The sequence below is a fragment of the Cenococcum geophilum genome (assembly GCF_001692895.1).
Source record: "Cenococcum geophilum 1.58 unplaced genomic scaffold K441scaffold_10, whole genome shotgun sequence".
In the NCBI taxonomy this organism is placed as follows: domain Eukaryota; kingdom Fungi; phylum Ascomycota; class Dothideomycetes; order Gloniales; family Gloniaceae; genus Cenococcum; species Cenococcum geophilum.
In genome coordinates this window covers 2,051,887-2,123,975 of record NW_027137568.1, presented here as the reverse complement: position 1 = coordinate 2,123,975, position 72,089 = coordinate 2,051,887, and the positions used below count along the sequence as shown (strand labels likewise).

The window sequence follows — 72,089 nt, the reverse complement described above, 5'->3', positions numbered from 1 at the left end:
TTTATGTACTAACTACCTACGTGCTAACTAATTAGGGGGGAGGCGCGTTAGTATATAGACTACGTAGTCTACCTTAATAGAATTGACAGTTACTATTATCCAAAAGAGCATACAATACTATACGTATTTCGTGCCCCTGAATCTGACTTACTCGTGCTATTAAGTTAGTACGAATAGTAACTATAATAATGCTAGAGTTAAGCTTTAGATATTAGGGAGATACTAATATAATAGAGCCTAGCGACTTATAAATAGTTATAATAAATAGACTTAGAGAAGTAATAGATTGTATTAATATTAATTAAGTAGAATTTAAACAAAAACTTAATAACTTTACTACCACAAAAATAAAGAGACTATTAATTAAGTAATTTTTAAGAGAAAAGTTAGATATTAAGGGGTTTCTTATATAAATAAGACTTAAGATATAATATAAAGGGGCTAAGTTGCCTATATTATTAGACCAAATCGCGTATAGGGTTGTTTTTATTAGATTAGGTATTAGAAATAGTTTAAATTATATTTAATAGAAGTATAAGTAAATAGGATAGTAGGAACTATTAATTTAGAAGTATAGTATATATTCTTATTATAGGAAGGATCTGTAAATAGACTTACGTAGATATATAGAGATCTAGGATTAGTAGTAACCGTAAAGAGAAAATTGTCCAAACTTATATAGAGATTATTAGCAATATAAGGGCGTTAATAGTATAATACTAAAGAGGATTAAAGGCTAAGGTTTAAACGACAATAGTATTTATAGGGGGTGCGGTAACTATAGGGGGGCTAATTAGTTAAGTAATTAAAGTTAATAATAGGCTTTACTAGTCCAAGAGAGGCGGTAGAAGTATAGTTAAACTAGTATAGGTAAATTGAGCGTTATAATAGGTATTAAAACTATAGTATAGCGTAGAGCTAATAGACCTAAGTAGTACTAAAGAGTTAAGATAATAAAATAGAAAACTATAGAAATCTAAAGGTTAAGGATTAACTAATTAAAGAACTAAGAAGTAAAGGCTAAACTAGGGATTTTAATAACAGAAGATGTTTAGGCGGACTCTATAGTAAAAAGGGTGGTTTAAAAATAAAGCTTATATAAACTATAGGAAATAAGGTTATTTTACTAAAGACTATAGAAGTAGTTAAAGTAATTATATAGTAAAGAGAACTAAACTAGTAGACGATATATATATAGGGATAATAATATACTATAATAACATATACTAAGTTTATAAGGACGCTAAGTATAGCGTAAGCTATTAGCTATAAGAGCCTAAGTTAGAAGGACTTTAGGGCATAAAAGAGTCAAATAAAGAATAAAATTAACTTTATAAACTAGATAAGGCATATTTAGCTAAAGGTTAGGAAAGAAAGTTCTTATATATTAGTTCTACTAAAGAGTAATAGCATCTAAGGATTAAGATAATTAGACTATTAGTAGTAATAATAAGGTAATAAAGGCGATTTATTAGAAATATGTAGACCTTAAGGATATATTAATAGAGGTAGAGGTTAAGAAAGCTATAGAAACCAAAACGGTAATAGAGATTAAGACTCCGTTAGATATAATATCTATTACTTTATAAGATGCAAGAGAAGTAGGACGTAGAACTACTTTAATACTTAATAAAGGTAAAAGGCTATAAGTTTAAGATCTTTAAGAGAAGGTAAGAAAAGTCTGAGGACTAATAACAAATAAGAACTAATGGTAAAGAGTAGTAGTTTAGTTTAAAGACAAATAAATAAGTATAGAAAGAAAGTTCCTTAGAGAATAAGATTTTAATAAACAAGTAAAAACTCTAGTACTAGGTAAATACGGGGTTTAGCCTAAAGGTTAAAGGGTTAATACTATAATTAAGAATTAAGAGGACTTTAAGAATTTATTAGCTAAACGCAGATTAAAAGAAAGCTAGAAAGAATTTATATATAGTAAGAATAGAGCTAAAACTATAAGCTAAGAATATTAGGATAGTTAAAGGATAGAACACCTATAAGAAAAATTACTTATAGGCCAAAGATAGGTATACTAAAGGTAAAGTAGTTATAAGAAATTAAATAAGAAGAAGGTTTTAAAATCTTTATTAGATTTAAAGAACAATATATAAAAGGTTATAATAATATAGTAATAAAAAGATACTTTCTTATAAATAGATTGCATATACTTATAGAGCTGTACTAAAAGTGGTATAGATAGCGATATAATAATAAGTAAGAAGACTTTTATATATAGCTAATAAACAAGTTATTATAAACTAAGTAATATTAGAATAATAAATAAGTTATATTAAAGGAGCACTAATTATAATATTAAGAAACTTAGAAAAATAATTAGAGGACTAGAGAAGTAAATAATAAATTTTAGTACCTACTAATAATAGACTAGTAGCTAGATTAGTTAAATAAAGGTTTAAACTTAAGGATAAGAACGAGCTAAGAGTTAACCTAAAACACCTAGCGTATTATATATTATCGTGGATTATATATAAATAATTAGTATAGTATATACTAAGTACCAAAAGTAAGAAATAAGAAATACCCTATAAGGATATATTGAGCGCTAGATAAGCAATAGTATAGGAATGCTAGGTATATATATAAAGAGTATTTAACAGAAGTTTAGGAGTTAAATAACCTAATACTTTATATAAGCTTTTGCAGTGTGTGGGAATTAAATAAGCGACTTAATTGTAAATCTATAGAAATTAAGTAGTATAAATATATAAGGAAGGTATTAGGTAATAGGAAGTGAGGGGTCCAGGCGACAAAAATAAGATAGGACGCTAATAATATAAATGATGTTTTGATATGGCACTGGTAGTCAGTTACACTTTAATTAGGAAGATTCCTTAGAGAAGAATGCCTGGATAAATAATAGTAGTGAAAATGCCTAGAGAATATATATTTATAATATATTAAAGAAAAGAAACAAACTAAGTATTAGCTAAGAGAGGACTAAGTATAAATAAAATTTAGTAGCTAATAATTAGGAAAAGAAGAGGCCTATAAAACTAAAAGGAGTTAATAGTAGAGCCTTAAACCTAGAGGTTATAATAGGTTGGGTTAGGTTGGGTAATAAGGGTTAAGACCCGACCCAGTACTGGGTCGGATCGCTAAGTGGGTAGAACCCAGTGGGTTAGGTAATTAGGTAGGTTGACCTAATAGGTACCTAATAGACCTAGTTATAAAAGTCATATAGGGGCTAGGGGTATTATAGTAGACGTTATAGTATATAAAGCTCCGTATAGAGCTTCGACAGAGTTCTATTTAAAGCTTTAGTAGAGCTCCGTCTAGAGCTTTTATAGAGCTCCGTCTAAAGCTTTAATAAAGCTCTATTTATAGCGTTGATAGAGCTCCGTCTGTAATAAAGTAGTTTGTTTAGCTATATAAAAATTAAGCTCCTTAATTACTAAGAGCCTATTTATAGGGGTTATTATATATAGGCCAAGTATACGCTAGATCTATAGTAGGGCTAGCTATATAGCTAGCTGCTAGATTAATAGTAGGCTATACAGCTGGTATTATAGAAGTTATAGATTATACTAAGGCACTATAGGCCGTTTTTAAAGTGCTTATGGTTTAGTTTAAAAGCTTCTAGCTTTATACCGCTTGGTATATACTTTAATTTAATAAAGGCCTTAGTTAATAGCTAGGCAGTAGTCTATAAGTACCTTTAGCGTCTATATAGTAATAAAAACTAGCAGTATAGCCCGCTATAGGTCTAGGGTAAGCTTATTAAAGAGGTTAGGCATAAAGTCTTTATAGGGAATTTAGGCTTAGCTAGCTAAATATAAAAAGTAGAACTAAAAGGCTAAAAAGGTCTCCTTTATTTTTATATTTAGGCTTTTATAATTAAAGCGAGTGTTTTATACCTTAAAGGGGTCCTTATAAATAGAAGATAGACTTTTAATTTATTATTTAAAATATTTATATTACTTTTATTATTAATTAATAAGGAGCTCTTACTGCACCCGGCCTAAAAAGACCAAAAACAACTAAAAGAACCCTAAAAAACACCTAGAGAATCCCCCTGAGATGTATGCATCGCAGGGGAGGCACACGTTAAACGACGGTGGTTCGCACTTACGCGCGCCTACTAGAACTACGCCTAGCAATAGCCCTCTATAATAAGAACGGGCGAATACCACACTATAAAACGGAAAGACCTCTATTAAGAAGGCATCTAACAAAATATAAAGCCTATTGGACGCGTTTAGTATCCGTAGTTACGGGGGAGCGACCGTTAGCTATAACGAACTAATATAGCTAGTAGAATGGCTCCGCTAATCTAGCGTACCTTAGGCGCCCCTCTAGTAAACCCTTAACTAAATCCTCTAACGGCTAAGCAAAATTAAAAATAAATAAAACCTTTCCCTACCGGCGAACCGTACCTAGGCCGCTATAGCTGCGCCTTTATAGTATAGGGAGCCTACCCCCCTAAAGATAATATCTGGATATATAATTATAATATAACTAAATATAGAGAAAGCAAAGGGGCTTAGGGGACAATTAGAAACAGAAGTCCTTATAAAAATTCGCAAAGAGGTCCATAACGCTGTTATAGTCTAACACCTTAGGAGCGGAGATATTAGAGTTACCCTAAGGGACTAACAGGTAAAGGAATAAGCTATAAGGGTAGGGGACAGGCTAGGAGAACGTATTAGCATAAAAGTGCTCCATAAAGATTACCTAGTTAAAGTCCCAGCGGTTCCCCTAAGCCCTAGGGTAGAAAAGGGACGCCAGGCGGATAATACGGCAACTATATATAAGATAGTAAAACAAATGGAACGCCTTATACTAGGACTTAAGATTACCTAAATCTAATGGCTTTAATAGGAAAATATAAACTAAGTATATAATAAGAATAATAAAAGAATATAAGGGTCGCTAGAGACTTGCTAGGGAGACGCTAGTCAAACGCATGGCTTCCTTATTATTAGCACACATATACTAGAAATGCAAAAACTCCTTATCTAAAAAGGTATTATTATAAATAGCCTTATATACGACGCAAGGCTCTATAACTATAAACTCCGCCTAGAATAATACTACCGCTGTATATAATGGGGATACACCTAATCCACATACGCAGTATAGGTGTGCTGCGGCCACTATATAGGCCCCCATAATATAAGAAACTGCTTAAATTAAGACTAAATAAAATGCGTAAACTGCCACTAAAGCACATATAAGGCGTAGGAGAGAGGAGACTATATTAAATACAGGAGACGGAAGGTAAGGGCTTAATAGCTGCGGGAATAACTGTACGCTAGGTTATATAAATGGAAATAATAGGCGATAAGCTAGGGGGGCGTAGGTGCCTTTTTAGCATTTCCTACCTTTAATACCGAGGGGTTAGGCCAGCCATCCCAAGCCTTAACGGGCTAGAAGCGTTGCCGCGTGATATTACTAGACTGTATAGGGATATAAGGGTCACAGGGACATAAAGGAGAGGATGCCCTGTAGGAAGACCATTATAGACAGCTATAGTAAGCTTAAGACTAAGATAATTAAGAATTAGACTTAACGCGGTAAATATAACATTTATAGCTGACTTTTAAAGGGTATATAGCTAACTAGTAAGAACGGGGGAGGAACCGGAAATAATAACAGATTTAGATATAGAAGCGCTACTAGGAATATAAAATACGGGAATAAAAAGCTTTATATAAAATAAGTAGTAACTAGGATGCAGACATAAGAGATAGAAGCTCTAAATATCTTAGAGAAAGTGGAAATAGAGGAAGTAAGGAACAAAGGAGAGGCGAAGGACCCCCGCTGGGGGTCCGCCACCTATCTATTATATAGTATAACTGCGGTAATACAAACCACTGTCTTGTAAGGCCCTTGCTAGACAGCTTAGACCTAAAGAAATACTATATCCTTGCTATATAAGAGCCGTATTATAATACCTATATACAATCAATATACTGCCCTTAAGGATTTTAGCTCCTATATAAACCAAAAGCAGCCATATACGTGTGCTTTATGATTAGTAAGGCTATCAGCCTATCCTTATGGTTATAGTAGGCAGTTAACCTAGATATTGCAGTTATAATAATCTAGATATATAGGGGACCGGTTTAGATTATTAATGTATATAACCCTAGGGTCGAAGGGGTTCTATAAATAGAGAACATTATATTAGTAATAAGCTTACTAGAAACCGAAGATATAGAGTCTATCCTATTAGGAGATATAAACCTCCACCACCCGCGGTAGGGGGGTATCTATATTGCTGCTGAATGACAGGTAGAGTGCCTACTAAAAGCTATAGATACCTGGGGCCTTAAGCTAGCTACCCCCCTAGGAGTAATTATATGGTAATAAGGCACCGCTAGAAGTACAATTAACCTTATATTTATGGATAAAGGCCTATACTAGAGACTTAAAAGATGCAACCCTAAAGAAGAATAGGTACTTGCTTTAGACTATATCCCTATCTAAATACAGCTAGATCTGGATATTAAGGCATAATTAAATAGTAAAAGATACGTAATAAGAAAGCTTAAGATAGACAGCTTCCTTAATATAGTTAAACAACAACTTTAAGACCTAGAAGAAATCCACCCGATACTAAATAAGCGAGGCTTAGTGGCTACCCCTAAGGAAATTAACTAAAGACTAGAAAGGATCTAGGCAGCAATTAAAAATGGGTTAGAAGAGTACTGCCCGGTCTTAAAAGCGGGCCCCTACGCGCGATATATATGGTCCACACAATACGCGGTTCTTATCGCCAGCTAATGACAAGTAAGAAGAAAATATATAAGCAGCTATAATTTTAAAGACGAGAGATATTATAAAGACATAAGAAACTAGCTAAAGAATACCCTAAAAAAAGAAGTAAGGAATAGCTGGAGACGGTTTATAAATAAGTATATTACTAACCTAAGCCTCCCCTATAACAAAGGTCTTTGGAGGATAGCGAAATAGATAAAGAGAAAGGCAGGACGTCTAGTAGAAGACCCACACCTTCCGCCCCTGCAAAGACTAGGTAAATTACTGGCCACAAGCGATAATAATAAAAAGGCAAAAATCCTTATAGAAAGATTTTTCCCCTAACTAGCTTTAGTAGACCTTAGTAATATTACGGGCGAAGCACCGGTGACTTACCTAAGGGTTAATAGTGATATAATAACCGAAGAAATGGCCAGAACTATTAGCCGCCTTTTAAATAATATAGCACTAGGACCAGATAGGATCCTAAATAAAGCCCTAAAGACCTGCGGACTACTAATAGCACCTTAGCTTGCGGATATAGCTAGAGCATACTTTGTAATAGGCTACTACCCGAGACTTAGAAGAGCTATAATAACGTTTGTCTTACATAAAGAAGGTAAAGCAGACTACTTATTTCCAGGGAGCTACCGCCCTATTGCCTTAGAGAATACCCTTAGTAAGATCTTAGAAAGGGTAATAGCGGACTATATAGCAGATATAGTAGAGGAATACGCCCTACTACTATAAAGCTAAATAGGGGCAAGAAAGAACCGCTTAACACTATTAGCACTTACGCTACTCGCTGCCACTATTAAATCAGCATGGGCGATGCGAAGGGACTTTGTAGTATTAATGCTTAGCCTAGATATTAGTGGCGCCTATAATAACATACCCCATAAGCGTCTCTTATACATCCTTAGAGTAAAAGGCTTCCCAGAATAGATTATATAATTTGTTTAAGGGTTTACAGGCCAAAAAGAAATATTGCTAGTCTTTAGCGAATACTAAAGCCCCCCTATTATAGTTGCAACAGGAATACCACAAGAATTACCCCTCTCGCCTATACTTTTCCTTTTCTTTATAAGTAACCTACTTAACTCCTTTAAGGAAGGGGCGACCTAGGGGATAGGCTTTATTAATAACACAAACCTAATTATATACGGGCCAATAGCCGCAGAGAATTGCAGAACGCTAGAAAAAGCTTATAATACTTATATAGAATAGGCAAGACAATATAGAGTCTAATTCTTACTAGAGAAGTACCAGCTAATCCATTTTATAAAAAAACGCAACTAATCTACAGATCTCTAGCATATAATTCGCATCTAAGGCTTTAGGGGTTAGCTAGTTTAGGGCCTAAGAGTATTAGGAGTATAGGTAGATAGTAAGCTCCGGTGGAGCGTATATACGGCCTAAGCGGCCCGTAAGGGCTAAGTATAGTATATCGCATTATCTAGGATTGTTAATTTTATATAGGGCCCATGCTTCTAGAGGTTACGCCTACTATATATAGTAGTTGTCCGGCCAACCATAATATATAGGTCCAGTATTTAGGCTATTAGAGAATCTAAGAAAGGCCCCCCTAAATCGCTCCTTAAACCACTCTAAAAGGTCTAAACAGCCTGCCTCTAGAGTATAACAGGCGGATATAAGCGAACGGCCACAGTACTGCTTAAGAAGGAAGCTAATATTCCCCCCCTATAACTATATATTAAAGCCGCTATAATATAAAGGGCGTAAAAGAAACGTAACTCTAATGTTATAAAGTATATTAAGACACGCCTAAATAAACTATAGAGGGACCCTAGGGCGCCTTATAGGAGAACAAACCAATAACCCTAAAGTAGGGAAGATATATTAGAGAAACAGGTAAAGAAAGCAGAAGAAGAATAGTGCTGCTCTAGGGCCCAGGCCCATATAGAGGAGGAAGGGAGATGCGTAAGAGGCCAGCAAGGACAATAGTAAGAGAGAGAAAAGAGCTAAAGTAAAGTATAAAAGAACGCCGGGAAACTAACTACCGTAATATAATACTAGCTGGACTAACGCTGGAGAGGCGTATAGGAGTTAAAGGTATAGAGGTTAACTAAAGCAAGAAGAACCTAAGCTGTAGCATAGTTAACACTATAGGGGGTAAATACTCTAGGGCTCTAAGAAGGCCTAACAAAGGCAGAAAATATAATGGCAACACTCTTAAGAACAGGAGTAATAGGACTAAAAGACTGGCTCTACTAGGTAGGTGTTCTAGTAGGTAGCCCAAGATGCAAATATAGCTGGCTAAGATAGATACTAAAGCACGTAATACTGCTATGCCCCTTATATACTAACTAAGAAGTAATACTTTTAGTAGCTGGTACAGAGAACTATAAGACACTACTCTTAATATAAAAAGGCCTTAAGGCGGTTACCTAGTGGCTTATTAGCTAAAATATACTAAACTAGTTCCGGGTTGCAAAGGAAATAGCAATAGAAGGTAGGGGGGCGAGCAACGGGTGCCCCCTAATAACTCTATAGCAGTAGAGTAAAGTTTGCGATACTAGCGCGTCCGTAGGCTTATTACGGCAGCAGTGGTTTCTAAGGAGGTTAAAAAGTAAGGTAGTAGGAGCACTATAGGTAACTCGTAGGCGCCTTATAGGCGCCTTATAGGCGAGTCCTAAAAGGCGGGGAGATAGATTACAAGGTTTTCTTAAATAGAGTTTTCTCCCCACATATATATAAGGAGTAGTCCGCGTAGGCCTAATAGGGATCCAAATCGGACGTTAAGTAATGAATTATTATTAAATAGAAGATAGATAGTTAATTATCTCTTCTTTAGAGAGAAAGAGGTTTGCTAAATTCTATTCGTATTATAGACATAAATGCATCTATATATCCCTACTGGTATAGCTAAAGATATAGGCCATTTTAGCTTAAATAGCAAGGAAGTGGTCTGTATTAACTTTAAGCTTATTTTATAGTTAAATCTTCTAATTATTAAATATAGGGTTGGTTTCGTTTATAAATAAAAGGGGTTTTACGACCTTCGCGGGCCGTAATAATATTAATACTATATATTAGGCTAGGGCCTTAAGGACCATAGTAAGTCTCTAGGTGTTTAATAACCTATTACTAGGTATAGGGGTGTCCCTAATTTTAAGCGGCTCTTAAAGTTATTTAATTTTAGTATTAGCTACTATAAGCTCCCCCCAGAAGTTTAAGTTAGTTAATATTTTACTATTAGAGGTAGTTAAGGGTTCTATAGCTGCTTTGCCGGCTACTATATTTCTTAGAATAGTAGTAGGGGTATTAAGTAATTTCTAGTAGTTTCTTTAGATTACATTATATATAACCTTTTAGTTCTGTCCCGTTCTTTAGGTCTATTTCTATATCCTTACCCTATTTGTGGTCTATAAATATATTTAAGTTTATTTTTAGGAAAAAGAGTAGACAAGCTTTAGATAATATTAGTAACTTAGTTAATTAAGGCATAAGCACGGCAAGAGGGAAAGCCTATATAATTGGATTGTCTATAAACGAGNATCTAAAGCTAAAGAAAGGAAAGGGGAAGAAGAGTAGCGCCCCTTAACATTATATGCAGTCCTTAAATTACGTAAGCTTTATATAACTCTACATCTACCATAACGTCTACTATAATTTACCGTTTTTTACCAGTGCCATAATAATTAGCTTGTTTAGCTTCTTCGTATTAATAGCATTAGGTAGGACGCTAGCAACCTTATTAAGCTTCTATTAAGCCTAGGTATATAAGTTAAACTAGTCTTTAGCGTTTATAGATATCTAATTATTTTAAGATTTAGCAGGTGGCTTAGATTCTACTAGTGTGCTTCTAGCGTTTTCGTCTACACTAGATCTTAAGGCGCTTTGCCGTTATATCGCGGGCGTATTACTATTAAGTATAGGTGTTAATCTTATCTTTAAAGGTATTGTAGAAAAATTAAACCGGCTCCTAAGGGGATTAGTAAAGATTTAAATAGTAGTAGTAATTCTTGATTAACGTCTGATACGGATCCTATCTAGGCCCACGCAGACTACTCCGTTACAGGGGGAAAACTTATAATTTACAGGAAGAAAACCCTGCAGTTTAGGGGAGGAAAAACCCTATAAGCCACCTCAGTAGGATAAAAAACCCCGGTTTGCCATATCCGTCCATAGCGGCGGCCCTACGGGCCTACGGCTACGTCCTGTCCTCCTTAGATGTTCGAACTCCTTAGGAACCACTACTTCCTTCTCTAGCTTATCCCAGCTAGGGTTCACTACGTCCTAGCTAGGCCTTGCCGTTCAATTGCTGTACACTTATGGTTGTGTTCCGTATTTTAACCACCCCCTATATACTATCTCTTGTTAACCATTGCCATATACGCCATACCTTCCCCCCCCTAAGGCCTATTAAAGGCGTAAGGGGGATTTATTCATAAACTACCACTATACCAAAAGGCGAGCGGGACGTATATACCTAAGTATCTTTTGTGCCTAGGCCCCAGTCACTAGGCCCTCGCCAAGGGTCACCACTCCTTAAGAGGAGACAGGAAAACCGTACGGTATTGTCCAGGCTGCCAGGTACAGGTAGTTATATATTAGCTATAATATAGTAAAGTTCGACATGCCTGCTTATCCAGGCCTCTACCCCAGTTTTTAGTAGCTTATTCCCACCTTTGGGCGTTACTACCTTTACGGTCAAGGCCGGGCCAAAACCTCTCCCGCCTAAGTAACTCCTGTTTGCTCCTTAAGCGTACCTCACTAGCGTACTGCCCTAGCGAGCAGTCCTATCTATTGGTACACCAACACGCGCATCCGTTCTCTTAAGCCACGTAGTAGTCTCTCCGGCTAGGACGTAATCCTACCTACCTACTAGGTGCACTAGGGGTTAGAGCCCAGCTAAGGGGTAAGGTCCCTAGAGCCAGCAGTGGCTACTACGTACTACGCCCCGTGGGGGCTAGTAGTAATATAGGGGCGCAACACCCTATATATACTACCAGCTCCCGTTTCACGTTGCCTGTAAGAGTCTCCTTATAACAGGCCGACCGTGTCTTACAGGAGGGGGCCATAAACCAGGTCCCGTGCCAGGCAACCTACTCCCCCCTCTCCTACTAACCAAGCTTATGTCCCCCCTTCCTATAAGCTGGCCTGTGTCTCTAACTGTCAAGACCTCGTCCGACTAGCCTGTGTTTCCCCTATAGCCTCCCCCATATATATGCATTAGGTTGCGTGCACCACGCCTATTAAGACCCTCCTGTGAGTCACCTTATACATATGCATCAGGTTACGTGCACCACGCCTATTAAGACCCTCCTATGAGTCACCTTTTGACGCCACGGGGCCGTCGAAGCTGGCCTGTGTTTCCGCTACCTAGAGCTTTACCCGTGTTTCCACCTCGTTGAGCCGTCCGGTCGCCGTCGCGTCGCCGTCGCGTCGCTGTCGCGTCGCTGTCGCTGTCGACCAGGTCGCGCGCACCACGCCTATTAAGACCCTCTTCTGAGTCACCTGGGTGTACCGGATACCAGATAGGCCCTTATAGAGGGGCCTTAACGAGTTCTCTAGGNAGGGCCTTAACAAGTTCTTCGCGGTGGCCTTGGGGCCTTAACAAGTTTCGTACGAAGTATCTGCGACGCGTTAACCTTAACAAGTTCTTATAAAAAGAGGATCCCTACGCCCTCGTCGCGTTCCCTTTGTGATCTTAGAGCTAGTGTAAGCCCAAGGGTGTCCTGTCGTACGCCTAGGGCGCGTCCACGTCGACTAGCTGGATAAGGCCAGTTTCAGGCCTGGCTGCGAGCCAGGTAGTCGTACGTCGGGCGGTTTTCGTATCCCAGTTTCCCTTGATGGCCCCCCTGGATGGTATAGCAGGAGCCCCAAGCGGGGGCAGTAGGTCTCCTGGTGTTGTTGAGGGCGATGCTTCGTACGATGCGTCGTACGCGTCGCGAGCTCAACACCACAGAGTCGCCACGACAGCGCTGCGCGCGCTGCGACGGCTCTCTACCATCGCCTCTGCACTTGGCCATCAAGAGGAACGAATTCCAGATGATGTTTCCACCCGCGGCGACGTGGACGCGTGCAGTAGGGCTTCGCGGGCTAAAGATTTAAATATAAAGTAAGATAGGGAGCTTAATAATGGAATAATAGGGTATATTATATAGATAGACAAATCTTTAAGGGAGAAGGAGGAGTCTGAAGTACGAGGTAAAAAAGGGGTTTCCCTAGGTATATATAGTGCATATACCTTATAGGCGAGTCGTATACAAGTTTCCTGTGCCTCGCAGCTATATAACTATCTGCTCAGGTTTTACCTAACATTTTATAGCTTAAAAGGCTTTTTAGTTTTACTAGCTTTAAGTTTAGAATATATTTTAGGTATATTAAAAATAGCTTAAGGAGTACAATTTTTCCTAGCTATGGAGGTAGCTATATCTTTAGTAGTAAAGCGTTAAAAGGAGTTATTATAGTTAGTAAGAGAGATAAAGTAATAGCGGCGGCGGTAAGTAATAGAGAAAGGGGGTAAAGCCCTAGAATAAGATTTAAACGTATTTATTTCTTTATAATAATAAAGATAATAATATTATAGAGCTTTATAAGGCTATTAAAGAAGACTATAATTATTAGTAATATATTGTAAATATAATCCGAATAAATATATGCACTTTTTATTACCTAAATCTTAGTAGTAAATAGCTTTTTAATAATACTAACGGGTATAAAAGTAAGGCTATAAGCCTTTTTTATATAGGTATATAAGACGCTAGTGGTTTAAAAATACTTCTAAACATATTCTAAATATATTAGCTATTATAGTTCTATAAGAAAAGTATATCTAAACGCGTTATAAATATATTTATAATATACCTTATAACCCATATCTAAGTCTCCCAGTTAAGCCCTATAAAAGATTTTACTATACTTAACAATAACTTTTAGTAAGCACTATACTATTCTATAACTAATTAAAACATATTTTTAATATTTTTAAAAGTATATAACGTAAGGGATAGGATTATAACGGTTTAGAATATTAAAACTACGCATAAACGAAATTTGTTAAGAATCTCTATAACTATACTAACCGTTATAACCCTATTACTTACATTAGTTATTTACTATAATTACTTATCTATCTATCGCAGTCACGTAAGGGGATATTTTAATTTTTGTATAATTGGGAGGCGTAGGGCTATAAGGTCGCTCTAGGGCTAGTTTTTAGCAGTTTTGCTAGTTTCTAGCACTTAAATCTGCTAAGGATTTGCCCTAAAGCGGCTAGATGTCCCTAGCCGCAAGCCTATAGCTACAAGACTATCTAACTATAGTAGTTACATTAAGGCTAGCTCTTAGTGGTTTTGCTAGTTCCTAGCACCTACTAAAGAATTGCCTTAAAGCGCTATCTATATATAATGTATACTAAGTATAAGGGGTGGCGGGTAAAGAAAGCGAATTAGCTATATAGTGACTGTATTTAATATTCGCGAATATTATAGGAGGTTTTAGTATTATGCGTTACTAAGGTAGATACTGCTAAGCAATATATAGACGCTAGTATCTATCTATCGCAGTTATATAAGGGGATATTTTAATTTTTATATAATTATTAGGCGTAGGGCTATAAGGTCGCTCTAGGGCTAGTTTTTAGCAGTTTTACTAGTTCCTAGCACTTAAATCTGCTAAGGATTTGCCCTAAAGCGGCTAGATATCCCTAAGCGAAGCTCCTACGCCTAACAAGACATTACCGCATTCTGCTATATTTTGCCATATTATTATATTCTGCCAAATTCTGCTAAGTTCTGCTATATTATTATATTCTGCTATATTCTGCTAACCCTAAGTTATAAGCTAACTAATTAGGATTTTTTATACCTGGTATAGAAAATTGCTATTAGCTCGCTTACCACTAGCGCCTTAGCGGCCCTCTTAATATCTTAACCTACTACCTAGTAATTCTTACGCTAAGAGCGGTATACTACATTAGAAGTAAGAGTTAAGGCGATAGAGGTTAGTGGTCTTAGTTTTAATATATAGGCGAAAGGCTTCTAATAACTACTAACCTAGCTACTGAATTTACTAATATAAACACCCTAAATCTTTAGCGAACTAGACAGCGCCCTAGCGGAAGGAGTAGTTTAAGTAACTACTTAGGTTAATCCCAGCAGCTACTAGATGGGAGGAAAGGATCTTGCGAACCCCTAAAGAGGTAAAGGGTTTACTATTAAGACTAAATAAGGGAGAGTTAAGGGGTTAAGGGTCCCTATTAAACAGCTTTATTATAGTAGTAACTGGGTATAATAGGCCGCCTACCACCGCAATGGCGACGTTAACGCCCTAATATTACTTATTGGCTTTGCTTTAGTTAAGGCGGAATATTATCCCACTAGGCGTAAAGGTAATATTGTGTTAAGTAGCCTTTTTCGCTAGGAAGGTCGTTCGGTTCTTAAGCTCCGCCATAGTATATATAATCTCGCCTATCTATAGAAATCTAGCAAATATAAGGGTAAATATAGTATTAGTGTTAATATCTAGTAGCAATGGGCCGTGTATTACTACGAAGGCCGACGGCTTTGAAAACGGTCCAATTTTTTAAGCGAGTATTTTGCGTATTCTAGGCCCGCGATAACAAATAAATAGCAATTGCGCCTTGAATTTAACTATCGTAAAATTCTAGGGAATAACTAATCTGCTTCTTCTCTATCATATAATACTTTAATTAAGAGTTTTGGGTGTTGGGTTAAAATTGCATACGAATTCCAAAAGGTAGAGATTTTGGTGTTCCTTACGTTTTAGCAGATGGACCGTTTTCAAAGCCGTCGGCCTTCGTACCTAGGCTAGAATATCCCTAGTAATAGGTTACTTATCCTTTTTTACTAAGGGAGAGATAATAGCTGCTCTAGTAAGTAATCGGTGTACTATAGGATTCTTAAATACTGTAATTAAGATGCCGTAATCTACGTGGCGTAAGTAAATTACAGAGATATAGGCTTGTAAGGTTTTGGCCTTAAGCCTATTTATCTATGGCTAGGAGGTACTAAACGTATAGCGGGTAATCCATTCGCCTAGTTTACGCGGCTTTACTAGGTAGGGGGAGACTCCTTTAAGTGCGCAGTATAACTCCCAGCTGTTAACTACTAAGGAATAGTCCCTATAGGTTACTAGCGTAAGGCCGTTTTAAAGAAGAAGCGCGTAGAGGTCGGATGGCGCGTTAATATTATCTTTAAAGTTTATAGGCGGTTGTAAGTAGTCTATTAGGTTTACGGCACTTATTAAAAACTTATTAGCTTTAGTAGTAATAAATTAAGGGCCTAGTATGGGTAGAACTAATATATAGCCGCGGCCTAGAATTAAGATAGTATATTAGCTAAGCTATTTAAATCACCTAGGATCCACTTCGCGGATATTATAATATCGTAAGCTATAGTAGCTAGCATAATCTTACGGAGCGATTTATTTGCTATACTACGGATAACGGTTTTTTAATGCCCTAGTAAACCACTATACTATTAGTATAAATAAATAGCGCGCTATACTGCTAGTTAGTAGACTATAGATTAAATACGTAAGTAATAGCATGCATCTCTTTTAGATTAATATAGTCTATTTATTAACTAGGCTTAGGCAATATACTAAACGCCTAAGATTAAGGGAGGTTGGCTGTGTACTACTACCAGTTATCCTTATATTTAAATTCCTTAAAAAAGTAAAAGCCGCTAAACCGAAACTGGGTAGAGGCGTTAGTAAAGAGATAAATATAGGTACGCTTAACGTTGTTAAAGAATAATACCTTATTACTTATAGTAAGTAGGTTAAGCTAGATATATAAGTCACTTTATAACTTAGTGCTAAATTACCTAGGTTTATACTTATTTGCTAAAGTCTTTAGCTAAGCAGTAATAAAGATCTAGAGGAATCTAGAGTAAGATTAACTAAGTTTAATTACGTAGGCGCACTATTTAAGGTAGCCCGTAAGCTGCTAGGCTTAAAGGAACAATAATAAGCTGTATTAAAGTGCGGTAGTGACTTTCTTAATAGTATATAATTATTTCTGTGGTAATAATTGCGTTTACATTTATATGGTATTAATAGTATATCCTAAAACTTTAATAATAGTTCCTGCTATATTTTTAGAGCTATTTTAAGGGATACCTAGGGAGTTAGTAATAGAGATATAAGTCTGGGTAATAGCCGCTAAGTCATTCAGGTTAGTAAGGATAAAGATAAAGTTATCTAGGTAGTATTTTACCTTATAAGGCAGTTATAAATAGAGTATCTAGTATAGGCCTTTCGCAAAGAGGTTAAATATAAGCGGCGCAGTTTAAAGACTAAAGGATAGGCAGTATTTCTAGTAAGCAATACCTTTCTAGGAGAAGCCTATTAATATTCTTACCCTATAAGATAGGGGGACTATATAAAACGCGTCTTTAATATCTCTTTTAAGCAGTAGATATCTACAACCTGCAGAAATAATATGGGCTTAAATAGCGGTAACTATAGTATATACTAGTGCTCTATATTCTTCTAGGATTGCGTTATTAACTAAAGATACTAGTAGAAAGGAGAGATTGTAAATTTAGCGGTATTCTCTATCCGATTTTAGCACTAGGCTAAGAGGTAAGACTATAATAGGCCCTATCGCGATTCTAATATATCCTTTTTTAAGGTCTAATATTATCTTCTTAGAGATAAGGTTGGCGTTATCCTAAAAGGAGTTATAGTTCCTATAAGATCTTAGGGTAAGGATAAATTTGGCTCCTATCTCGCAGCTATAGGTTAGGATGCCTACTAAGATAGCTAGTAGATTACCTAGGTAGTTAGATAAAAGGGAGTGCCACGCTAAAATCCTTAGGGGCGATAAAGAGTAGTAGAGAGCCTTTGCCTCTATAAAGGTAGGGAATAATAGTAACGTATTAGGCCTAGGTCCTAGGCATATAATTAAAGTTGGTATTATTATTAGGCTAGACCTCCTACTTTATAAGGTTCGCCTTACTATTCCTAGGCACAAGCTTTAGATAATGCAGTATAATTTTTACTACACTTTAAGCACTTATGCGGGTATTTGCAAGCTATATTATTATAGCCTCTACTATTAAACCTACGGCAGGTATTAGAGGTATAGGAAATATCTAACCTAGGTCTCTTTAAGGCGGCAAAGCTGATAGTACTAAATATTATAAGGTATAGCGCTGTATACTAGGCTGGCATTTGCCAATTAGCGGGCTCTAGTTAGCCATTAGTTATTATAAAGGTATAATAGTTAAGTGCTAAATTAAGTATACAACCTACTTAGATATACTGGGTTAATAAGGTACAAATTATATTTATCTAAAGAAGTATACTAGTAATAACTACGTAGTTAGTAAAACCTTTAAACCAGACGCCTTTATCTATAAATAGCTTTCTATCTACCTTTGCCTTCCTTATAACTAGAGTACTATTCTTAATTTATATCTTATTAGCGATCTTAATTTAAGCGGTATAGACTTAAAGATAGGTAAGGTTTACTGGGTTAAAGGTACCCTTAAAAATATCTAGGTAATCCCTTTTTATAACGCCAGGAAGGCGGAGTTTAAGTAATTTTATACTAGGAGGGAGAGGCTTACTAAGGATATTAGCTGTAGTAGCTGTTATAGTGGCCTATAAGGCCGAGGCGGCTAGGCCTAACTATAATTAAGCCATTTAAGCTAGGTGGTATTTATACTAGCGAGCCTCCTCTACTAGGCGGGCTTTGCGCTCTTTCTTATACTTCTAAATCTCCCTTTTATCTTAGGCTTGTTCCCTTTACTCTTTAGTAATTTCGCGCTCTTCTACGGCAGCGGCGCATATATTAGCCTTAGACGGCATTATAGGACTAGTAGAGGAGGGTATAGCGGTTGTAGATAATAGTATAGTTAAGGTAGGTTGTCTAGATAGGTTTACTTATTAGGATTATATACGCGTACAAATCTCCTAGTTAGTTATAAGCGGTAATAGCGTTATAAAAGAATTCTTAAATAAATAGATAATAAATATATAATAAATATTAATAAGTTTAGTGATATTAAAAGCGAATTAGCCACGTAGTGACTGCGTTTAATATTCGCGAATATTGTAGGAGGTCTTAGCATTATACGTTGCTAAGGTAGATGCTGCCAAGTAATATATAGACGCTAGTATATATAGTTAGTGGCAACTATTACGGCACTGTTACAGACCCTAGTTAGGGGCTTAGCTAAGCCTTAGCGCCATATATATAGACATGTCCTTTTCTTAGCCTTCCTCTAATCCTTGTCTTAAAATTCTAGTTTACTTGCTACTAATAGATTCTGTTCTTTTGACTAAGCCTTTATAGCAACTAACGTAGTTCCCTAGTAAGCTGGCCACCCTAGCGAGCTTGCCGCCTCAAAAACTCACCAAAAATTAGAGATTTTATACTTTAATATCTTAATAACCACTTAATAATAAATTCTAATAATTTAGATTTAGACTTTCATATACGCTCTGCAGCTTCTATTAAAGTTATATAATAATTAGTTAAGTAGTTTTTAAGATACTATAATTTAAGAGCCAAAATAAAGCTAAATTACTATATTTTAAAAACCACTTAACTAATTACTATATAACTTTAATAGAAGCTATAAAGCGTATATAAAAGTCTAATTCTAAATTATTAGAATTTATTATTAAGTGGTTGTTAAGATATTAAAGTATGAAATCTCTAATTTTTAGTAAGTTTTTGAGGTGGCCAGCTCGCTAGGGTGGCCAGCTTACTAGGGAACTACGTTAAGTAAGATTAAATGCGTATACTAAATTTGAAATGTTGGAGCGCTTGCTAAAGGGGGGCAGAAGCTAGTCGTGCACTTGCTAAAAGGGGTAGTATTTTAGTGTTCTAAACTATTCTTGCAGCAAGCCCAACTAGGAAGGCGGTAGTAGCCAACCGTTATAACTATGCCGACTATTCTAACCCTATCCTATATATTACCTTATTTATTATCAGCGTGGTTTTTAATAAGCAGCTAATAAAATATTAGCATTTGCCAATATTTGCAGTGTCAATATTTAAATATTGGCAATAATTTAGATAAAATTATTATAATAGAAATATACTTATTTTAGAATAAAGATTATATAAATTATTGGCATAGATTGGCAGTTTTATAATATATTCTGGCGTGTAGAAGTATTTACATACTACAAAATGTCTTAACACGCGCTCCCCTACCAAAATTAAATATTAACTACCCCTAATTATACCACAACCATACGTAATTAAAGCTCTATATCTCTAATATAGCCTCTTTACTCTGCTATCTACGTTATCTATAAGTAGCTAGTTATATAATAGCTTTATGGTGGCGCAGTAAAAGGGTAGTTAGATTTTTTGCGACCGTAAAGCTCTGCAAAAGCTCTGCAAAAGCTCTGCACGAAGCTCTACTTAAAGCTCTACTTAGAGCTCTACTCGAAGCTCTGCTTAAAGCTCTACTAACACGCAGCACTAATATACTAGGAAGGTTCTACAATCGGCCGTACGAACGCCCATACGATTAGTCGCCATACGATCGTCTCTACGAACGGCTCTATAAATGTCGCACGATTGCCCGTACGAACGCCTACATAATTAATCGATTAATTAATTAATTACCTATACGAACGCCCGTACGAACGCCTATACGATTAATTAATTAAACGTCCATATAATTGCCCATATAATCGTCTATACGAACGTCTCTACAAATGTCTACATAAACGCCTGCACGAATGCCTATACAAAGCTCTGCTTAAAGCTCTATATAAAGCCCTTTACAAGGCCTTTAAAAACAAGCCTAAATATAAGGTCTATATAGAGAAGCTCTATCAAAGCTCTACTTAAAGCTCTAACCAAGCTCTTCTCAAAGCTCTGCTCGAAACTCTACTCGAAGCTCTATTAAAACTCTGCTCGAAGCTCTATCGAAGCTCTGCTCAAAGCTTTATATAAGGCTCTACTTAAAGCCCTATCGAAGCTCTGCTCAAAGCTCTACACGAGGCTCTACTTAAAGCCCTATTAAAGCTCCACTTGAAGCTCTGCTCAAAGCTCTGCTCAAAGCTCTACTCGAAGCTCTATTAAGGCTCTGCACGGAGCTCTACTTAAGCTCTGCTCAAAAGCTCTACGCGAGGCTCTGCTCGAAGCCCTACACGACACTCCACTCTAAGCTCTACTAACACGCAGCACTAATATACTAGGAAGACTCTATAATCGTCTATACGAGCGGCTCTACAATTAATTGCCTACACGAACGCCTATATGAACGTCTGCACGTCTAGATATCTATACGTCTACACACCTGCACGCCGCACGTGGTTCTGCAGAAGGCTCTGCGCGAATCTCTGCACGAAGCTCTACTAGACCTCTACACGAGGCTCTACCTAAAGCTTACACCCTACTGCGCAGCACGACGGAGGGATAGGATTTGCGAAGCAAATCCCTACTAACTAGTATCTATAGGTTAAAAGTCTTCTTTTACTAGCAGTTTAATAACTCCTCTATATTAAGAGAGTNTAATATAGGTNTAAAAAGGAATAAGTCTGCTTTAGAAGCCATAATATTTAATAATTTATCCGTACGATATTGCAGTTAAAATTTTATGATGGGGTGCCAAGAAGATCTGCAAATATTGCAAATATGGCCAATACTCGCCAATACTCGCCAATATTGATTAGTAACAATATTGATCAATCTGATTGACAATATTGATATTGAAAACCACGCTGTTTATTATCCTATTCCTAGTTTTCTTAAAGAAAGGGTAGCCTATAAGCTTACCTAGTTTAAGGTATCTCTTAAAGGAACCCCATTATAATTAGAATATATTAGAATAATATTTAAATCTTACTTTAAAATCCTGTTTAAAATATATTAAGATTTACCTACACTATCTCTTAACGCTTTTACTATAGCCATATTACTTTTATAACGTATTTAGATAATATACGTTAATTAATTTAATATATTTAAAACGTATTTTAATAGTAGGCGTTAATTTAAAAGCCGTTGCGAAGTAGTTGTAGAGGTGTGACAGACGAGGTTAACTTTTTTGGTGGCCAAATTAAGCGAGCATTAGCGAGTTTTTAGCGTGGCGAGGTGAAGTGAAGCCTCCTCAATTCCTTCCTTCCTAAATGAACGCCAGATACCGTCTTCTGGAAATTCTAGCTCATCATCATGACTTCTTCAGCTTCACCAACTAAACCACCAGTGTTCGAGCTCGGCACGGCTCTTGAAATTCCACCCGCCGCAGGACTCGAGCAAAACCAACTGCCATTCAGCATTGCCAATTTCAAAAAGGCCGTTACAGACCGTCTACAAGCTCTAGACGGTGGTGATGACACGCAGCTGTGGATCGTTTTTTCGGACTTCGACTGTTCAAAGCTAAAGTACATCGACAGACTTCGTTACCCAACTCGTTTGCAGCTTGATGGCAGTAAATTGATTGTAAAGATGGTGGGCCCAGTGCACGAATTAATGCATGGCAACCTAATACAATTGATACACAGAGACATGTGGCGCATGGGTCTTGAGCCTATTCGCGATTACGTTGTCCTTGGATCAACCCGGTACCAACATCGCTCAAACAATTCATTCAAAGAACCCGATAGCGCATTAGCACCTACCACTTCCTCAGATTGGCCCTCCTTAGTTATCGAGGCTGGTTGGGCAGAGACTTTAGCGCGTCTGCATATTGACGCGCAGTGGTGGCTCTCTGCCCAGGTGCCCCCGAATAATACTACTGCTTTGGTAATTCTGGTCTCATTCACAAAATCTCAACGTACCTTTCGCCTTGAAAAATACGAGCTTGTCACCGTCGCTCATAGCGTCGTGACGAGGTCTGCGCCACTAGGAGTCCGACATCTCGCGCAGTGTACAGCAGTTACGACGATTGACATTAGGTCAACGCCCCCGATCATCACTGGTGCACCATTTGTATTGCCTTTCGCCGGGATCATGCGACGCACTCCAATACCCCCAGAGCGGAACGTCTCAATAAGCGCGGTCGAACTAGAAGCATGGGCTATGACCATAGCCAGACTTCGGAACCTTTGAGATGGCATAGGAAGGGTGAGGGTGAGAGGCTGGCGTCGTGTGGAGGAGCGCTTGTTGTACATATCTCTCTAGCCTTCTATGAGGGAGTTTCTGAATGCGACATAATCAATGAGATAGAATGGTGGGAGAAGCATAATCCAGAAGCTTGCCGATTCGAGTGTCGGAAATGTACTAGGTAATTAAGGTATAATTATATAATTAATATAATCAATCAGAATACAGAATACAGGATTCAAGATTCTGAAAACTGAAAACTGAAGGTCTTGATGTCCAAGTTGCTGATTATGTCTCCCTTTCAATAGTCCAGATGCGTGGAAATGCAACGGAGTCACTCTTGACGGCCAATTCATAGATCTTCCCGCCTTTTCGTCCAAGTGGACTGGCTGTCAGATGCCACGCACAACCATAAACTAACTGCTGCAGCTTTACAGCTCGTGATCGAGGCTTTTGACAGAGCGCCCTTTGTCGCCAAGAGTGGTGCTCGAGGAATCAATCTCCACATAGATGCTGGTCCGAACAGCATCATGAAGTTACGTTCTACAACCTGGGGGGATACGCTGAGCAAAGTACATAGCTGGCCTGAGAAAAATGTCAATTTTTACAACAGTGGAACCGACAAAAACGGGCAATGGATCGAGCCTGACAAAATCAAGGACAATCCCATAAATGGATTTATGAAGACGGATCGAGCGCGGATTTTTCGGTATTTTCTTTGCGTGCATCAGCTCAACATCAACATCACTCGTTACATCAGTCCAACCTTCATAGGGAAGGCGCGGGCTCCGATCCCAAACAGTGACTTTCCGATCAGCTGGGGTTCTCAAGTATTCACCGGCATTAATTGGGCAGTGAATGCGATGCATGAGCCCGGCCATTGCTTGGGCCTCAATCATGGGGGAGACCAGGTTAATGCTGCCGACACGTTCAACAACAAGCCAAATTACCTCAGCATTATGAATTACAACTTCTCTGTGAACGGATTACAGAGGAATGGTATCATTGGAATCGTCGACTACTCCGGACAAGCTTTGCCCTCCCTCAATCCCACCAGTCTTAATGAACCGGCCGGCTTGGGCCCTCTCGCAGCTTTGCAAGGAACGGTACACTGGAGTGCAAGTCGTGGAACCCGAATTCCAGTAGTCGACGTGAGTCAGCCTATCAACTGGAATGATGATACGAACAGCTGGGAACCAAGATACTAATGATACAGGCATCACCTACGACGTCACCGGCAACAACAACTACGCTGTTCTCAACGGATACAACGATTGGGCCAACATCAAATTCAGGGGAGGATTTCTTGGAACACTGGGAGGGCCAGGTTCCGCAACCACACTCGGCAATATGGGAATTGAGGAAAAGCCTCTAGAGGAGATCCTCGCGGTCCGATTGCCTGACAATCTCGTCCCACCGATTACGACCGCCTCCGCCGTGCCTCCATTGAATAGTGCAGGCTAGAATAACACCAATGTCTTGGTGTCTCTGACAGCAACTGACGATATCAGCGGAGTGGGCAAGACCGAAACCTCTCTTGACGGCGGCGCGACCTGGACGGAGTACATTTCAAGCGTCCCAGTCACCACTGAAGAACCTACAGCTCTCCTATACCGCTCTTGGGGTCGTGCTAGGAATGTCGAGGTGCCCAAATCCTAGCTTATCAAGATCGACAGGACTCCCCCAGAAGCCTGCATCTTCTACGAAGCCGAGGACCATCTGATTGTAATCATCGCAGAAGACAACTTGTCCGGCCTAGTAAACAACAACAGCACGATTCAAGCAAGCGACGTCAGCGCGATCAACTGGACCAGCCATGGCTCGGATGTGGCCGAGTCTCGCCGCTATTCCGTCAGCGATGTGGCGGGTAACACGCTTGACCTGTGTCTGAATGTCCGCTGTCAGCTGGACGAATACGAAGTTGTGGTGCAGAGGATCCTTTACAATGGCAAAGAACTTCGAAAGATTCCTTTGATACGCAATACGATTACCTTTCGCCGGCTGAGGGGTGTGAATGGGTGCACGAGGCCGCTGTTGGGTGTGGTGCAGCAGGTTAGCCTTGGTGCTGGGAAGGAGAGACGTACTGTGAGAACTGTATGGGATGTTTACATGGGGACTCTAGGTTGTGGAGATGGAGGGGGGAGTCTTGCTGTGGTAATGAGAAAGAGGGCGAAGAGGCTTGTGAAAGTACGTGTGGTTTGAGATGTCTTGTGGTGTTTACTCACGATGGAGAATTGGGTGAGAAGGTAGAGTGATATGCTGCTCTCTGCGCTGCTACCCAAAAGCCTTCGGCGATCGCGATCTTAGAGTTATATAAACCTCGCTTTGCAATTCCCTACGCTCTAGATGCTTCGGATTAATCATTTAATCCCTAAGATACCCGTTTAAGAAAAAGGAATAGACACCAGGTCTAGCATAGTTTTACCTCTACGGCACTTAGTTCCAAGAAAAGGAAAGAGGTACTTACCATTATTATAAACCAACTCAAGTTTTTAAGACCGGATATGTCTGAACCGAAAAGCGTAATAAGGGGATAACTCGGATATATAAGCTGGTTTCGCCCGATTTAAGTATATATACACGTTTACCTTCTACACGCCCCATTTTCTGCCTTAGCCTTTTCTATACAGCATTTATTGCCTATATCTATACTCTTGCCGCCTTAAGGCCTTTACCAATTGCTTTCTGCAGCTACGCCCTATTAGGCTTTCCTTCCTCTACATACTAACATATAGTAATACCCCAACTTACGGCAAAAGCATTAACGCCAATAATCCACTATCTACTGGCAATGACGACGGCTTAAAGGCCTACTCTAACAACATTAAATACCCCCCCTTCCTTTTCCTCTATATATTCTATATCCCTATAAAAAGGATAAGCAACCAACTTATTTATAGCCCTATATCTTAAGTTATAAGCATGCTAGCAGTTACAATTACTCTAGGACTGTTTTGGAACGCTCCCCTAGCCTATTAGACTTAATTAACTTGCTTTCTTCCCGGATTATTAGCTTAATATCTTTATTAATAAAATCCGCCTTATTAGTAGTTAGAGAAACTTGTCCTTATATCCTCGCCAGAGGCCTAGAAAAGTGTCCCCCTACGCTAGCTATAGAGCTTAATAATTTGGGCTCTTTAGGTCTTACTACTACCAGCTATTTTAGCTAGGGTTCTTAAACACAATTAGGTAGATAGTAATAATATAATATATATTGCCTCTAATGTATTAAGTCATCTTTACTTATTTGACTTAGACGCAGTTTATACTATTTATAAGTAAAAGAGGAGCATAGAATTAATGCAAGACGTCCCTAATTCTGGTGACTATAATAAATTATTAAATGGAAATAAGCATATACATTTCAATATAGATTTAGTGTAGGTGTATTAACCAATCTACTATACAGTGTCTCTACTAATTTAACCTTAGTAATAATTAAATTTGTATAAACTTGAGTTGTATATATATATTAAAGAGCATAGCATAAAGGATATTAGATTTTAGGAATCCGCTGTGTAATTAGTTATAGTATCTATTATATAGATTGTTTAGCATTATATTTTAGTATATAAGTCTATCTCTATATCTTTATATTCCCTATAATAAGCTATATCGGACTAGGGTATTAAGTGTCTTAGTAAAATGGTAGCTTGCTTTTAATATATATAAAAAAGGAAAGAGTTAGCCGGCTTAGCATATAATTATACTTAATATTAAATAGTATTAAATTTAGATATAATAAAGAGCTCCTTACCCTTAGATTTATTCTATTAGGTTAAGTAACACCCTATTAGCTCTAATAGAAAATAGAAACCACTCTTTCTCTTTAATAGTTTCCTAGCCTTTATACCTCTAATAGAATATCTTTAGAATCCTCTTTAATATATATTGCTCCTATAGGGGTTCCTATAGGTTTAGGCCAGTGTTATTAATAGTTAGGTTACTCTTTAGATTAGTTCCGTTTAACTAAAATCTTAAAAGTAACTAGTTCGTCGATTTTATTAGCTAAATTTAGACCAGTTATTAGATATTTTAATAAACCGGTTATCTAATAAAACCAGATAGCTCTGGCTATTATATAAAAACAAGCCTTTGCATAAGCCTTTATATAAGCCCTTACTAAAGTAAGTAAGAAAGAAAAAGAAGGTGTAGTAAGCTAAGGGTTAGGCTGCTACTATACTAGGCGGTCTAAAGAAGTAAAATACTTAAGGAGAAGCGTATATCTATAGATGTTAGCGCAATGTGCATAAGAGATATAGCTTAATAACTTACACTAGGCTAAAGGGTATTCTCTACTACGTTAAGGCTTTTAAAAAGAGATTATAAATATAGGTATTATTAATAAGATAATAATTATCGCGATCTTGCTAAATATAGTTACTAAACTAATTAGTACGCCAAACGGCGCTAGCAGTATAGTAATAACGAGATAAATAATTAAGGTATAATATACTGGTTTTAGCCCTAAGTTTAAGAAGAATATATAATTACTAAATATTTAAAACCGCTTTTTACGTTTCACGGTATTTTAGAGACGCTAGCAAAACCGATAAATAAGGTAGATACGCGGCTATAGACTATTAGGCGGTATAATATACTTATTATCTACATATTTGCATAGTACTAGACCTTTAGATCCTTAAATAACCATAATATACATTTAGTGGCCCCATCTATATATATAGTAAGATTTATAAGATTATCTTGTTGATTTAAGTATAAAGTCTCTAGATATCTAATTGTATAATTATAGCACCTGTCGTACTAACCGCGTGCCTACGCGTTCGGTACGTCAGGTACGCATTTACGCGTTTAGTATACTAACCACTCGCTTACGCGTCTGGTGCACTTATAAAGCACTAACTAATTAGGGGGAGGACGCATTAGTATATAGACTACGTAGTCTACCTTAATATAAGAGACAGTCACCATCATCTAAAAGAGCATACGATACTATACGTATTTCGTGCCCCTGGATCTAACTCACTTATGCCATTAAATTGGTACGAACACTAATTAGTAAGCGCGCACAGATTAGCAATCACTTAATACCTCCCCCCGAGCGATATATACGACAGCAACCACCTATTTAGACTCCTAGTACGACCTACTAAAAGGTTGGAAGTCGGGGATTGCGGACCTATCACCAACTCTATATACTTATTTAAGTCTTAGTACGGTTTACTAGAAGTTATAAACGCGAATATAGACCTATACGGAACCCCCTACCCTAACTTACCTTTAAACCTCAAACCCCTATCCTTAACCCCCTTTAAACCTCGAACCCCTATTCCTACTACACCCTCCCTTAGTACCCCTAACCCCCCTTTAGACCCCTTATAGAAACCTCTTACCCTTTTGCAAACCGCTACAGACCTATTAACCACCTTTACGGACCACTATAAGACCTTTTCCACCCGCTATAAACCACCTAATACTATATAGTATGGCAGATATTAATAAGCAAGTTAGCGAAGGTTAAAAGAAGTAGAGATAAGGAGTCGACGTTACGTCTATAAACGACGTTAACGACTATATTAGTTTTAAAATCCTTAAATATAGACACTTTAAGCTTATAAATGACGACCTATAGGAGTAATACTAGGAAGACTTTACGGACTTCATAGAAGCCATTTTTAAGGCCTGCAACCCTATTACTATCCGTAACCTATAAACCCTTTTACGTAACTAAGGTGTATAGGTTAAAAGGGATAAACGAGTTACTGTTATACGGTCTTTATATAATATAATATATAAGGAGGACTAAATAGAATGGACTAAAGAAGGAATCTTAGACTAGGTTAATGCTATAAATAAACTCTTTACTTCTCCTAAACTTAATAAGATCGCTAGCCTTATACCTAATATACTTGACCAAATTCGCCCTATAGAGACCTAAGCGGCTTTAAAACTAACCTTACTAGCTAAAATATACCCTACTCTTAAGCTACAGACTATAATACCCCTATAAACCAAAATACGGACCAAATTACCCCCATTATTTAAGTCATAGATCCGCAAGCCATATATCCGCAAACTATATATCCGCAAGCTATATATCCGCAAGCCTTAAATCCGCAAGTTATAGATCCGTAACCCACCTAAGTAAAGACCTACGGTAAGAAGCTAGCTAACCTAGCTAAGCTCTATAACAATAAATCTAAGTATAGCGGTAAAAATAACAACTTTAACTTTAAACTAACTATCTTTATAGACCTCTGTTAGAAGGCTAATATTCCTAAATAGAAGTTTAGCTAAGCCTACTCTACCATACTGCGCGGCCTAGTACTTAACCACTACTACACTAACCTTAAGAGCAACCCCCTTAGTGTTCCCTTTAATAAGCTATATAAAGCTACCCGTAACTACTTTAAAGGACTAGAATATAGGCGTAATATCCTTACCTAATAGAATGCAACTAAGCTACGGACCGTAATTAATAAGAACACTAAAAAATCGACTATAGAGTGCCTGTAAATTCTCATTAAAGACCTCCAGCACCTATAGTACGACCTTAACGCTAAGCTTTAAACAGACGACTTCCTATATAATAAACTTATTACGGCCTACTAGGAAGTAGAGCCCTATAAGTACGCCTACTATAAGCCTACAGATACCTTAGCTGGCCTTATTAATAATTTACGCTCCTCTATTATAATATATAAAGTCTTAAACCCACTAGGCAGCACTTAAGCCTTTATTACAAATATTTAATATCCGTAAACAGACTTAGACGTCTACTTTACGGACCGCCGCTACCGCTAGCAGTACCCATACCGACTAAGTCCTACTTGTAACCCCTATAGTAACCCCCGTATAAAAATATACCCCCATAGACAAACTAGCTAGAAGTGCTTTATATACGGTAAGGAAGGATATTAGTCTATAAGGCATACCTAGGAAGAACGTAACAAGTCTAGGAAGAGACTTAATAGCTATATTAACCAGTTTATTTTAGAATACAAAGGAAAGGAAGTAGAAGAGCCCCCTAATAAGTTAATAGAAGCCCTTATAATTAACTTTAACTTAGACGCTTAGGAATAAAAAACCTTAGAGACATTTTTAACTACTTTTAGACCTTTTACGGACAGCTAAGCCTTTAATATTACGACCGTATTAGCCAACCGTTGCTTTATACACTTAATTACGCCTAAAAACCACTCTATAAGTACCCCTATTATAGACTATAAATAGGACCTATTTACATATATTACTATAGAACGCTATACCCCTAAGGAATTTTACGGCGTTATAATTAACACAGGTGCCTCTAAGAAGTCTACTATAGGCTATAGACAATACCTCGTATATAGGACCACTATAAATAATAATACGGATATTAATATTACGCAAACTAGGGCCGTAAATATCTAATTCGGCATCGGCTTAACCGCATTAATTAAATTAGTTAAAGTTAAGACTCTAATTAGCCTAGTTAACTTCCACGTAGTAAAAGCGGACACCCCCTTCCTACTCTATCTTATAGATATGGATAGGTTATAGGTATACTATAATAATATTACGGACACCTTAATTGGCCCTATAACTGCCCTAGGAAGTAAGTATATTACCTTACTAATTATATAACAATTCAGACACCCATTCCTTATATAGGGAGAGACTCTATAGACGTATATTTAGGAATCCTTTAACTATTACCTATACTACCTTACTAGTACTAAGATCCACCGCCTATACCGCCGTTTTGGCTACCTATTAGCTAAAAAGCTATATAGAGTCCTTAAACGCTCTAGATATAACGACGTTAATAGGAAGGTAATTAACTACCTAACTAAATACTGCTCCTACTGCCAGAAATACAGACGTTCCCCAGGCCGATTTAAGTTTACCCTTTATAAGGATTTTAACTTTAACTACTTAGTATATGTAGATATTATATATATTAACGGCAGCCTAGTACTATATATAATTAATAAGGCAACCTATTATTAAGCCGCCCGTTAGTTATAAAATATATCTATAAAGCATACCTAGGATATCTTACAGACCTACTAAATCGACACGTACGTCGGACCCCCGTAGTATATTACCCACGACACCGGTAGGAACTTCATTAGCAAGGAATTCCAGTAGTATGCTATAGCTATAGCTATCTCCACAAAAGCCGTTCCAGTTAAGGCGTATTAGTCTATTAGGCTTATTAAGTGAGCTTACCTAGCCTTATAAAGAGCTTACTAGATTATTACGGACGAATATAAGGATATCTAAAAGGAACTAGCTCTATAGATGGCCGTAAAAGCCATTAATAACACTGCTGGCCCAGACGGACTAGTACCTACCCTTTTAGTCTATAGAGCCTATTCAAGGATAAGCAAACTAGATTCTCCTACCCCGTCTATTACGGAACAAGTAGCCGCAATACAGAAGGTAATGGCCAAGATAGTTAAGCTACAGGCTAAACAAACTGTTAATAACGCCCTATACTACCATAACGGACCTAATACAACCCCAGTATACGACCTCCCGCTTAACTCTAAAGTTCTTATATAGCGTAAAAGCGGTAATTAGAATAGACCTTATTACCTACTAGCCGTAGAAAACGAGACGTGCTATATATAACTCCCTAGCGGGCTAACTAGCTTTAGAAGCACGTCCGTAAAACCCTACTTTCGGCCCAAAGACAACTATAACGTCAAACCAGATGAACTAGAAGCACTCGTCAAACTAGATAAACTAGAAGCACCCCTACCTACCTTAAAAGTCCCCTAGGAACTTACTAAACCCATTAAACCTATAAAGCGTAGTTGAGGACGCCCCCGAAAGCACCCCGTAACTAAGAACCCTATAATAAAGAATTACCTAACCTCCACAGGAATATCCGCAAGGCAATCTCCGCCTATAGATATATTAGTTCTAGTACAGAAAACCCTATTTACGGACTTATAATATAAAGAGATTAATAGACTACTTAAAAAGGGTATCTTTATAATTATAATAGAAAGAGACGTTCCGCAAGGCGCCCGTATATTTAATTTACGCTTTATTAATAAAATTAAGCACCCTAGTACTAATAAAGCTTTTAAAAAATCAAGGCTTATTATATAAGCCTATAATGACTAAGGGAAGGGCTTAGTCCTTACGCAATCGCCTACAATTTAACGAGTCAGCTAATAGATTATACTTATACTTATGCCCGGACTATAGTAAAGCAAACCTATAGCCCTTTACCTACGGGACATCTCGCAAGCCTATATGCAGTCTAATACCTACCTAAGTAAAGACATCTTTATACGACCACCCTATAAGCTTAACCTATAACTAGAAACAATTTTATAGGTTATAAAACCTCTCTACGGAGTACCGGAAGCTAGAAACCACTGGTTTAAGATATATTACTAGCACTATATTAGCAAACTTAAAACGGAATAGTTAACCTATAACCCCTGCCTCCTATATACCTAATTAAACGGCCTTAGTATTATTAGACTCTAAATAGATAATACCCTATTCTTAGCAAACCAGACCTTTATAGACGTTAAAGAAACTAAACTATAAAAGGCCAAGTTCTTAGCAAAGCCGTAAGAGCAGTTAACTAAGCAGAATTTAATTAAGTTTAATAGAGGCCTAATTACCCAAAAGGGCAACCTAATTAAGCTAACTTAGGAACGCCAAGCCTAAAACCTAAAGCCCGTTACAGTAAAGCTTATAGACCTCACTAGCTCCTATAAAGAGACCTATAAGACCGTAAATATAAAGGACCAATACGTCGCCTAGCGCGTAAGAGGCGCCTATATTACTACGGTCTGTCAACCCAAATCTACCTACGATTTATCCTTTACGGCCCAGGTAGTAGATCTATAAGAGGAAATTATTAAGCAGCTTAATAAGCGCATTCAGTAGCAAATTAATAATGCAGTAAGGGGACTTACTTTTATACCACTAGACCTAAACTCCCTTAGCCTACTGGTATTTATAGACACCTCCTTTACTAATAATAAAGACCTATTATTATAAATCGGCTTTATAATCGTACTTACGGACCGTAATTAGGACGCAATATACTATACTAGTCTTTAATTAAGTGCAAATAAGTAACCCGTAGTGTACTAGCTTCTAAACTATATATACTAGCTTATAGCTTTAATATAGCAGCTGTAATCAAATTAACGATCCAGAAGATTCTATAACTGAAGTAGTTACCCCTAGTTTTATACACTAATTTGAAGTCCCTTTACGACTGCCTAGTTAAGCTAGGTACAACACAGGAGAAGAGGCTTATGGTCGACCTAATATGCTTACATTAGGCCTATAAACGGCGCGAGATTATAGAGGTCAAATAAATCAGCGGCGGAAACAACCTAGTAAACGCTATAACTAAGGTAAAGCCGTGTTAAGCTCTTAAAATCTTAATTAACATAAATAAGCTTAATCTGGAGGTTATAGAATGGGTAAAATAAGACTAATAGAACACCTATAGTGCGTTCACGGCCCGCTAAAAGGCCGTACAGCTCATTATACAGCCTATTCTACGGACTATAAGCTATTAAGTAGAAAACGGTAAAAAGCTGCGGTGGAATTTAGTAGACTTACGTGACCTGCCGAATTCTGCCATGTTCTGCCATAGTGGTCAAATTAACTAATTACGATTTTCCATACCGGGTACGGAAAATCGCTATTGGCTCGATTAGCACTAGCGCCTTGGCGGCCCTTAAGATCTAACTTACGGCCAGCTTAGAGCACCACTTAGAAGGTAACCCAGAAGGTACCTTAGGGGGGGGTTTCTATATACTTTCTTTGCATCTTATAGTTCTATTTCCTATATATTTTCTTTTATATTTTGTAGTTCCATTGGAGTAATTACGGAGGCTATATATAGGTGGTTTCATTTTTCAAGTACCGCTAGTGTATAATTATAGCACCTGTCATACTAACCGCGTGCCTACACATTTGGTACGTTAGGTACGCGTTTATATATTTAGTGCACTAACTACTTACTTACGCGTCTAGTGCACTTATAAAGCACTAACTAATTAGGGGGAGGACGCATTAGTATATAGACTACGTAGTCTACCTTAATATAAGAGACAGTCACCATTATCTAAAAGAGCATACGATACTACATATATTTCGTGCCCCTGGATCTAACTTACTCGTGCCATTAAATTGGTACGAACACTAATTGTTTTTATCCCTTTAAGCTAGGGTTTTAAATTGGTTACAGTTTTTACCGCCGCTTATTAGCGGGAATATGTATTAGAGAAGTTTTTGGTTAGGGTATTTATAGCAATCTAGCGAACACGATTATAAAATGCTCCCAACTTCTTCCTTTCCCTTACTTTATATAGAAATTGCTATCGTTAACTCTTCTAACTTTTTACAGCGCTGAGGATTTTGGTCCTCTTAGACGTATCCTAAATTTTTTTAATATAGTTCCTCCTTATTAATTTTATATAGCTCCTTTTTAATTCTATATATTTCGTCCTACTTAAGTAGAAGTAGTTATAGGCGAGCTCCTAAGAATTGGCGAAAAATAAATAAGCTAGGTTCTTTATAAAGTAGTTTTATAAAACAAGGGTAGTTAGGACGAAAATCCTCTACTAAATATGGTTAATAATATTAATAATAGCTTGCTAATTACAGGCTATACTTATACCGTAATAATTCCTTATTATAAAGAGCTATACTTCCCGTATCTAAGTAGTAGAGAAGGCTAAGTTAAGGCTATAGCATTTTAGCTTATAGGGAATTATCTTTTTTAAAGGCGATAATGCCTAGAGTTCTGCAGCCGCTACTTTAGGGGCCAAATTATAATAACTAAGATGCCTTCCGTATACCTGTTTTTAAGTTAGCTCTAAATTTATCTATAATACTATTTTTAGGCATATATAATATCAAAGCGTTAGTACGTCCTATTTAGTGTCTAACCATATAATATATACGCTTTTAGCTTTAACTAATTAGTTAACTAAGTAGGTTAACCAGAAATTCCCTTACTAATAATATACCCATCTATAGCAGCCCTTTTGTTCTATAAGCTATCTAATTCTTACTTTTATATTATAACTAGCATGCTACCCCACTAATATAATTAATATATTCCTATATCACCACTCTATTTACTCTTTATTTAGATTAAGTCTACTAATACGCTATAATTATATAAGGTTTTATATACCTTTTCATTAAAGCTAATTAATAGGCATTGCGTTAGAGACGTTTATTAATAGTATTTAAAGTAAGGCTTAACTTATAGCCTAATAAGTATAAATTAAAGATATAGTGTTAAGGAAATAGACGCCTTAATATAAGAGGGTATCTAAGTAACGCCTTAACTAATCCCTTAATATTAAGTAGGTTAGCTATATAACCTAATTATAAGATAGAGCTTTATCTATAACAAATGCCTAATATTACGGCTTATACAATTGCCTCTAAACCAAAGCTTGTAAAATGCTATATTACGAAGATACTAAGCTAAAGAGAAGGAAAAGGGGTCGCTAGGACCGATGTAAACAAATATATAGGGTAAGCCGCTAAGGCGCTAGCTTTGGGCGGGCTAATTATAGGTCGGTAGAATATAGTAGAATTTGGCATATAACGTGCGATAGCGCCGTTATATTACCCCCCTCTTTAAAAAAAGCCTGCCCTTAGGCTTAGTTAGAAATAGGGTAGCACTAAGCTTATAAACATAGGATTATAAAATATAAGATAGGGAGATAAAGGGGACACGAGTGCGTCTAGACTAAGTATAAAAGGCGATTATGGGCTAAGTAGAAGCACTAGGCTAGAAAGAGTAGCCACTAAAAGTCTTAATACGGATCTAACTAATTAGATAACTTTAACCGGCGGTCAAAGTTCTTAGATATCTGAAATTTTACTATACTGGCAGAAAACGGCAGATAGCTATATTAGGGCTTTAGGGCGTTCTTATCCCTATACTCCTTCAGTAACTTATTATCTTTATTATACTAGCTTTCCATTTACTTATCTAGGTACTTTAGGGGTTTAGGTATATTAGGGTATTAGTTATAAAACTCTTTAAGCTTTTAGGGGCAGCTTATAAAGTTCTATATAGGGTACTAGGTTAGGTTTAGGTCGTAGCCCTTTTATTAGACATAGTATTTTAATATTCCCCGTACTATCTTATAGGCTAGTATTTTATTAACTTCCTATTTATCATCGCCGTTTACTTAAATTGGTAGGGGAGGCTCGTTCTTTTATCTGGGTAATAGGTTATTTATAGCTTTCCATAGCTTATCTGGTAAGAAAATAGGGTATACCCTAATTAAGTCTAGGAGCCTTATCTTATATAAGTTACCTATCTTCTTAAGGACCTTATACGGCCCTACTATCTAATAGTCTAGCTTATGGCTAGGTCGTTTAGTTTTCTAATTCCTTATTATAACCCAGACTATATCGCCGGGGGCAAAGTTAGGCTCTTAATAGTGTTTATTCGCCTACTATTCTATTAATTTTTAGGCTTTTTTTAGGTTCTTATAGGCTACCATCTAGACTTTCTCTAAGCGTTTAGCGTACTGTTAGGCCTTGCTATATAATAGCTTTTCTTATATAATTTAGGGTCCCTCTAGCCTTTTTTAGTTAAAGCTTATATAGGGTAAGTATCCTATTTCTAGTTAAATTAGGGCGAACCCTATAGAGTTATGGGGTAAGGTTACTTGGGCGTAGTCTATTAAGGGTAGTAGTTTAAACTAGTTATTTTAGAAGTAGTTAATAAAGGGCCTAAGCCTCTAGTCTAGGTATTAATTTATAATCTTTATCTAACCGTCTATTTAGGGGTAGTAAGCTATAAAAAGCTTTAGCTTAATACCTAGGATCCGGGTGAACTTATTCTAGAAAGCTAATATAAACTATGGCCTATAATTAGATATAATAGTATCTAGTAGTCCGTAAATTTAGTAAATTTAGTAGATATTTAGCTAGGCTGCCTCTTTAGTATTAATATTCTTATAATAGGGAATTAAAAACGGGCGTTTGCTAAAGTGGTTAACTATAACTATAACTATATCGTATCCGTTACGGTTTATAGGTAGTTTATAAAAGTCTATAAAGATATACTACTAAGGGCGCTCTAGTATTAGGAGTAGCTTAAGTAATCCTAGGGTTTTATCTTATGGGGTTATAGCTCTCTAGCAATCCTCGCAGTTCTATATATATTAATTAATATCTATAACTATTTTTAGCTAGTAGTAGCGGTAGTTAATAATTTTATAGGTCTTATTTTTGCCGGGGTATGCTATAAAGACTTAATAATAGGCTTCGCGGATTAGTTCTGTCCGTAAATTGTTAACGTTAGGAATTATAAGCCGCTTCTAGTATAGGAGCGATCCTTCCTCCGTTTTAAAATTAGGGTCTCCTTTTACGGCTTAATCGCGGAGGGCCCTTAGGGCGTTAGCCGTCCGGTTTATAGTTAGGAGGCGGTTAATTAGCCCTATTAGTTTGTTTAAAGACTTCCCTATTAGTGCTAGCTTATTCTACTAGGAGTTTGGCTTTTTAAGGATCTATGGGTTAAGCTGTTTTAGATAAAAGAGGGCGCGCGTCTAATATTAGATCTTTAGCTTATCCTAAGGTCCTACATCTTATTCTCTTTAGGTTAAAGTATTAGCCTTAAAGTTTTGCTTACTAAAGCGATATATAATTATAAAGAAAAATTAGAAGAGTATTTTAGCCTACTAGGCCTATTATCCTATAAGCTACTTTATAGTTATAAAGTACTTTAGGGCTTTATAATCTATATATATTTTAATCTAGGAGTTTATACCTTTAAGCTCTATATACTATTAAGAGAGTAATTAAATAATAGCTAGTATTTCTTTATTATGTACTTCGTAGTTATACTTAGCCAGGTCTATTATTTTTAAGAAAAAGGCGATAGGGTATTATTTACCGTCTAGATGTAACTGCGATAGGATTCCCGCTACGACCCTATTAGAAGCGTCCGTTTCTAGCATTAATTTAAGGTTTAGGCTATAGTAATAAAGGATTAGGGAAGAGATAAGCCGATTCTTTATCTCTTTAAAGGCCTTTATATAGTTATTATTAAAGATAAAAGGCATATCCTTCCTAGTTAGTTATATAAGAGGTTTTACTATAATTCTATAGTTATAGATAAACTAGCGGTAGAAGTTATAAAAGCTAAGGAAGAATTAGATCCCTTTTACTATATAAGGGGGCTTCTAGTTATAGATTGCCTTTACCTTCTTAGGGTCGACCTTAATTCCTTTTATAGTGTTACGGAACGTAGGTAGTAGCTATAGAGCGTATGTATTTAACGAGTCTATAAAACGTTACGCGATCGATTGTAAGGGTTAAGGGCGTAAGGAGGTAATATACCTACGCGTGGCTGATATAAGCTATATATAAGGTATATGCAAGAGCACAGGGCTCTCCTATGGAGGCCCCTACAGTAGGGTTCTATAATACTACCCCCCCTCCTATAGAGGCGGAGCTCCGGCGACGCTGTAGTTACTATATATATATAAAAGGGGCACTTAAGGTATAGAAAAGAAGAAAGGGGGGTATTGCTAAAGGTTTAAAATAATGTTATATAATAAGGCTTGGCATCTAAAAATCCGACTAATTAAATAACTTTAACCGCTGGTTAAAGTTCCTAGACATCTTAACGATATTTTAGTTACGTAATTACACTTTACCGCAATCTAATAGCAATTTGCCCTTATGTGGTAATATATAACGGTTTAACTCTATAAGGGCTCCTATAGAGGATTAGGTATAAAATCTCTGCTTAGGCCTAGTTTCTATAGGTTCGCGTAGTAAAAGTCGCTAATTAGATCCTTTATATTTTTAAAGTCTTCCTATAGTTGCCATTTTGGCTAATTTATATTGAATCCTATATATATAGCTCTATAGTAAAGCTGTTGTCCTTTACCTTTACCAAAGTATTTAGAGTTAATAATTTATTTAATGGTCCACTCCTTATAGTTCTTATCTTCGTTTTTATCTCGGATTAGTACTAGTAGGGGTTTAGGCTATATTTGCCCTAGTAAGGGGTTAGGCTAATAGAGGTGTAGTAGCTATAGGTAAAATATAGGCTATATCCCGCAGGTGGATAGGGTAGGTAGGAATTCTAGCTTATATACGGCTCCCCTATTAATAACTTATTTAATTAGATAGGGGCCAAGGTTTTTATAATTAAGTGACTTTATAGGCCTCTATATAGAGATATTACGTATATTTAGCNATACNTAGTNGCNAACNCGNATCTCCGGTAGTGGCGTTCTATAGTGGTTAGTAAAGTAAGCCTACTTTACTTAAGCCTAGGCCATTTCTCCCTTATAGTAGTTAAGTAGATTTTTTATACAGTCTATATGCTAGTTAGTAAGTAGCATCTTAAGGCGTTTTCTATATGGTAGTTTTTTATTAATAGGTTCTGGTGGCTTTATACTAGATTAGGGGTAATAACCCTTATTCGCGAAGAACGGTATAAGTCCTATAGTAGTTAAGACGTGGTTATTTACTGCGAATTTACCTAGTGGGAGGTAATCTACCCAGTTATCTTAACTATAGGCGACTACCTGTCGTAGGTACGCTTTTATACTAGCATTAGCGTTTTCTAATTACCTAGCAGTTTTATAGTAAAAGGATGTAGATATCTTAACGAAGATACTAAGGCGTTAGCAGATTTGTCTCTATATATTAGAGTTAAATTATATACCTTAGTTGGACGTAATTAAGTTAAGTAACCTATATAGTTAGTAAACTTTACGGAGGAAGGCGTTAGTAACATCGCTAACGGCTACGCCTTTAGTTAGGACATAGTGGCGCTCTTTTATAAGTCGGTACATTATTATAAGGATATTCTTATAGGCATAGCCGTGTTATTTATAGGGTAGTAGGTTAATAATAAAATCTATAGCAATATCTGCCCATCGTTATATAGGTACTAGTAGAGGGTGTAGTAGTCCTTAGTACTTTATATTAAAGGCCTTAGCGCGCTTATAACTATAGCAGGCGCCTATAAAGCGTTTAACTAAGTCTATTATTTTTGGCCAGAAGTAGTATCGGCTAAAAAGCTTATAGGTTCCTTTTTTGCCTAGGTGGCCGCTTAATTAGAGGTCGTAGGCTATTTAAATTAGTTGCCGTTATAAATTTTCTAAGTTGGGGATAAATAGGTAACCTCTATAATAAAGCCTGTTCTCTTTTACTTCTAAGGCTGCTATATTAATCTAGCCTAAGCTTTAGAGGTTAGTGGGCAGCGTATAGGCGCTAGTGGTTTTTGTGGTAATAAGTTAATATAGTAATGGGTTAATAGAGGTGTTATATACTATAGTAATAAGCTCGTTAATTTTGGGAGGTAACTTTAGTTTTATAGTATAAAGCTAAGGTATAGTTAGCTCTATTATAGGTAGTATACCTAAGGCTAAATTTTATATTTTTAGGATCATCTATTATTGGAACTAATTGCGGGGGTTATCGTTAGACTAGGGAAGGTCTTATAAGCGGCGTATTAGGCTATTAGGTTTAGTACCTTATACTCCTAGTCTATATATAATTTTAAAGTTAAAACTAAAGAGGAACTCGTTCTAACGTGCTTGGCGTTAGTTTAGCTACTTTATAGTTATAAAGTACTTAAGGTTACAATAGTCCGTAAGGACTTTAGTTAGCTAGTTAGGCTCTACTAAAAAAAGTTCTAATTAAAATTCTTTAAATACTTGTATAATTATAAGGAGTTCTTTATTATAGATCTTATAGTTACACTTTTATAGTATAAGCTTAGACGAGTAGAATGCGACTAGGTAAAGAAAACTGTTATCGCCCATCTAAAAGAGGACGCCAGTGTTAACGTAGTCTAAGGAGTTGGTTTTAAGATAGAGTTGTCGTCCTAGTATAAAGTAGGCTAGGATAAGTGCTTTAGTAAAGGCATTTTTAAAGTCTTAGAACGCCTTCTCGTATTTAAGCGTTTAGGTAAAGCGTAGGTGCGTTTTTCTTCCTTTTATAGAAAGGCCCTTTGTTTGTATTATTACTATAAGTAGTGCTACTACGCCTAAGAAGTTGTATATAAATTTTTAATAAAAGTTAGTAAAACTAAGAAAGGCTTATACGTCCTTAATGCAATTAGGGGCTTACTATTTGGTAATTATTTATACCTTCTTAGGGTCTATATAGACACCCTTAGTAGTAATAATTAGTCTAAGGTATTTTACTTCTATAACTAAGAATTTGCATTTCTTTAAATTAATATAAAGTCCTACGTCCCTAAGGCGCTATAGGACCTTTTAAACGTATTTAGTATACTTAGAAGGGTTATTGCTATAAATAAGTATATCGTCTAGGTACGCGGAGCAAAAGTCGTTAAGGTAGTCCCGTAAGGCGTTATTAATATAGCTTTAGAAGGTGCCTAGGCTATTATATACGCTAAAGGGTATAATAGTATATTTAAATTAGCCAAAGCGTAATACGAATGCGGTTTTCCATTTATTACCTTCCTGTATTTAGAGATAAAGGCGGCGATAATATTGAGCTTAGTATAGATTTTGGCTTAGCTAAGCCGCTTAAAGGTCTCCCGTATAAGCGGTACTGGGTATTAGTTTTTAATTATAATAGTATTAAGTCCTTTATAGTTAACGTAAAATCGGATACCTCCTTCTAGCTTCTTAGCGAGAAGAATAGGGGCGGCTGCTAGTAATATGCTGGGATAAATAAACCCTTTATTAAGGTACTTGTTAATATACTTTCTTATAACTAGAAGTTTATCTTTTAATATTAGGTAGGGTCTCTTATAAGGTAGCGTTTTTCCTTATTTAATATTAATGGTATAGTTATTAGGTCGATGTGGGGGGAGTATATCTACGCCCTTTTATAAGCATATGTTAATAAAGTTATAGTACCTCTTAGGGAGGAGCTTGCGGAGTTCTTCGTTAGTAAGTCCTTTTTTAAGTTTTATAAACTTTTTAAAGTCTAAAGGTGAAAGTCTATAGAGTTCCGCAGGGGCGTTGTTTTTTAAAAGGTTAACTATATCTATCCTATTACTATAGAGAACGTAGTTCTATTCTTTATTAAGCTTATATAGTTATAATTGGGAAGCTATAGTAACGGTTTAGCCTTTTCTATATGCTATGCGGTAGAAGGCCGCGGCACTTATATAGTGGTAGTTAGTCGTAGGTAAGGTAATAAGGGGTTTCTTAGGTTAATATCCTGGTAAGTAAATAGAGGCGGCTAGGCTATGTCCTAGGTAAGTCTCTCTACAGTATTTAGAGTTAAAGGTTACTTTTCTCTTTTCCTAGTTAATAGCGGGGTTGTATTATTTAAGCTAGCTTATTTTAAGGATAATAGGGTAGTTAGTAAGTGGTATAATATAAGCCTAGAGCTCTTCTTAGTGCCCGTTTATATTTAAGTAAAGTTATACTATATAGGTAATCTTCTATACGGTATAACTACTATTAGCGAGTTATAGGGCGCGGGCTTTAGTAAGGGGTAAGGTAGGTAGGTTATAAGTACGTATAAGTTAGGTATCTATAAATTAGTTAGTAGCTTTGCAGTTTGTTATAGAACGGCTTTTATATTATTTTATAGCAGTAGTTCCTATTATAAGTAAAACTATCTATTTCCGTCCGTTTATCTTTACTAAGTTATCTATTAAGTAGGCCGATATATAGATCCCTCTATTATTAGGGCGTCCTAACCTATAACTTAGGGCTAGAACTTAGCGTTTTCCGCTTCCGTATCTAATTCTACTACTATTACTACGTCTTCGTTTTATATGGTAGTGGCGCGTAGTAATATATTTAGTGTTTAGGGTATTAGGTTAGGTATTAGGTGGCGGGTACTAAACCTAGCTATTAGGTAGTTTAGGTTATCGTAATAATAGCCTTTTTAATAGCATCTATAGCAGCGTTCTAATTTCTGGAGTAGCTTACGCTCTCTATCTAGGAGTTTTTACGGAAAGGTTAGTATAAAGAGGTTAATATTAGCTCCAGTGGTACTTAAGGTAGTAGGCGTTGGTAGCTTAGTATATATAGGTTTAGTAGGCCCAGAGGGCTTCTATAAAGAGGTCTTTAAGTAAAGGTTAGTAGTAGCAATCTAATTTAGTCGTTATTTAATCTTCTATAGGGCTGCTACTATCTTATAAACATCGTTATAGTTATAGCTGGCGGCTACGTAACTAAGGTAATAAGTAACTTTTTTAAGGAGATCCTCCTAGTCTTTAGTATTATCTTAGGTAAGGGCTCTGGTATATTCCTAGAATTTAATATAAAACTTATTAAACAATTTAGTAGGGCTTATCTTTAGGGCATGTAGTTTAGCTNNGTTNGTGGCTAGTAGGTTATAGTNNNNGTATATTAGGTTAAGATCNTTAAGNACTTNTTANTANNACTNCNACTTTTAGGGGCTACTAGTCTCCTATTAGGCGAAGAGTCTATTAAATAGTATACCCTTTATTCGCCCGATAATATAGCTAATTTTAGTATCTTCTATAGGAAAAAGGTAAGCACTCTAAGTTAGTTTTTTATGGATTTATATCTTCTAGTGGCTATATTCCTTACGGTCTCCTTAGAAGACTAGGGGATTAAGGTAGCGTGCGTTAGATCTTATAGTAGTAGTTTAGGTCCAATTATTATAGCTTTTGTTATTGCTGCTTTAGTAGGGGTTCCTATTAGGTAAAGCTGCTTAGCGCTAACCCTCTATTAAGCGTTAAGTAGGTAAAGTTGCCGGGGGCGTAAAGACTTAAGTGGCGTTATATATAGTAGAGAGGTATCTAGCGTTATTATAAATGTGCTTATTAAGCTAAGATTATAGGTATTTAATTATGCCTTCTTTTTTAGTAACTATAGCAATTAATATAATCTTATTCTTCTTTAACTATTAAATGTTATATTTAGATACGCGGAGGTTATCTTTAGTTTTTTAATATGTGTTATTAGCGAGCGCCTTATAAGCTTATAGGTCTTAGATAATATTGCGATCTTAGGTAGTACGCATCTTAGCTTGTATAAGCTTTAGGTGGTAGTTCTATAGAAGGCGGTAGTATTTATTAGGGTCTCGTGCTACCATTTTTATAAATATCTCGGCGTCTTATATTTTGATTTTAATGGGTAGTAGCCCTTCTATTTACTTATCCGTAGTTATATAGTTAATAAAAGATAAGATATTATTAGTGTCTATTTTCTTAGGGGTTAGGGCTAATAAATTAAATTCTCCTAGGATTAATTGGCGTCGTAGGTTAAGTATAGGTATTAGATTATTTTTTAGGTTTAATATAGTAGCTAGTAAGGAATATCGTCTTACTATTATAGGTTCCTTAAAAGTATAAAGTAAGGTAATTTATAAACACGCTGCTTTTAGTAGCGCCTATAGTATTATAGAGATGTAGAATTGGTTATAGGCTAAGCGTTAGTAGTAAAAAGGCGCAATATAATGTTATGGAACGTGGGCAGTAGCTATAGAGCGTATATATTCGAGGAGTCTACAAGACGTTACGCGATCGATTGTAAGAGTCAAGGGCGTAAGGAGGTAATATACCTACGCGTAGCTAATATAAGCTATACGTAAGGTATTTTATACGTTTTACCCTAAACTTATATTTCTTAATATTAACTTATAAGCCCGCGTTTTGTAGTCTCTCTAGGACCTTCTTAATATAAACTTAATACTTAAGTTTGTTATCTAAATATATAAGAATGTCGTCTAGGTATACCGTATAGAATTTGTTAAGGTAATTAAAAAGAACGTTATTTATATACCTTTAGTACGTAGCTGGTCCGTTTATTAGTCTAAAAGGAAGAACTTTATATTTATAGGAACTATAATAGGCACGGAATATTGTTAAATCTTTAGATATAGGGTTTATTCTAATTTAGTAGAAAGCTTAGCGGATATTAAGTTTAGTAAAGATTTTTGCCTAGCTTAGACGTGTAAGGGTTCCGCTAATTAAAGGAATAAAATACCGGTCCTTTTAGGTAATAGCGTTTAGCTTTTAATAGTTAATATAAAAATAAAGGCCTTTATTAGGCTTTTTTACAAATAGGATAGGGGAAGTAAAAGGGGCTTAACTTAGCTTAATAAACCCTTTATCTAGGCTATTAATTAAGTACTACTTTATTGCTTTTAGCTTATCTATTAATTATTAGTAGAGGGGACTATAGCCTAGTAAGTTATTAGCTTTTAATTAAATCTTATAATTATATATCTGGTAAAGGGGTAACTTATTAGAGGCCGCTTTTAAAAATGCATCCTTATAATCTATATAAATAGTAAAAAGAAGGCGTTTAACTAGTTTCTTATTAGTTTCCTTAGCTAGCTTTTCCTCCCTATTATTAATAATTTAGTTAATCTTATATAGGCTTATTGTAAAGACCTTATTGTCCTTCTAGTACATATTAAAGTGAAACGCTATAGTGCTAATTACGGTAATATTTACTATAGGGGGGTTATATAATAATGGGGGCGTATATAACCTTAGGGGCTTCCGGGGTACTGGCGTTATTATTACTCCTTTTAGCTCCTATTGCATCTTTTAGAGGTTATTTCTTATGTCCTATTAATACGTTCTTTTCTATACTAGTTAGATCTACGCGATTTGGACGTTATCTATATTACTATCTGCCCCGCTTCTATATATTAAGTCCTCTTTAGATATAACGCTTTAGGAGAGTATCTTTATTAGTATAGAGTTCTTTCTAGCTTTGCGGCGGGCGTTTTTTTAGGTAAAGGCTAGGTTATAGGCCCAGATATCCTACTAGTAGATAGGGTTAGCCTTTACGGCTAGTGTCTTATAATTAGTTCGGATTTCCCTAATAAAGGAGGGTAGTTTTAGTCTATCCTCTGGCTAGATAAATTGTCTTTATTATACGTTTAACTAAATATTAAAATAGGATATCTATTTCCGGCTAAGGATTATATTATAGAAACCTAGGTCTAGGATATAAAAAGGGATACTATATTAGCGTCGTCCGTTAAGAGCGATATATAACTTTAAGATATAGGTAACCGGCTAACCGGCTTAGCCGTTATAGCCTTTTACCTAAATAGGCTTCTCTAATTGGGTGGCTTTTGCATTTAGAAATTTGGCAACATTATTTATATAGGCAGTATTTATAAAGGCAAAGCTATTTACTCCAGTATTAATAAGGGCGGTTATATTTACTCTATATCTATTTTAAGATACTATATATAGAATAGTAAAATACTTTCTACCCATTAACTAACTAAGATTAATCTCTTTAAGATTGATAGGATACCCTAGGGGGGAGTCTTTCTCTAGGGTTCTTTTTTTCCTAACTTATTAGACGTTTCTCCTTCCTCTAACTCTTTAATATTGCCTATATCCCTTAGCTCTAGGTAAGACAAGGTAAAGTAACCCTTCTTATTGCAGTTATAGCACGTAGCTAAGGTAGGGTTAATTAGGGTATTATAACACGTACTAGTTGGGGGTGTGGTATATAGCTAGTCGGGCGAGGCTTGCTAGTGCGTAGATATAACCGCTTTTAGTATAAGGGCGGTTATAGCTTATCTTCCTACTTTAGCTCCTATAGGTATAACTAATAAGTTTTAATTATTCTAGGGTCGCTTCTGCCGATTAGGGCGAGCGTTAATTTGCTTTAGTTCTAAGTTTAATACTAGGTAATAAGTTACAAGTCTATTATATATTAAAAGGTTATTTAAGGTTATAGCGATCTTCTCTTATAACTAGATTGTTAGCTTATTATATAGGTCTAATTAATAGTTCTTAAGGGGGACCTAGCCTTCTCCCGCAAGGTATAGGAATTAAGTTTAAAATTTAGCAAAGAGTTAGTTTAGTTTTATTATTAGGCGATTATAGTTATACCAGGCGTTCTATACTTTATTTAGGTTAATATAAATAGCCGCTAGGTGCCGTATTATTTTGTTAACAGATATAAATCGGATAGGGGAATTATCCTCAAACTTGGCTTAAAGGTGCCGTTAGGCATCCCTAGTGGTTTAACTAAAGAGGTAAAGCATTTTAGCTTCTTTAAAAAGGAAATAGTTATAGTTAACACAGAGCTTTCCTTATACTTAAATCTTTTAATTCTTAAAGGTAGGGTCTATTCTATTAGACAGTAGTTAGGGATTAAGGAGCTTAACGGACTTTAATTACTTTATTATTATATCTATACTCTCTAGTATATTATATTTAGTAAAGTAAATAGGTTGGCTAAGGCTTTAAGAAGGGGAAGCTAGGCTATTTTATAGGGCCGTAAGGCTTTCTAGGATCTTTTATAGGGTCTCTTATATATTCTTTACCTTAAGACAATTAGCTTTCTGGCTGGCTATAAAGGCGCAAATCTACTTATATATGTCTATAACGTTATTATTATCTTTAATTTCTAATCCTAATTAGATCTTAGGTTCCTCTTAAGTAAAGGCAGCTCTCTTAAATAAGCTAGCTTTAGGTACCATTATTAGCTTCCTAGGGTTTATTAGTATTATATACTTTAGTTTTAATTCTAGGGATATAGGTCTAGTCCTATTTAGCTTATAAAGTAGAATATTATCTAGGCCTTCCTAGGTAGTATAGAGTTGTTTTAGTGTCTAAGTATAGCGCGTTAACGCGTCGTTACAGACGAAGTTTCTTTTAGGGTAGGATATTATTAAGGCCTTCCTAGGTAGTATAGAGTAAGCTTAGTATAATATTATAGCTCGTATAATTACCTCTAAACTAAAGCTTGTAGAATGCTATATTACAAAGATACTAAGCTAAAGAGAAGGAAAAGGGGTCGCTAGGACTAATATAAATAAATATATAGGGTAAGCCGCTAAGGCGCTAGCTTTCGGCGGGCTAATCGCAGGTCGGCAGAATTTGGCAGAATTTGGCATATAACGTGCGATAGCGCCATTATACCTAAAAGAGAAAAACACGAATCTTTGCGAAAATTAAAATTTTGAAATAACTCTATAACTATAACCTCTAGCATTCTAATTTAAACTGTATTCTTCCTATAGGCCCTCTAGCTATCGTTTAATACCTAGAGATGGCTAAAAAGAAGGGTTAGTGGCCTGAAGTAGGACGCGTCAACCTAAACCATAACGCGTACGGTTAAAAAATCACGGTTAAAATCGCTAAAATCCTTAAATTCGGCACTCTGTCGCACGAAAAAGTAGACGGGAAAGCCCTCCCATATAGGGTATACAAGCCCTTCTTTAATTTAGTGTTAAAATATATCAAAATAGCCCTTAAATAGCCCTTAGGAAAGAAACTGGAAAAGACCCTTACGTGTCTTAAATGCTAAATAAAAGCTATTAAGAATGTAGTAAATTACATTAAATACAACTAAGAGATAGCTATACCCCTGCCGCATGAAATAAAAGCTTATAGTTAGCCGTTCAAAGCTAGGCGAACGTCACTACAGCTATACTACTACCCCTATCTATATAGTCCCGCCTCTTACCTAGCGTTACTCTAACGCTAGCAGCACTGGAATACCGATATATAGTTATTAAATTTAGTAAGAAGGTAGATGCGGAGCTCCTCTAAACACTTAGGGAGCCTTATAAAAATATTTAGGAAAAACTAAATAACGCGTTATTTAAATTAGGAAACGCACTTATAAATAAGGTACGGATTACTATATTATAGATCTTTAGGTTGGGAGACGTTATTATTTTTACGGAAATACTAGTATAGGCGGACAACCTGCGTAGATATAGAGATGAATAGGAAAAGACCCTAGGGAGAAGCGCTTAGGTAATTAAGCCTATATATAGAGTAGTTATATATAGCGTATCTATACGTTTAGTTAACGATATAGAGAAGGAGGCTGTTATTAGGAAATTTGAGCTAGAAAATCGGAAAGTACTTAGTAATTATAGGATTATTAGCTAGAGGTGGCTTAGGCCCCCAAAGGAGAAGCAAAGAGATGCCTCTTTGGTGCTAGAATTTAAAACTGCACTAGGTATAAATACCGCAATATACGCGGAGGTTCTCTACTAGGATAGCACCTATAAGAGAATTAAAAGGTTTAACAGAGCCTACCTAGTAAAGCGATGTTTTAAATACTACTACTATAGATATATAGGAACCTAATATCGTGAATAAAAAAACACGCGGAAGATATTCCGCTTAAGATTGTAATATAAAAGAATATAAGGCCAACTAGCAGAAGTGTACCCTCTATTAAGGAAAGTATAACTCCTAATCGCCAATCTGTCCTAAATATAAAAAGGAGATAGCTTAAATAGAGGAGGCAAAAGCCAGACTTTATGCGAATCTATACTAGCCTAAAAGCCTAGTATATATTATACCAGGGCTATTAGAAATAGAGAGTTAAGTTAGCAGCTAGCTGAGGTCCCTACCCCTATTAGTAACACTATTAGTAAATATAGTAAATAGCATAACTGGAATAAAACCGATAGAAGTAGACGGAATGTAAAGATAGAAGAGACTAGTAGAGGGCTCCGCAGGAAGCCTAATAGAAAGAGTAATATAAGAAAGAGAAGTAAGTAGGATAGCAAGCGCTAAGAGCCCGTAAAGAGATATATTATTAATTCGTCCTAAGCTAAGCGAACGTGTTAATATTAAACTAAAGTTTAGTAAAAAGAAGGGCAAAGCAAAAACAAAAGAAGACGTAATATTTAGCTATAGCCGCAAACAACAAAGCCGAACGCAGGAGGAGATAATTGAGATTAAAATGGATAAATAGGCTAATATTAAGGATAATAGCTCGGATCTTAGCTAAAGCTCTTAAAGCTCCTAGTACTCTATAAGGAGCTAAGGCGAAGCTTATACACTATAGATAAATATCTTAGGTTATTCCTAATAATAAACGACCTAGGTATCTATACTATTAAGGTACTATAATATAATATAGAAAAGAGCTACCTATAAATATAAGAGCTTCTCCGGGATAAATAGATATAGTAGTACGACGTACTTACCATATAGGAAGTATAGCGTAGCGAGAGACTAGAACGGGACCTCCCTATAACTACTAACCTAATTAGTAACAGGTTCTACCTATACTACCCCCCCTATTTAGGGACGAGAGTGTGCCTTTTTATTAATAGAAGTATTCTAATTAGATATCTTTATATTATGGACTACGAATAAAACTTAGTTGCAGTATTAATTACAAACTAAGGAGAAGACTAATAGTATATAATTACCGTACTTAATGTTTATAAACTAAACCCCCTCCTGCTATATAATAGGCTAGACGGGCTCCTAAGAGGATACATACTCCCAAAACTAAATAATGCCTTAAGAAAAATAAGAGGACTAAACCACAGCACTATATTGGTTGGAGACTTTAATCTCTACTACCTTAGATAGGGAGGGCCTAAAGCTAGGCCTAACTATAGAGCAGCAGTAAAATACCTTATTAAGGTAATAGAGAATAATAAACTCGTACTAAGCTTTGAAACAGAATTAATTATAAGGCTAGCTAAAGGAGTAGGTATAAACCCCTCTATAATTAATCTTAGCCTTATTACTTCTAGTATAGCTAACTACCTAATTTAATTAAGGGTTAATACGGAACTGGATAAAGGATCCAACCACCTCCTAGTTAAGACTGTCTTTAGATACCGATTAGAACGAGATTAGGAGCCTATATAGCAAATTTTTAAGAAAATAAACAAAGAAATATTCTATAATGTGCTCTAAGAGCTACCTAAAGTACCACTAACCTTACCATAAGATTAGATTAATATAACAGTTATTAAAATTATTAATACACTTATAAAGGCCGTGAAACTATCTACGCTAATAGTAAAGATTAGCCTAAGATCTAAACTAGGATAAATAGAAGAATATACTAAAGTAATTAAAGCAGAGAGAAGAGTATAAAGATACTATAATAGGTTCCTAATAGAAGAGAACTATATTACATTATAGATAGTAAGGAGAGAAAAGACTAAAGCTATTAAAAAGGCTATAAGAACGGAATATAGAGATAGAGTTAGTGAGGTTAAAGACATAAAGGGACTATGGTCCCTATATACTTGGGCTAAGAGGAGGAATATTACAAGGACTACATTTATACTAGATATTAGAGATATAATAAGTACCCTATAATATACAGTAGAAGGAAAAACAGCAGCCCTAAAAGGCTCTTTTTTCTCTACGCCACCTATAGTAAATTTAAAAGATATATATAAGTACTAATATCCAAACCTAATATGGATCCTAGAGATTATAATATAGGAAGTAAAAAAAGCTATTAGAATAACTAGCCCGGACAAAGCGCTAGGAAAGGATTAGCTCCTAAGCCATGTACTCTATAAAGCTATTTAGGAACTAAAAGAACTACTTACCTAACTTTTTAACTATTACCTTATAGCAGGATACTGCCTAGTACACTTTAGAAGATCTACTACGGTAGCACTCCGAAAACTAAAGAAAGGGGACTTTAGAGACCCTAAGATGTATAGACTAATTACCTTACTAAATATAGTAGGAAAAGTAATGGATAAAGTGCTCGCAAAACGGCTACTCTTTATAGCGGACGCCTATGGCCACCTACCACGCACCTATACGGGTAGAAGAGTAGCAGCCAGTTGCGAATACGCGGTATACCTTCTCCTAGAGAAGATATATGCGTTATAGCAAACGGGAGTGGAAGATATAGTAAGCCTATTTATATTAGACGTAAGCGGAGCTTTTAACAACGTATTATACTATAGGCTTATTTACTACTTCCGGAAACAAAGAATACCTACCCTAATAGTTAAGTGGATTAGCAGCTTTCTTATAGGGAGATCTATCTGCATTAAATTACTAGAAGGCATATTAGAAAGATTCCCTACACTAATAGGGATCCTATAAGGCTTACCAATATCACTAATTCTCTATCTATTTTATAACACCGACCTTTTAGATATAGCTATAGATAAGGACGGGCTTAGGCATGGACTTATTACGGGCTATATTAATAATATAAGTATTATAGTAAACGGAAGAACTATAGAAGAAACAATAAAGACGCTAGCGATGCTGCATAAAAGGGCGGAAAAATAGGCAAACTAGCACGCCTTAGTATTCGTACTATAGAAATACGAGCTTATATACTTTATCCTACTAAGAAAGAAGATATTGGAGGAGAACAGGAAGCGCCTATTAGTACTTTAATTAAAGAACGGAAGGATATAGACAATCTAGCTAACTATAAAGGCCTAATACTTAGGAGTTATCCTAGACAACTAACTCTTCGAAAAAGTATACTTAGACTACGTTGTTAAACGATTAATGGGCCAGCTTATATGCCTATCCGGTATCGCAGGATCTATATAAGGCATTATAACTAGACATATAAGACAGCTATATACTACTATAATTGTACCACGCATGCTATATGCAGCCTCCTACTAGTATATACTAGAAGGAGGATATAGGTTTATTAAAAGAGCTAAATAAGTTTACTAGGTGCTTATAAGGATCTAATATAGAGCGATCTGCCTTATAATAGGAGCGTTTTAAACCATAGCTAAAGCTAAACTAGAGGTTAACATATACACTCCACCTATTAAAGTCGCACTCTACTGCGTAGTGGAATCTTCCCTAAATTAAATTAGGGGCTTACTACTGTACAATAAGATCCTATAACTAAGAAGATCTGCCCTAACTAAATATAAATAGTACAGCCTACTTTAGAAGCTAGAAAGCAGTATTAAGCCACGCCTTTAGAGGGAACACCACCTATAGAGGAGATCCGCCCAGAGAGGCTTTGCCTATAGGTCGTACTACTATATACCTATATTACTAAGGATAAAGAAATAGTAAGGTAGGAGTATAACTAGATTATATAGGAAGCTAAGAACGACCTAAGACACTTCCTAGCGTATACTAATGGAAGTGAAATTAATAGGGAGGTTGGAGCGTTAGTATGTATACCTTAATTAGGAATAGAGGCAACTAACTATATAGGGATAAACTAAGTTAGCAGTATATATGCTAGAGAGCTAAGAGGCCTCTAACTGGCCCTAGACTTAGCACTAAAATATTTACTACTAATTAGAAGACTTATAATATTTACGGATAGCTAAGTAGCGATTTAAGTAGTAGTAAAGCCTTAGAACTAATTAGGATAGTACTTAATATATAAAATAAGGTAAAGGCTTCTAGTAGTATAAATAATAAGTATAAAAGTTGTAATATACTGGATCCCTTTACATGCGGAGATTAAAGGAAATAAATAAGCAGATATCTTGGCAAAGTAAGTAATAGAATAGAGAAAGGAAGGGATAGGATAAAAGGCCCCTACCTTCCCCTCCCTATAGAGCCTATTAGCGGCAGTAAAAAGATATATAAAAGCCCGAATTGAGGTATACTGGGAAAAGAAATAGGAGAGGGGTGAAACTGGAAGGGAGTTATATAGACTAGCACTAAAGATTTTAAAGTAGAGACTTAAGATATATAATAACCTGCTAAAGGCCCTTTTAGCTATACTTACCCAGATCTAAATAGGAAAGGTAGCTCTAAGGAGCTACCTCTATAGGATTAAACGTGCGCCTGACTTAAGGTATATGTATAGGGATAAATAGATAGGACGACACGTCCTAGTCGAATATCCTAATTTCAAAGAACTGAGGAAAGAAATATAGCCGTATAATAGCCAACCTTAAAGCATTTAGAAGATCTTAAATGATATATAGTTAGTAAAGAAGGCAGCAATCTATATATATAATATTAGCGAAAGACAGATAGCATTACGGTAAGAAAATAGGCCCTTAAAAAAGGCCTAGCTTTAACATATAGTATAGAACGGAGGTATTTTGTATATTTATTACTTTTTAATTATTTAATTTCGATTATATCCTTTACATAGGAACTTACCCTGCTTGCATATATCTTTATAATTATATTACGATAGCGTTCTTTTCTAGTTCCCTTGCTTTTTAGACATTTACTTCTCTTCTAGGCACCGTATACCTATAGCACGTGGAAGATAGGCGGACGAGGGCCTTACGTAATTACTGCTGCAGGTAAGACGGGTAATTACCTAAGACCTACCTCTGTAAAATAGAAGACCCAGCATAGCGCCCTAAAGGCAGCTAAAACGGTATATAATTTCAAAAAAAAATACCTAAAAGAATTTGGTTAAAGAAACGAATATAATATTTACGGTCCCTTTAATAGATCTAGTAATACTAGTTCTATAAGGGAAAGGGTAGATAACGCGTTATAAGGGAAATAAGGCGCTGCTAGCGTTAAAAATAGCGTTAATTTATAGACGTCCTTCCTATGCCTTAAGTAGTATTAAGATGGGAAACTTAGTATTGCCGTACTAGCGTCTCGATTAACTAAGTCGCTAACACTCTCGCTTAAAGCCTCTGACCTATTTAGCGTCTTTAATAAACGGCTTTAATTGGCAGCTTTAGCTACGTTCTTTATTAACTACCGTACTATATTAAGATCCTTTACCTTTTAGGTGTTTTAAGGCTTCTTTTTTACTACTAGCAATAGCAACTAACCTACTAAAGAGGACGCTATATTAAGTACTAATAAGAAATATAAGGGCATTAAAGGCCTAGATAAGGGAATAGGTAAGAGAGTAATACTTTAGCCTTTTATTAGCGTACTAGATAGACTCTGTTTAATTATTTAAAGTAAGGTATTTAAATACTTAATAACCTTATTTTCCTTCTTACGCTTTATATCTGTATTAGATAAGCTAATATTATTATCTTCCTTATTATTCTAAGCCGAATTCTTATTAAACGCGTTATTAATTAACGTAGCGTAATCATTACTAGTTATCTTGCCCTTAAAAGGCTCCTTTAGCTACTTAAAATAAGGTAAATCCTTCTTCCTAAAAGGCCTCCTTTTAATATACTAATTAAAATAGCTATCTATTACTCTAGGCTTGTTAGTATATAAAAGACTAAACACTTTATATCTCTTTTAAGTAGAACACGCCTTTATATAAGACGTTTATATACACTAGCATATCTTCTAGTAGTTATATTTACTAGTTAGCTGCTCTATAATAAGAGCCTAGCCTAATTTTAAGCCAATAAAGCCAATAGCGTTAATATAGTTAGTAGCTTTAAAGGGAGCCCTATTTATTTCCTTGCTTTAAGTTATTAATAACCTTAGGAAGGTTAAAAAGGCCTTATTTAAAGCTAGAAGCTATAAAAACTAAGCCTACTTATTAATAACTTCGCCTTTCTATATAGTCTTCTTCCTTTAAGTCCTTTTAATAGCCAGCCTGACAGTATCCTAATTCTTATCCTACTTATTAGCTATAAATATTATTACTACTATAATCCTCCTTAGCTGCTTTCTTAAAGACTTTATTATAAATATTAATATAGGCGCTTATGCGGGCTTAGTAGAGGTAGCTGCTTTAAAGGATATTATACTAGGTATAGTATTCAGGGGCAGGGTGCTAGTAGAGGTATAGGTAGAGATAGTGACGTCGGCAGTGTCGACAGGGCTGCTCTCTATAGGTGTATCGTCGTCGGCCATTAAAAGCAGTAAATAGATATTATAAATTAGTTGATATTAATAAGGCTCTAATTAATCGTTCTATAGGCGGATTATATAGCTAAAGCCTCCTCACCGCTCTTTCTACCTGGCGACGCTCCTTTTTAGCAAATCGCCTACTAAATAAACGCCTTCTACCAGGTGGAAAGCATCCCTGCTTTGGCGTTTAGAAGAGGCGCTTATACCCTGCAGATTGCGCCCAGGTAGGCCTTAAAAGTATCGACCTGGCTACGCCCACCTAGTAGAGTTAAATCGGCCAAAAAAAGTTATTGAACGTGCCCTTAACCCTCTAAAATCCCCTCTTTTACCTACTAATTCCTATCGCTATTATGCCTATATTACGTCTCCCCACCCTACCAAAGCTGACCCTATTAATTTGGTAGGGGATATGCCTATAATCGCGCCTAATAAAGCCTGCGAAGGTTCTAATACCTTATTAGTTAGAGTCACGTGACCTTCTCTAGAAACCGCTAGAGTTTACTCCACACTGCAGTAAGCTATCCTTATACAACGTTTAGATACTATTATAGTTACTAATATTAACAGATTTGCCGCTTTAGATTAATAGAATTAGACCTTACTGTTATTAATACTAAGGGTAATTAATCGTGTTCCCTACCTTTTAGCTTAGCGCGAGTATTATAATACTAAACGCGTATCACTAAATTACAGCGTAGAGCTCCTAGATCCTCCTACCGTTATATAAAATTGTATATAAATTTATCTAAACCGTTTACTAGTCTAGTTAACCAAATGAAATAAATAAGCTTAAAGCTTTAAAATATCCAATCAACCAAACCGAAGATCTATGGTTTGGATTGTTTATTTATTAGCAAGTCTGGCTTATAAGCTATATTAATTTAATGCTAGGTTCGTATATATAGCCGCCTTTAGGGGCGCTATAGGTTTTGAAACTATTATAAGCCTAGGCCTTAAAGTCTATTTCCTAGTTAGATATAGCCTTTACAAGACGGTGGTAAATCTATCCTCTCTCCTTTAACATCTAGGAATAGAATAGATATATACAGCTCAGAATACATCTTTCGTCAATAGAACATTTTCAAGACCCCATTTAATCGGTGGTCTACGCTCTACCTATAATATATTAACCTAAATCGAAGTTCCTTACTACTATTGTAATACTATCTAACGACCTAGATCGTCTATACGAACTATATCTTAGTTGTCTCGTATTTTAAGCTCGTATGTCTTATTAAACGTCTTATTACCTATTTCTCTTAACTATAACCTACTATATAATAACGTTGTTGTTATTGTATTTGGACCTACCTAATGTATATAAGAGAGCTTCTAGAGCCCTCTTTAATAAACAGAGTTCTTATTCCTAATCGTCCGTTTAATAGTTATAAACCCGGGCCGTTTACTATATTATCTTTAATTCTAAAGCCTTTATTCCCATTAATTTTAATTATTATTTTAATTATAGACAACTACCTATAATAACTTCTTAATAAGAAACCCCTCCCGTTATTATATTATCTATTATCCTTATAAACCTAAACAATTGGGACGAATAGATTAAGGTTATTAAGTTAAAAGTAAATAACAATCGTTTCTAGAAGTATATTAACCTATTAACACCTAAGACTAATCTGCCACAGCTTAAAGAACCTATTTATGCCTTACCTAAGGATATCAATAGCTGGGGGAAGACGAAGATCGCGGACCTAGATAAGGAGGAGAAGGAGGAGCTCCGTATGCTTAAAGCCGACCATAGGGACAATATAAAGCTATATAGAAAACAGCTATCAGCTCTTAATACGTTGCGCAGCTATATCTTAAGCTCCATCTTACATACTTACCTTATCTACACATTTAAATGCACCACTACCTATAACGTCTTAGTATCTCTTAAGAAGAGAATTACTCCGACTAACTACGTCTAAAAGCTTTAAATAGCTACTTAATATATAAAGCTTAAAAAGGCGCCTCAGAACTAGAACTTTAAGGTCTAGTTATAAGAGTAGGAGAAGGTATATACTAAGTATAAGAAGCAAGCTCTACCTAAGGTAGATAGTAATCGTTTAGTAAAAATCTTCGTATACGTAGTTAAATTAATTATACTAAGCTGGTTAAAATATTAGAAGAATAAGCTTAATAAGCGTAAGTAGGAGAAAAAGACACTTCCTACCTTCTTTAAACTAGTTAAAATATACTAAAACCACTACCGTACGGACCTCGCCTAGAAGGGCAAAACCCCACAAGGAGGATCCTTTAGAGTCACCTTTAAAGACGAGTTACTAAATTTAAAGCCTAAATTAAAACCTTAATCGTTAGCAGATAAGTAAAAAAAGGAAAGGTAACCACCGCTAGAGTACCTATATAAAAAACGTCACTACTTTAACAAGTGCTGGTACATTGTAGAGTTAATTTCTTACCTATTGTGGTTTAAACCAAATAACGAAATTTAAAAGAAGGTAAATAAGAAGATTGCTAATATAACGCCCGAAATTAAGGCTTATATTAAGCAAATTAAAAAGGACAATTAAGCTAATAAAAAGCTAAAGGATAGCAATAAACAAAGCTCTTAAAAGCCTAGTAAAGGAGCCTTTGCTATTTATTAAGCAGGAGCCTATAACACAACCTCTAATTATAAGCTTTGTAATAGCTTTATCCTTCACTTAGAAACTACTATACACGTCGTTAACAATTAAGCTAGATTTATTAGCGACATTAAGCCTATATTAGATCGGCTCTACATAGGATTAAATATAGAAGAGATCGTGGGCTATAGAATAGCTATAGTTACAATTAACCGCCTAATGGGCAAGATATAGATGCAGCTCTTACAAGCAGCCTATATACTAAGCTTTTATACTAACCTAGTATGTCTCTAAAAGCTTAATAATAAGGGAATCTATTAGAATAATAAAGAGAATACTATCTTCTCTAGTAACAACAAAACGTACTTCCGCTATAGCTACTACTATAGTTAGAAAACGGTTAAATATAATAAGCTAAAGGACTTATAAGAGGCTTTATTTATAACTTAATTAAAGCCAGTAAAGCATTTATTAAAGCCTCTGCTAAATTAGGCGGAAGGCTATATATAGTATTAGTAATTAGGCCATATAGGAAAAGACGTAATTAAGTAACTACCTTAGTTAGTAACAGGCGCGATTATAAAAGGCCCGATGACGGTAGAATGCAAATTATATGGAGTGAGTAAAGCTTATAAGGTAATATTAAGAAGACCACTAACTTAGTCACTAGTTCCTTTTTATAAAATCTACCTTAATTTAATACCTAGAATAGTCGCATTTAATAGCGATAAGTACGCGGTATACTTCGTTAATAATATAACGCGAATAAATAAGATAAAGATAATGGCTAAGAAGTCGTCCCTTACCTAAATTGTTATTAATTATTATAATATTATTAAACAATAATACGGCTTTAAGGTAGCCATTATCCATATAAATAGGGAGACGTCTCTTATAGGCGAATTTAAGGAATAGGCAGCTAAATAAGGAATTACTTTTAAAAGATTAGCACCTAATATTTAATTATAGAACGGTCCAGCGGAACAATTTAGGGGGGTAATTATACAGAAGGCTTAGTGTATAAGAATTAAGGCTTATCTACTAGAGAAGCTATATTCTAAAGTTTATAAAATAGCTGCCTATCTACTTAATTAAACGCCTAGTAGAAGACTCGGGTAGTAGACGCCTTTTAAAAAAATCTAGTTAGCTATAGGTATATTACCACTAAAACTAAATATAGGCCACTTATAAATCTACGGCTATAGGGCCTACCCTCTTAAATATAATATTTTATGCCTAAATAAGCTCGCGCTAAGGGCCTATATAGGATATCTAGTAGGGTATAATTTAACAAATATATTCCGAATCTATATTCCTAGTTAGAAAAAGGTTATTAAAACAAAAGATATAAAGTTTAATAAGCGGTTACTCTATAATAACTTATAGCTAGATCTGGCGAATATACTCTAAGTAAGAACTAACTAAATATTGGAAATTATTAATATCTATTAAATATAGGATCTCTAAAACAAATTAGAATCGTCGTCTAATAAAATTAATAAGACTTAAGATAAGATTTAAGTTAACACTAAAGGAAGATAATAGGTGGAATCTGGTAGAAATAAAGAAGAGCCTAATATTAAGAGTAGTAAGTAATAAGATTTAAGCTCTAAAGATAACTCAGCTCTAGGGCTTCCTACCCTAGATAAGATATTAGAACCTAACTTACCAGAGCCTCCACTACCGTCCTTAAATACCTTGGCAAAAAGCTGTACTATATTATAGTTTTAACTAATAAAGCTAAGCTAAAGAAGAAGATTAATGGCGATATAAGAGAGCAAAATATAGTTAAAGGAAAGAGACTTAAAGGACAATTAAAGATCTATATAGGCTTTCTTGCTAACGTTTCCGACTAAAGCCTTCTAGCTTAAAGATTAGCCTTTAATATAGGGCTTATATTTTACAAAAAGCTACACCGCAATTAGCTCCTACCATCGCCTAGGAATTAGAAGGAGCTTTAAAGATATTAATATAAGGAAGAGTTTGCGGCTATTACCTAAAAGGAATACACGGACCTTTAAAATTAAGGAATGTTTTAAGTCATTAATAAGACAATTTATACTAAAATAGTGCCTATTATCTGGGTATTTATATATAAGACTAATATTAACGGATATCTAACGAGGTTTAAAGCTTGTTTTTACACATAAGGTAATCTATAAGAGTTAGTTTATAAGAACACCTATACTATAACTTTAGCAGCAAGATTATTTAGAGCCTTAATAGCTATTGTTGTAATATTTAACCTAAACTACTAGTAAGGAAACGCTATTAATACATTCGCAAACAGCGTAATTAATAAGGTTGTATATATTAAGTATCTAAATGGATTTCTAATTAAGGGCAAGTGCCTACTTCTCCAAAGAGCGCTCTATGGATTAAGGCGATTACCTCTACTATAGCACGGTAACTTAACAACAACGCTAAAAAAGGAAGGCTTAAAGCCAGTAGCGGAGGAGCCTTGCCTATATTATAACGATTAGCTAATAGTCTTCTTCTACGTTAACAATATTATAGCTATATTTAGGAAGAAAGACCTACTTAAGCTCTAAACCTTTAAGGAGTACCTTATAAGAAAGTACGAGATAAAGGACCTAGGTAACCTTACCTAGTTTTTAAGAATTTAAATTATCTATAATAGAAAGAATAGGAAGCTCTGGCTTAGTTAGAATTCCTATATTAATAAAATTACAATAAGCTTTAAAGTTAAAGATTATCATAAGATATATATACTAATGGGTATTAAGGAACTTAAGCCTAATCCAGAGCAAGCCTTTAAGTAGAATACCTACGCCTATTAGAGGAAAGTTGGATCTATGCTCTATACAGCTAATATTACTTATCTAGATATAGCGAGAATAGTAAGTAAGCTATTAGAATTCTTATAAAATCCGTTACTAGTTTATAACATAACTACTCTAAGGGTAATTACCTACCTTAATTAAACCAAGACTCTTACAATTAAGTACTTAAAGGAGAATGTAATAAACTAGATCTTTGTAAGGGCAAGTAATATATTATTTAGCGATAATCTAGTAAGTAGGAAGAGCATAGAAGGCTACCTATTTACCTTATTTAGGGGACTAATTAGCTAGCGATCTACAAAGCAGAAGTTAGTAATAAAATTAAATATAGAAGTAAAGCTCCTAGCCCTATTACATACAGCTACCAAGTTAATTTAATGGCAGCGATTCTTTAAAGAAATTAGATTTAACCCTAATAAGAAGTAAATAATATATTGTGATAACCTATAGACTATTTAACTACTAACTAAAAGCGACGCGGAGCTTAATACTAAGCTTTAACACATTAATATCTATCACTACTAGCTCCGCCAGGAAGTTTGTAAAGGAAGCATTAATATTAAATGGGTGCCTACTACGGACATAATAGCAGACGGCCTAATAAAGGCTCTGCCTTGTTAAAAGCACGAGACGTTTATTTAGTAATTAAACCTCATTAATATCAAGGATCTAATTTAATTCGATTTAAATGATATTTAGGTAAAATAAATATATGGAGGATTTCCTTTGACTTAACACCAAATTGCTATTATAACTTTTTAGTATTTCTATAGCAGCCCAGAAGGCTCTATGCAGCTAGGGGGGTATATCGACCTAAATCGAAGTTCCTTACTACTATTGTAATACTGTCTGACGACCTAGATCGTCTATACGAACTATGTCTCAGTTATCTCATATCTTAAGCTCGTATGTCTTATCGAACGTCTCATTACCTGTTTCTCTTAACTATGACCTACTACATGACGACATCGTCGTCATTGTATTTGGACCTACCTGATGTATATAAGAGAGCTTCTAGAGCCCTCTTTAATAAACAGAGTTCTCATTCCTGATCGTCCGTTCAACACGATGAAATCGGCTCCAAATTGCCGACTTCAGTTCCTACCACTCTTTGTGTTCAGCTTGCTCAAGGCTGTCGCTGCTCAAGAATCATTCAACGTCACCGGATTCGATATTGGTCCAGACTGGACCAAAGTTACGCACTTTCCCCCGCTGACGGACGATCAAGGAAAACCAATTGATGCTAACAATGTTCGTGGTACGCGACTATTTGGGTATGAAGGATGCGGTAAAAGGGAGGAAAATATCATCAACGAATCGTACAAAGATTTTCACACCCTAACAAACCAGCTCGTGTTATGGAACAACATCGGATGGAAGACACAAGGAGCGAAAGAGTTTTGGGGGGCCACAGCCGGGCGAGCACCCATCCGAGATGAACAAAAGGTTCAAATTTGACGTGAGTTCTCCAATATTGGCTATATTCTTAGACCCAGATGTAACCCTCCTTGTAATGGGGGTCTACTACGCGGCAAATCAAATTTACTCGACGCCGTGGAGTTGGGAGCCACCAAGGATCCCGTATCTTGGGCGCGTTCTCTGGATCCATGTTCGCTGCAGTGGAGGTGATGGTACCGGAGACCCGCACAATATTTGCCATGATAAGAATGATGGCGATGATCCTGACGATCCGGGATGTCCACCTCTCCAAAAAGCATCTCCCGCAGGCGCCGCGCTCGAGGCATATACCGAGAATACCGGTAAAGATGAAAAAACTGGAGAGTATATTGATTATACTCGCACAACTTTCTGCAACGCATTCTTCAATTTACCTTCCTTGAAAGAAGCCACTGATCGCGGACAGAACCTCCCTCCCGATCAACAGAATAATCTAGAATATTGGAACGACCGAGCCGGAGTCTTCCTGCGCGAGGCAACTCATATGCACTATTTCATGAACACACCCGACAAAAGCCCTGACGTCGACGACCTCATAATCTTGTGGAAAGAAGGTGGTCAGAAGCACGAAGACTATGTTTATGGACCATATCGTGCGAAGATACTGCGGAATTGGCTCGGTGATGGCACATTTCCTCAGCGCAATGGTGAGTAGTGAATGCCTTTCCTTATTCTTGCTGATTGGTCTGAGGATTTAGCTGACAATTTCGCCTGGTATGCCATGTCGACCTACGTCGAGGACAAAATAGGACGCTACCCAAATTTACCAACTTCTGGGTCGAGGAGACCGGATCGAAAACCGCGGAACAGTGGTAACAATCCCTTGCCCTTTGGTGAGGAGAACCCTAATCCTAGTGACCTTATCGGGAATAAAGAAGTCGACCACAAGGCTGTAGTCAGTGATGTAACTGGTCTGGTTCGCTTATTGGTTGGTTGGTTGGAAAAGCTTCAAAAATCGCAACCGGTTCGGAGCTTTGATTGGCTTCTAGCTGGTTGGTTTTGAAGCTCTCTAATTAACCGGGTAACCAGCTAAACCAGTAGAGTTAGTATAGGCCTTTGGCGGTGATGATTTGGGTAAGAACGCACGCCACATAGGGGAGCCGAAGCCACTAAATTGTTAAGATCTACCACCTCATTTCTGGATACTATTTTAAGAGTTGATTTTAGTGTAGTGCGTCACCTATCTATACGCGTTGCCTATCTGTGCGCGTTGCTTGTCTGTGCGCGTCGCCTGTCTGTGCATATCACCTATCTGTGCACGTCGCGTCACCTTATCTGCTTACTACCAATTTAATAAAGGCTTTTGTTATTTTAGCTAATAAATTGTCGCGTAGAGGGAGAAGCAGTCTTGTAAATAGTAGTCATTAAAGAAACCGCTGCTAAAGCTGTTACCAAAAGCTGCTGCCCAAAGAATTCCAATGCACAGGGTAATATAGATCAGGAAGCTGGTGAAGAGGGGGGAGGGTAAAAAAGGTAGGGCGATAAGGACGATAAGGGCGATGAGAGCGATAAGGAAGATAGGGCCAATAAAGAAGACAGTGTTAAATATATCGTTGTTGATGATTGATTAAAACTTAATACTATGCTAAGCCTTATAATATATCAAATATCATCTGGTTAAACCGGTTAAACCGGTTGCCGAACCGGTTCGGAGCTTTAAATGGGCTATCGGTTGGTTACAGAGCTCAAATTTGTAACCAACCAGACCAGTTACATCACTGGCTGTAGTTAATTTTACGGTTCCTGGTTACTACGGTGTTAATCCTGCCAGCGGTACACCGGATCCACCGCTTCCTATACTTAATATCAGCTACGTTAATAATAAGAGCAGTATACCTAATGCTGTTTTCCATTCCGACAAGCATAAGGTCTACTTAAACTTCTATAGAGCCGCATACGGTAACCGTAGAACACTACAGTGGCACTTTAATGTATTCGGTAACATTCTTCCCTTACTATCTACGCCACCCAAGCCTTCCTTAATACCCGTAAAACCCACCCCGCGTTCGGCGCCGGCGCCTCTAGAGTTGCCGTTCCCGGTGTCGGGCTCAAGCGACTGGGAAGACAAGGTGGAGCGTTAACTTGGGCTTATCGACGCCGAGAATAAGAAAAGACAAGAATCAAATGACCCAGCGCAATACACGAACTGGCAGTTCAAGCTTGATTGGGCGCCGAAGGATGGGTATAACCCCGTAGAGTCGGGGAATTGTTACGTTGAGTGCGAGGAAGCTTTTACAACTTTGGCGCTTTCGACATGTGGCCAGAAAGGCGAGGGGAAGAATATGATGGCTGTGTCCTCACAATTTGATAACGGGTGCGGCACGTATGGATATACTGTTCAAGGCATTGTGATAAGTAAAGGATGAAGGATTCACAGCTCTCCTACTTTGGAATTCACAAGGGGAGGTGCATGCGGCACGGCGATCTTGTTGAATTGAGGTCATGGGGCTAAAACTCTGTGTATTGCTTATTTTCTATATAGGTGGTTGAAGAGATATCAAGGAACTTCGACCGACGGTTGAAGTTGTCTAATTGGTCAGATTCCTGCCAAGAGATTTCTCCCACAAGTCTCATCACGTGATATCGTTGCGGGCTTATTTTCCAACACCCTCCCTTAAGCTTAGTTAACGATACTACTATATATACTATATATAGGGGTATAGGGTTACTTAATAAGGGTTGCTAAAGCTCCTTTAAGGTAGAATAAGTGTCTGATAAGGAGTTACGCCCTCCCTATTATCTAGAGACAGCGCCTACTCCGTAAAGCGTCTCTTAAAATTTTTAGTAGTACCTCCCTATAGGTGTTCTATATTGCCTATAGAGCTCTAAAGGCCCTATAGCCTTACCCTATATCTCTTCTAAAGTATATCTATTCTTCTTACTAGTATAAGCCCTCCCTAATATTATAGCTGTTAGATTTAGGTAGTATATAATAGAACCTTATAGTAGGAACTACGGTAGGCTTGTTATTAGGCTAGGTATATAGGTGATATAAGTATAGAGGTTAATAAGTAATAATAACTGGTAGAGTGGTTGCCTAATAGATTAACTCTAATTGTATTCTGAAAATTATTATAAGAAAGGAATTATCTAGGTAGGGACTAAGGGTCCTTAAATACTGTCGGGAATAAGGTAAGTTGCCGTTGTATAAAGCATATTGCCGTCACGTGTTAACGTAGTCCTAGCGTGGTAAGGAACCTTAAAATCCTCACCCCTTTCCTTATTCCTATTAAGAAGAATTAACCAACATTACTATAACCCTACTTAAGTAGTCGTTATTGGTGAGTTACCCTATGTTTTTAATACTAATTAGTGGTTAAATATACAGTTAACTATAGAGCAGCTAGGTTTTTAAATAGAAGAGACAGTCTTATATAGGGGTGCTATATACGCTTATATAGAATAGATCCTAGCAATACTATGCTACCTTAGACTTGCGGAAAACTAGTAATAGAAGTGTTACTAAGTACTAGGAGATATTAAGTTGCGTCTATTACGCAAAATAACCACATTTACGAAGATTTGGTTAAGTACTTTAGGTTAGAAGTATTACTAAACCTACGGTCCTAAAATTAATATCTAAAACGCGTTAAACAACTACGCATATAAAGATTTGGTTAAGTACTTTAGGTCAGAAGTGTTACTAAACCTATGGTTCTAAAGTTAACGTCCGAAACGCGTTAATAACATTTTAATTGCCTACCTTTTAATAGTAAACCTACAAGATTCTACAAAGCCAAAAACCCTATCTACCTTTAATGTACGACACCCCGTCAATTCTATACCTACTATAGCGTTAACCTACCTAAAGAAGTATAAGAAAAGTATTAACCCGGAGACGTGGGATATAGACATTAACTCTATAAACGCTAAAAAACAAGACCTAAACGGATTTTTAGTATACCGTATAGTATACTATATAGATAGCGAATATAATAATACCGAGCTATGGTATTATATAAAGGAGGACTTTATTAGATAGATAAAGGAAATATAGGCTCTTGTAAAAAAGGACATTATATAAAACTTCCATAACTTCCTTTAGGAGAATAGAGTATTTGTCCCTATAGATAGGGGTACTATTAGAGATAATATCTAGGAGTAAGTTATTAATGTAAAAGAAAAGCACAAATAGACTCTATAAGAGGTTAAGCACTAACTACGCACTAAGAGGAAGCTTAACTCACAATAGAATCCAAACGATACGCTAATAGAGACGCGCTCTAATTCTATTACTTTAGGTATAAGTTCTTACATTTTATATCTATCGCTTCTACCTCTATCTCTAGCTCCCTAGGATTTACTAATTTAACTAATAACGTTAACTACTACCCCTTAAGAGCAAGCGCAAGATCCCCTTGCTTCGCGATTTAATAACCTTTAAACTCTACTATAGGAAGATTAGGTACCATACCGTATTCCACTAAGCCCTATATCTCTACTATAGCCTATAAAGTAATCTCTACCTTAATCTCTAATATAATTTTAACGTGGTTTAATACCACTTAAAGGCACCTTAAAAATGCTTATAGAGCTTACAAAGCTCTATACGGACTAGGAGAAGAAGTTTAGCAGGGAACTATATAACATCCTTAATTCGAAGCTACGTATCTTCTATAACTATTACTAAAAGGTTAGACTAGAACCTAATTAATATTATAACGCCTATTCCGTTATACTTAAGGGCCGCGCCAGTACCTTCTATTATAATTATTTAGTAGGAAAAGGATATGATTTTAACTGAATAATATATAAAATAAGATGCCACTTTAAAATAGAAGAGAATAAGCAGTAATATATATCGGAGTGGAGAGAGACTACCTTTCCAAGAATTATTGCTACGAACCCAGGTGTCTCTTGGCTTAATTATCTTCAAAAGCTCTTTAATTAACTTTAGATAATTTAGCGTAGTTTATCTAAATTATATCAAGAGGACCTTAGCCTATATAATTAAGTTATTAGCGCATGCCGAGGTATTAAAGAATATAATCTTACTCTTTTTAACCCTGTAAGTACTTATAAAGGAGTATATACTTAATTAAGATTCTCTATTAGCACCGCTCTACGCTCTTAAGAAGTATAGCAATTTAACGCCTAACTTTAACCTACCTTAATCAACCCGGCTGACCAACACAATTATAACTAGACTAATTAAACATATAGTGGACGTAGTAGGGGATACGGTAAAGGGTATAATTAACATTAACTATAAGGTAATGATGGAGGTCCTTATAGAGGTTCACTTCGGAGCAATTATTAAAAGAAGTGCTATGTTTATAAGAAGCTAAATTACTAGTTAACTAGACACCCTCTTAATAGATAAAAGGAGGTATATAATAGGTTTTACCAGAGTATACGAAACGTTAGAAACTAAGAGGTTACTATAGCCTACTTCTAAAACTTTCTAGTTTAATATAAAGGCGAAGAAGATCTTAAGGGTAAGGTTAATAAGGCCGAACAGCTCCTTATAGATATAGAAATTAAGGACTACTCTCCTAATTAATACTTTACTAAGTATAGTAAGGTAAATAGCATATAAACCGTCGCTATCCTTAATAACTAATCTACGCTCCATTCTATCACAAAGTTAGATATCTTTAATGAGCTAAAGGAAAGTTCCGCGTTCTCCTTTAACAACAGATACTCGGCGAACGTCTTCTATAGTATTATACTAGATACTAAAGCTATAGGAGTATCTATAGTAGGAGAGCCTTAAGTTTAAGCTCTTTAGTAGCTTAATAGCTCTATTTAAATTAACTAATTAATAGCAGGCTAATATATAATTTGCTTTGGTAAGGGTACTATAATCTCTCTTAGTATAATTAAGGTCCAAACCCCGTTAGGATATATTACTTTCTATATTATCCCCATAAACACCCTATTCCTATTCTGCATTTAAGATATAGATAAATTAGGTATTAAGCTTAATAACCTTAAGAATATGCTTATCTAGGGAGATAATTAGGTGCCCGTTATACGCAAGTAGGGTTACCCTTAGTTGCTCCTTTAACAGCTAGAAAGGAGCGTTACTTAGAGCCACCTAACTAAGTCAGAGTTACGTTAACTACACCGTTGTTTTAGCCACCTATCTATTCACTAATTACTTAGGGTCCTTTAGTAAGTAGGTTATAAAGTCAAGGTTAAGGTAATTAAACATCTTATAAAGTACTACTACTACTGCTAAATAAACCAGAAGTCCCCTGGCCGATTTAAGTTTACTTTTAAAAATGACTATAACTTTAACTTCTGCATTATTATAGATGTTATATATCTTAGCGGCAAGCCAGTACTCTAAGTTATTAACTTCTTAACCTCCTTCTAAGCCGCACGCTTTTTAAAAGATATATTAGCTAGAAACGCATAGGATACTCTTTAATTATGCTAGATTAATATCTACCTAGGACCCCCTAATTAAATTATTTATAATATAGGAAAGAACTTCTTATCTATAGAGTTTTAACAATAGGTAAAGGCAATAATAATTAAGGTTAAGGAAGTCCCCGTTAAGGCATATAATAGTATTAGAAAAGTAGAATAATATTATACGCCATTATGCCACGTATATAAGATTATTTCTTTAGAACTAGAGGGTGCTAGCGAAGAGCTTATCTTATAGATGGCTATTAAGGCTATTAATAATACCACTAGCCTAGATAGGCTTGTACCTATATTACTAGTCTTTAGCGCCTACCCTTAAATAACTAACAATTCTCTACTATCTCCCTCTATTGTATAATAAGCTAAGGCTATTTATAAGGTAACGAAGGAGGTATAACGTCTCTACGCCACGCGCTAGGTCAACGACGCACTAGGAATAAGAAATAGCCTAAATACCTTAATTACGCTTAATCTGCCACTCTAATCAGAGGTATACATATGGCGTAAAAAGGGAGGATAGTTAGGCCTATATAAACTTATTATAATTAATAGTTAAACTTACACTCTTTAGATGCCCTATAGACCCACTTAATTCCACTTAACTGTTGTTAAGCCCTACTACAGGGATAATAGCTCTAAGCCTTTATAGGATGCCCTAGAGAATACCCTAAAGGAGAACCATAATTAACGTGCTTTAGAAGGCGAAGGCGATTCTAATATAATTATAGTAGACGTACCGCAACTATAACGCGGTAAAGGTTGCCTAAAGGGATTATAAAATCGCTAACATCTTATTAATTTTAAAGAGCAATTCATTACCGCTATCAAGAATAGAGATAAACTATTAATAGCCTTTATAATAGCTAAAGAGAAGGCTAACTTTAAACTTGTAAAACAGCTTTAAAAGAAAGGCCGTATTATAACTTTAGGAGCTTCTTTTTAAGTATCTAATAAGCAGGAGATTAACGGTCTTATTATAAGAGGAGTCTTTAAATTTAAGAAATATAACCCTACTAAGTTTAATAGAGTCCGTATATTTAAGTTAAGAATAGTTAATAAGATTAAAGGCAAAGCTACTAATACCCTATTTAAGAAGTTAAGGCTAGTTATTTAAGGTTATAATAATAACGGTAAGGAAGTAATCCTTATATAATCCCCTATAATTTAACGAGCTAGTTAACGAGTTATTATTATACTAGCTCCCTCCTTAATAAAGAATAGGATGGCGGTTTACCTGCGAGATATTACTTAGGCCTATACCTAATTAGAGACGCGCCTTTAGCGCTTAATACTAGCATACCTTCTAGAGTAAATTCGCCACTAATATCCCAAGGATATAATTATGGTTATACTTAAGCCATTATATAGAATTGCAGAGGTAGGAACTTATTAGTGGGCTACCTATAGTAAGCACCACAAGGAGAAGCTTTTAATGACTACTTTTATATTTAATCCCTGCTTCCTTATTATAACTACGGGAACTCCATTTGGAATTGTTGGCATGTAAACGGATGATATAATTATCTTAGGAGACAACTAATTCTTAGCTTTTAAAGAAGATAAGCTAGTAAAGGTAAACCTTATAGTAAAGCTAAAGGAAAGACTTAACTTAGCAATACTATTACTCTTTAATAGATGTATCCTCTCCCTAAATAAGGGCTCCATTGCTCTACGCCAGAAGGGTTAAGGTAAGAAGATTAATATTATTAATGTTAATTCTCTAAAGCAAGGATATATGGAGTAACGCGCTTATGGAGCTTATATAGCTTCTATCTGTTAACCTAAGGCTTCCTTTAATCTCTCTGTTGCCGCTTAACACTAGGAACTAACTAAGGATGACGTTCTTACCCTAAATAAGCGTTTTTTTGGCAAATAAACTATCTTAATAGGGGACTACTCTACGTGCCTATTAACCTTCCTACTGCTAAGCTCTTTGTATTCGTTAATAAATCGTTTATAAATAATAAAGATTTTAGCTCCTAGCTAGGATATAAGATTATTATTATAAACGAATCTATTAAAGAGAATAACTTCATAATCTACGGCAACCTTATCTATTAGAGCTTAACTAAGAGTAAGCGCATTACTTAAAGCGTTTTAGTGTTAGAGATATATAGAATAGTCGGCGGAGTTAATATAGCAATTGCAATTAGAACTACCCTTAAGATAATTATAGACCGGCTCGAACTTTCCGCTATCCCTATAATTATATACACCGACTTATATTCCCTCTATAAGTGTTTAGTTAAGCTTAGTACTATAAAGGAGAAGCGTCTTATAATCAATATTATAGCACTTCGGCAGTCCTATAAGCGTTAAAAACTCTTTAAGATCCGATAGATTAATGGCTAAGATAACCTAGTAGATGTAATAATAAAGGCAAACCTAAACAAGGCACTAGAGACGTTTGTTAATATAAATACTCTACATATATAAGTTAAAGGTTGGGTTAAGAGGGAAATTTAGAGAAGTTAAGATCTTATAAAACTTTAACCGCCGGTTAAAGTTGTTTAATTAGTTAGATCCTTGCTAAGAGCGCCACGCCTAATTAATTTAGGTAGCGGTATAAACTTCTGCCAACTAATTAGGATTTTCTATGCCCGGTATAGAAAATTGCCATTAGCTTGCTTACTACTAGCGTCTTAGCGGCCTACCCGTTTTTGCGTTATCTACCAAATTCTACCAACTGCCGCTTTGTTGTATATTGTCTGGTTTTATTGCATATTGTCTAGTATTATTATATACTATCTATTTGTATATATATATATAGCAACCATAAAAAGAAGAGTTACTAGTGTCGGGAATAAGGCAAGTTGCCGTCGCATAAAGTATATTGCTGTTACGTGTTGACGTGGTCCTAGCGTAGTGAGGAACCTTAAGATCCTCACCCCTTTCCTCATTCCTATTAAGAAGAATTAACCAATATCACTATAACCCTACTCGAGTAGTCGTTATTGGTGAGTCACCCTGTATTTCCAACAAATACATAACCGTACTCCTATAAAATCCTTCTTATACGTAATATACATGTGCTTTATCTACTCTATTATAGATCCTACGGATTATATAGATTATATAGATTATATTATATAACCTTAGCTACTATTCCTTATTATATAGTTCTATTGGCTCTATTCTAGACCGTACCTAAATTAACTAACTAGCTTCTTTTAACTCCTCTCCNAGTAGTTATAATATTGTACTTAAAGCGTCCGTAACACTATCTCCCTCCTCTTTATCTTTATTTTTAAAGATTTAAAATATCTCTAAGTTATTTACTAGAGGTATAATATCCGTCTAATTAATTTAGTTAATATTATCGCTTATTATACCTAAAGCAATTTCTTCTTCTTCGACTGCTCGCCGCACTCGCACTATTGCTACGATATTGTCTCTTAGTAAGATTATACCGTCTTTATATTCTCGCTGTTTAAAAGAGGGGTTAGTTTATATTACATTGGCGAACCCATCCTTACAATAACCGTTTTCTTACTTAGAGTGCACTAAAGCGAATATTTATTTGTCCTATAATGTTCGCTTTATTTTTAATGCTAAATATATATAACCTATTACTCTTAATAGTCGTCTAGTTCCCTAATTAATTTGTCTTAGGGTTTTATGTTTAATCTGCTACTACGCGGCTAGATAATAAACTGTTTATTACTTTAGCGGAACTACGTTATTCTTATAACGCAGAATATAAGGCTACTAAAGCTTAGTAAAGAGCCCTCGATTCCCGTCTTACTGCGTCTACTTAGTTAATTTATCTTAAG

The 72,089-nt window shown here is 36.0% G+C and overlaps 4 protein-coding genes across 4 annotated transcripts; all 4 read left to right on the top strand.

The window, feature by feature from the left end:
* Window positions 1-21,809: 21,809 nt before the first annotated feature.
* K441DRAFT_17255 (uncharacterized protein) lies at window positions 21,810-22,979 on the top strand. Its single transcript, XM_067640325.1, has one exon. It carries the CDS (start codon window positions 21,857-21,859, stop codon window positions 22,733-22,735), a length of 879 nt encoding a protein of 292 aa, XP_067506791.1. The 5' UTR covers window positions 21,810-21,856; the 3' UTR covers window positions 22,736-22,979.
* A 480-nt stretch (window positions 22,980-23,459) lies between these two features.
* Window positions 23,460-24,166, top strand: K441DRAFT_656011 (uncharacterized protein). The gene is made up of 2 exons (XM_067647944.1): window positions 23,460-23,880; window positions 23,946-24,166. Exons 1-2 carry the CDS (start codon window positions 23,593-23,595, stop codon window positions 24,102-24,104), a joined length of 447 nt encoding a protein of 148 aa, XP_067506790.1. The 5' UTR covers window positions 23,460-23,592; the 3' UTR covers window positions 24,105-24,166.
* Window positions 24,167-61,306: 37,140 nt separating this feature from the next.
* Window positions 61,307-61,974, top strand: K441DRAFT_17234 (uncharacterized protein). The gene has a single exon (XM_067640323.1). The coding sequence runs from the start codon at window positions 61,477-61,479 to the stop codon at window positions 61,936-61,938; it is 462 nt and encodes a 153-aa protein (XP_067506789.1). The 5' UTR covers window positions 61,307-61,476; the 3' UTR covers window positions 61,939-61,974.
* Window positions 61,975-62,272: 298 nt separating this feature from the next.
* On the top strand, window positions 62,273-62,764 carry K441DRAFT_503797 (uncharacterized protein; the record flags this gene model as incomplete). Its single annotated transcript, XM_067642034.1, has 2 exons — window positions 62,273-62,585; window positions 62,637-62,764. Coding segments are annotated over 2 exons (441 nt in total), but the record flags the coding sequence as incomplete, so codon positions are not given.
* Window positions 62,765-72,089: the final 9,325 nt, after the last annotated feature.

Bases quoted from the DNA above. Each gene is read 5' to 3' on its own strand.
- K441DRAFT_17255 (XM_067640325.1), top strand. From the start codon at position 21,857: ATGACTTCTTCAGCTTCACCAACTAAACCACCAGTGTTCGAGCTCGGC.
- K441DRAFT_656011 (XM_067647944.1), top strand. From the start codon at position 23,593: ATGCATGAGCCCGGCCATTGCTTGGGCCTCAATCATGGGGGAGACCAG. The intron at 23,881-23,945 runs GTGAGTCAGCCT...CTAATGATACAG, and splicing joins CCCGAATTCCAGTAGTCGAC to GCATCACCTACGACGTCACC.
- K441DRAFT_17234 (XM_067640323.1), top strand. From the start codon at position 61,477: ATGTATATAAGAGAGCTTCTAGAGCCCTCTTTAATAAACAGAGTTCTC.